Below are 72,089 nucleotides of genomic sequence, written 5' to 3'. Positions count from 1 at the left end.
AAATTAAGATGCCCATAAGAATGTAAGATACTAAGTGGGCAACAATTGGACTCCTATGTTCTGTGGAAATTCCTTATTCCTTGGGAAGTGATGTTATCACTGTAACCTGAAAACAAACATGAGAACAAGATGTCATAGGCATCATATTTCCAAGTAACCCGAAGGATTCTGTGAACCAAATAACACCTAAAAGAATCATCTTTAGCAACTTACCTAGAAAAAAATCATAATGATATTCAGACCTTTAGCAATCTGTTATCCAAAAGGAAAACCATACATGCTAGGACCTGAAGCTTTATCTTTTTGCTCTATCCTATGTGGATCCTACTAGGCAATGGAACACCAATTTAACCGTTCAAACACTGACTTGGCTGGGATTTGATTCGTATACAGTCTAATGTGAAATCTTTTGTTGTTGTCTACAATTGATTGCGGCTTTTGAAGCTATGTTTAGAATCTAATCCTTCTACCATTAGAAACTCTCTAGTACAAATGAATATCACCTTGTCCTTCTTAGTCCATTTCACACAAGATTTATGCTGCCAGACAATGTCCGATCACTGATCATAGCTAACTAAACAACTTCATTAGTATTGTATTCTGTACCCAAAACCAAGGTACGTGTTTATTGCATATTTGTCCAATCAATGGAGCAAGGTAATGGTTGACTTGAAGTCAGTATACCAGAACTTAGACTTGCCATAATTGCAATCCTTGCTTTTCATTGAGTAAATTTTTCAACTATATTTTGATATTCAATGTTTGCCAACATAGGCTAGAAGTGGAATCTTAAAACTTTTGGAAGCAAGGAAAAAAAAAAGATCTAGGAACCAATTTGGTAGGAAAATGATACAGTACCTTGATTTAAAAGTGTAAGTGTGTGCATTAATTTGGCATTGAAAAGAAATTAGGTGATTAGAATTCCAAGGAATGTTTAGAAGTTCATATAATTTTTACTCAAACGAATTACAAAGTTATGATGAGAGGTTTGACGTGCCTTTTATACATTTGATCTGACAAGCAAATGATTACACATCCTGGTCTGGGATGTCCTAGTAGGTATGGTTCTTGACGAGTATGAGTCACTATCGCAAGTTCTCTATTTAAAGATGAGGCTAACCATTGGTGGTTATCTATTGATCATTCACCTTGTTGTTTGTTTTTAAAAGAAAATAGTATTTAGAAATCCAAATGGCGTGAGGGTTTTCTTTCTAACTATTAAGCTCTCATATTTGACATCTTGAGTGCTTGTGAGAGGACAAAATTTGGGCACATGTCTGAGGTTGTAACAGCAATGAAAGAAATATACGAGTTAACGAATTCAAGACTTCTTTACCCATAGGTGATGAATTTTTTGATATTCTTCCCAGATGATTTATTGGGGTTGCCTCCAAGAGGAGATTGAATTAATATTGATTTGGTGCTAGGAACAGAGCTTATGTCAACTATTTTATATAGAATGACATTAACTAGATTAAGCCCAACTTAGGGTGCAACTAGAAGATTTCCTTGACAAGTAATTTGTTCAACCTAGTATATAATTATAGGTTGCACCTGTGTTATTCACTAAGAGACATAATGGGACCTTGAGATTATGCATTAATCATTAGAAGTTGAATCACGTTACATTAAGAATTGGTATCGACTTCCAAGAATTGCTGGATTATTTGATTAATTGGTAAAACCCCAAAATTTCTAAAGATTGATTTGTAATTAAATTATCACTAATTAAAATTTGGAAAATTACACATCCCAAAGATAGAATTGAGTATACAGTAAGATCACTATAAGTTTCTGGTGCTACTAGTTGGGGTTACCAATGTACCTTACACTTTCATGGATAAGATTAATCAAGTAATTCAACCATACTTGGATCAATTTATTATAATTTTTATGGATGATTTTGGGGTTGTATTTAACAAATTTCGAGGACGAAATTTTAAGGAGAGAATGTAATGTCCCAAAAATAATTATTACAGAAGGATGTAGTGATTTCAAAAAAAATAAATAATAATAATAATAAAATAAATGAATAAATAAATTATTATTATTATTATTATTATTATTATTAATCAAACATTATTAAATTGATTTAATTAAATTGGGTAAAATGGTGGTTATATATATATAATATGATATGATATTATGTTAAAGTAAGTAAAGGAAAAAAGAAATAAAGAAATAAAAGAGAAAAAAAATTTGGGGGGGGGGGGGGGGGGAAGGTTCTTACAGAAGCTTCAAATTCTTTTCAATCTGGAGAATTACAGAGAGCCAAAGTCATGGGCTCTCTCCCTCACTCATCCATCCCACTATCTCTCTCTCCTTAATTTCTCGGCAAATATTAGGCTGATCAAAAATCTGAAAATACCACTAGGCTTCATTCCTCGCCACCGATATTTCTACCGGAGCGGATTTGTTGTAAGAGCGGCGTAGGCACCACTCCTGGGGAAAGGTATATTCCCTCTCTTTTCTCAATTTCTCCTTAGATCTTCAGCTAAATCGACGATCGGGCACCACCACGGGGTCCTAGTCTCAATCATCGTCATTTTGGTCGAAGTAAAATTTCAATATGGGTATCCTAGGCAACACTCCAAAACGAGAGTGGGATTTTGGAAATTAAGTAAATTGATTATATTTGGAAGTTTAAATGTTTATTGGGAATTTATGGGCCTAGGAAATGTTAAATAGTATTTTATTTAGGGTTGATTTGATTAAATTACGGTTATTGAATTCAAGGTTCAGGTGAGCGCTGCGGGTATAATTTTGGGATCCCTACAGGCATAGTTCAGGAAATCAAGTAAGGGTGTTATTTGAGTATTTTTGGATTGATTATTAATTTATTGAAGGTATAAGCTTAGATATGAATGTATTTCTGAGGTTAAATTGAGCAATTGAGATTTTATACAATTCAGGGTTGGTATATACACAGCAGGAAGGCTAGGTTTTTAGTGGGTGTTCCTAGGAATCTAGGTAAGAAAATGAATAGTTTAAAATTCGGGAAATGTGAGTATGAGATTATTCTGGGAATTCAGTTATTTGATAGGAATATATATATATATATATATTCAGGGAAATAGAATTATGAACGCTGTGGGCGTGAGTTAGAATTGGTAGACGAGTTCAGTTAGCCAAGGTAAGGGAAATATGCAATGCTAGTAAATTTAGAAATATTATCAGTAAATTATAGTATTTGTTTATTAAGGTACATGGTATAAATTATACAATTTTACAGATTTAAGAACATGAGTTTTATTAATTGTGTGGCCTGAGTAGATATTTGTTTAGTACAGAGTTTATATAGTTTTTCAGAATATCATGATTTATAGTGTTTTTTGCATAGAAACAAGTTTGACTAGATTTTACAGAATTATGAATTACAGTATATATAAAGACAGATATATTTTATAGACAAATATTCTACAGACAAATATTTATCAAATAGACATTTTACAGATATTATACAAACAAAAATTTTACAGTGTTTACAGAATATCATGATTTCCAAAACCATAACACTCAAACATTACAGATTATTTCAATTAGATATTATAGTTATTTCAGCTAGATATCTCAGCATTTCAAATCAGATTTATAGTGTTATGGTTATTTTGGAGTCATGACGAAACAGTAAGATAATTATATATATTAGTATTATACAGTATCAAATCCCTGATGAATTATTTCAGATAGATTCAGCCAGCAGAGTACGGTACTGTTGCTATTTTCATATCAGAGTGCAACCACATATCTTGGATAGTGTGTGGATTCCGTCAACCGTGCCTATGGAGATATTGCAGTCTCCTCAGTATTCTGGGTTGAGGAGGTCGGTTCAACGAGGTAGATACCAGTACCGTGCCTTTGGAGGGATTGCAGTAAAGGCCAGACTAAGGATTGGTAGAATATTCAGGTGACTTATCCTAGTAGGCCAACCAGAGTTAAGCCCAGCCTACGGGCCGCACAACCCTGTCATGAGGGGTTAAATCATGACATACAGATTTTCAGGGATATTTCTCAGTTATTTATACATATACAGATTTACAGTAGATCAACAGATATATTATATTCTTATCACTATGGATAATCAGAAAACTGAGATAATACAATTGCATTTTAAGCCATGTAGGTGTGAGTTGCACAATATTTACATGATATCTCAGTTCAGTTATTTATCAGTAAATTATTTATATTGACTCAGTTACCACACACTAGTAATAACATATTTCTCCTTACTAAGCGTTGTCTCATCCCAGTAAATTAACATTTTTCAAGTGATCCAACTAGATGAGCGGATCAGGCTTGCAGGTAGAGAGGTCGTCTACACTACCCTATCTAAAGGGTAAGAAATATCAGGGGATTGTATTTTTGAGTAGTATTCAAGAGTGTTGAGTAGAAGGTGTTGGGATGATGTAAGATTATGTATGTATGTTTTGGGTTAATACTGTATTTTGGTATTGTAATTATAGATGTGTGACTTTATGCTTTCCGCTGTATAAGCGATTTCAGGGGTATCCGAGTAAAATGATTATCAATATATTTTATATATTATAAAAAAAATAAAAAAATAAAAAGTGGTATGGAATTTCAGGTCGTTACATACATACAACATTTACCTTGCAATATTCACATTTTGAGTATTCTCAACTCATTTCGTCGCTTCAATGATATTTCATCAATTCAAAATTCATTTCATCTCATGTTAGCATATAACTTATTTCACATTTTTCAATACTTCTCAACATACTCAAATCAGTATTTATACTTCCCCATTTTCATAAAAATCATTTCTATACACGTATTTATATATCATTTTCAACAAACATATCGATAGTTCTCATTTCATCATTTTCTCATAAAATACTCATCATCAAATATCACATTTTTCAATATACATCATAAGCCACACAATTTTCATCTAATATTTATAATATACTAATTTCACAAGAAAAAATAGCATAACTTCATTTTTCACATATTCATTCAATCAATAATATCAAAAATACTGCTATAATTTATTCCCCTTACATTGCTTACTAAGAGTCTCGTTAAAACCTAGATCCTACGCCCCCGGCGCCCGAAACTCAAATCTTGCAATTCGCGTTTTCCCTGGATTAATTAACTTATTTCCCAAAACAATACCCATATAACCTTTCCTAGGCTCCATATACTCCATTTTAACATTTAAACTAATATTTAACACCCTTACCTAGTTTCCTGAACTATGCTTGCAGAGTCCCGAAATTACACCTACAGCGCTTACCCGAATCCTGAATCCAATAATCCTAGTTCAACCTCAAAATGTCCAATATTTAACACTTCCAAATCTACAATAATTAAATAATAATTAATCTCTAAATAACCCCTTTTATCCTAATTTTGGGATTATGCCTATGACGACCCCACGAGAAATACGTTCCGCTAGACTTGTAGAGAATTATCATTAGATTTTCATGGTGGTATCCGATCATCAATTAGGCTAAAGATTTACGAGAAATTGAAGTAAAAGTAAGAATTTAGCTTACTCCAGGGGATATGCCTACGCCGCTCCTATAACAAATCCGCTCCGGTAGAAATGTCGGTGGCGAAGAATGGGGTCCAGCGGTATTTTCTAACTTTTGGTCAAGCAAAAATCAGTCGAAAAATTGAGATAAGAGAGAGAGAGAGAGAGAGAGAGAGAGAGAGAGAGAGAGAGAGAGAGAGAGAGAGACGGAGGAGTGAGAGAGAAAGCATGAGAGTCCAGAGAAGGGGGCGTCTAGATTCTACAAGATTGAAGATGAGATTTTAATTTGAAACCTCTTAGGCTCATCAGGAAGCTTCCTTTTTCCTCTTTATTTTTTTTTTTTTTTTTTTTACTTCATCCATTATTATATACTTATATATATATATATATATATATATTATAACTTATCCTTATATGTATTTAAATATATACATATACACATAACCTTCAGATTTCTTAATTTAATTGATTTCCTTAATAATGTTTAATTAATTAATTAATTTTTTTATTTTTATTTATTTATTTATTTATTTTATTTTTTTGAATCACTACACCTAAATATTTTTGGGGTCATTACACAATACGCCCCTTCTCAAAGTTTTTCTGCAGCAATCAAGATAAAACCTCCTTCATGACAATAAATAGATAAGGCGATAATGGGTCTCTCTACCTTAAACCTCTGGTAGGTTTGAAGAATCCTTTGTAAAAGTCATTCATTATAATGGAAAACCAAGGAGCCTGAATACATTCAGCCACCAACTTACAAATATTTAAAGAGAAACCAAATCCCTCTAACACCCGAAGAAAAAACTCCAATCGACCCGGTCATTTGCTTTTGCCATATCAATTTTCACCATAATATTACCACCACCATTTCTTTTTGTTCAAGGAGTGCACCATCTCCTGAGCAAGAGTAATATTTTCAAATATACTTCAACCTACAATAAACGCCCCTTGCGCTGGCGATATTATTCAGGTAAGTAAACCAGTAATGAGCTGTACAATAATCTTTAAAAAAATCTTATAAGCAATAGAACAAAGGCTAATGGGGTGGAACTTATTAAAAATATTTGCATCCTACACCTTCGAAATAAACAATATATACGAAGAAGAATAAAACCTTGGTAGATTAGTGTCATTAAAGAAATCTTTGGTAACCTCTAATAAGTCTTCTTTAACCACATCCCATCATGAAATATAAAAAGCTGAGTCAAAACCATCAAGACCTGGGCTACTATTTTTAGGAATGGAAAAAAGTGCAGTTTTTATCTCTTCTTCTGAAGGATCTTGACAAAGAAGCTCATTTTCCACTTTAGTAATAACTTATCTAGAATGGATGATAAGTTAGCCACTTTATGAGTTCTTGTTTTTGTTAAAAAATCTTGAAAGTAAGAAGTTGCCGCTAGATGAATGATCTCTGGTGAGTTTAACATACTCCCATCCGCAAGATTCATGTTAGAAATCACAAAATTATTCCTTCTTTGCTTTACCACCGCATGAAAAAATTTTGAATTTTGGTCCCCTTCTTTAAGCCAAGATTTTTTTTCTTGTTGCACCAATCTAGTGTCCTCTCTTTGTTCCCATATTTCTAGTTCTAGCTTGGTGAGAAGAAATTCTGCTTCAAAGTTCGGGTCAGAATCACATAGCATTTTATTTTCTAGGACCTCCAAACGTTCCTCAAGCTCCTTAATATTATGATCTACACACCTAAAAACTTGCATATTTCATGCTCTAAGAGCTATCTTTGTTTTTTTCAATTCAGTCACAAGCTTCAAAAGACCCTGTGCATATACCAGCTTAACCCACGCCTTCATCACATAGTCAATAAAAGAATCATGTGAACACCACATATTTTGAAAACAAAAAGGTGATGGGTCATACTTCATCTCCAATTTGTCAAAATTGATAACCATAGGACTATGATCCAAACTTCCTTATTAGATACTCCAAATGAGCATTAGGGAAAGTATTAGAGAAACTTGTATTCATAACCGCTCTATCAAGCCTTGCCCAACTACGAGAGCGACCTTCATGTCCATTACACCATGATAACCTCCTCCCACTAAAAGACATTTCCATAAGTCCACAGCTGTCCAAGTAAGAATTGAACTCATCCATGGCTCCAATTGGTCATGAGTTACCTCTAATCCTCTCCCCATCCTCTCTAATCACATTAAATTCCCCCACCACAATCCAAGGTTGATTCTCAGGTTGTAAATCCTCCAAACATTGCCACAACTCCCTGTGTTCATTCTGAGTACACTTCATATAACTGAAAGAAATAAAAATTTCTTGTTGTTTAAAAGCAACCAGCCAGAAATCATTTGATTATTCATACAAACTGCCTCAAAATTTAAGTCTTCTCTCCAAAATACCCACAGCTTACCTCCCACATCGCCATTATTGCAACAGTTAAGAAGCAGTAGCTGGTTAGCTGGCTGGTTAGCTAGCTGGGACATCCAGGTATCCTCCAAGAATGGCTTAACAATAGCTACAATAGCAACTTGGTGACATCTAACTAAATATTTCAACCTCCTCTTTGATCTTCCCAAAACTCTTACATTCCACACTAGCATTTTGTCAATCATAGATTAAATTTTGATGGGCGGGTAAGAACCCGACGAGAATGATGCACACCTTGTCCTAGCTGGTCCTTCAATATTTCCAAAGAAACCTGTAAATCCGAATCCGAATCAAAATCATAATATTTGTTCTTACTCAATGGTTGTATAAGTCTATTAGTATCATGGTCTGATGCATAAGTAGGCGAAGATGTCCCATCTAACTTTGGGGGTTGAACACACTCTAATTCTAAAACTTCAGATACTACCTCCACATTCCCCCCTGCACCACCTTGCCTCACTAGGTTCTCATCCACTCCCATTATCTCCTCCTCCACACATACATGAATCAAGGTTTGGTCCTCCTCTAAATCCACATAATTCTCCTCATTCATCAAAAGCTGCCTTCTGTTGTGTCTCATTGGTCCTTTTATCCTGTGCATCAGGAACAAAATTCTTGTGCCTTGATCTCGCTTCCTCAGTATTGCCATCCTTCTGCTGTGTAACATTCTCTATGTTAACAGTATTGTTCTTCTTCACTTCACCTTCCTCCCACACTTCAATTATCACTGATGACTTTTCCAAATCCCCTAATTATTCTGGTTCCTTCACATGAGACCCCACAGCCTTCGGCTCAACATTGATGGTCGTCGGGAAGCCTCTGTGTCCTTCTGCTTCCTATTTCTCCTTTTCTCTCCACATTATCTTTGGCACACGAGTAATTTCTTTATCCTTCTTCCCTTATTTTCTCCAGCTCTGCAAACTAGATCTGTATGTCCTTGATGGCAGCATTTGGAACAATAGAAACCATGTTTCTCATATTGTACATCTTTCCAAATCACTTTATTATTTGAAACAGCAATGGGGAATCCCTGTACCGATTCCTATTGAAGGTCAATCTCTACACATATCCGTGCACCAGACGTTCTAGTCCTGTTCAATGTCGCATTATCAACTCCTAAAAATTGACCAAATCTAGATGCTAGGATTTGAAGACAAATTGGGTGATACATATGGATCGGTAAGCCAACTAGGAATATCCATTGGGGTGCCAAAGGAGACTTCTTTTCCAGATCAAAATCTTTTTGTCCAATGAAACAACCGAAACGAACACCCATCTATTACTTTTCCTTCACGGGCCCATGCATGCACAAAGTCCCTCTCAGATCTCAACTGTACAAAAACATGGTTGTCGCGGCGTCCCGAGAGCGCGTGTGCCCCGGGCGGCGAAATCAAAAATCAATTTAATATTTTCATGAAAAAACATGGATATCGGAGTCGCCACTAACCTTTAGTGCGGTTAGAACACATGATTACTACCCCGTTAGGGGTAGAATCGGTCTACATTACCAGAGTTGGGGCCAGGAGTTCGGTTACGCGAGGGGAAGGTACGAGCACCCCCTACGCGCCCGTTCTTACGAACGGTACCTAATTAATTTGAAATTATCTCTAAGTTAATCTAATAATTCTTTAAATTACTCCTTTTTATGAATTTATAAATACATGTAAAAAAATAAATAAATAAATAAATATATACATATATATATATTCCCTCAGAGCTTAGGGTACGTGATGCCCGAAGGCTCATACCCCCGCAATAAAATCATAGGGATTATAAAAATCAAAAATATTTAATAAAAAAATATATAATAAAATAAAGTAATAATAATCATTATAATAATGAACATATAATAACAATAATAATAATAATAATAAATAACAATAGTAAAAATAATAATAATGGTACTAATGATAATAATAATAATAATATTAATATTAATAGTAGTAATCCCATAATGACAATAATAAATAATATTAATACGCACATCTTAACAATAAATACATATTCTAAACATCATAATGGTAACATAATAATTTCACACATGATAATAATAATAATACACTATGAATAAAAGGTAATTATAATAATATTCCTAATAGTACACCCCTAATACCCTATAAATACCTTTACACCCATATGGAAATAATTGATAAAAGAGATAAACCAAATTTCAAATTAAAACATGGAAACCTGTGCACAAGTAAAGAAATAACGAAATTATGGAAACAAGGTATTGCTGAAAATAATAAATACAAGATTGTTGCCAAAATTAATACACAACCCTAACTATACAAATATTAAATACAAAGTGAGTACAATAATGACCAAAAACCCTAAGTACATAATTTATATGAAAGCAATTTCAACCCTAAAAGTACATCAAGATACAATAAATCAAAATATGAGAATACAATAAATCATGATATACAATGTTAAGAATATATAGTAGTAAGGCAGCAATTTTAAATATACCCTAATATACAATATAATAACGTAACCTCAAAATACTAAGGTTACCAAGATAAATGATATTGTGTACATTAAAATGCTACAAATATGATAGTAATAAATATATAATATGTAATATCCATTTATAATATTGAACATACCTTAAAACTAACATGCTAAATACACTAAAATACTAAACACAATATTACTAGATATATCAACATGCCAACCGTAACCAAAATATAAAATATGCAAATCAACTATATAAACCTAAACATAATAATGAAACAATCTACATAATAAACCCAATAATAGCATATAACAATAATAAAACAATCTACATAATAATAATACCAACCATATGCAAACAATAGAATATTAATACTAATAAAATCAATATGATAATTAATATAATAATAACATCCAAATCATACCGTAATTTTACTAATAGTAATATACAAACCAGTAACATAAAAATAACGCAATCATGTAATTAATAATAATATACAAACTACGTAATACTAATACTAATATAATTAATATAATGACAATGCTAATATTAATAAACCAACTATATAATAATATTACTAATAATGATATATAAATCATACAATATTAACAATAACAATACACCTATGATGTGATGACAATATTAGAAATATTATACAAATCATATAATAATATTATTAATGGTAATATACGAACAATTTAACAACATTATTAATAATGATATACAAAACAACATAATAACATAATATATAAATAATAATAATATTACTATCAATAAGATACGAATAATAATACTAATATGGTTAATATTGTATATACATAAATATAACACCTGCAAGCAAGAACTGAAATTTAATAATAATAAAGCATGAATAATTGGTGTGTGCATGTGTGTGTGGCTTGCATGAAAGAAGCTTACCGTCGGGGTGGGTGCTCGGGTCTAATATTCGGAGGTTTGGGTTCAGCTTGGTGTTGATGGAGAACGGAGGTCCTGGTGCAGGCCGAGGAGGGGGCTGTGGTCGCCGGAGTTGAGGCTGTGCTGGCGTGCTGCTGCTGCTGCAGAGGAGTAGTGCCGGAGTTGGGGAGTTTCAGACGCAGGGGTTTTCGGTGGCGGCTGGTTCTATGGACTAGCGGCGACGACGGATGGTTGGGCTTGCAGGCCTCGGCTGGTTGTGGGAGCCTGGCTGCTGGAGCTCGTGGCGGTGGTTTGCTGTGTGTGGCATGACAGTCAAAATCTCCATGATAAAGCTCAAGTATTAACAATCCATCCCTAATAATATAGCCCAATAATTAAACCCAAGAAATCATATACCATAACACGTAAAGAGAAAGAAATAAATTATGGAAACAATTCAAATCATGAATCTAATAGGAAATATACACAAACTCTAGAGAAATCAATATGCCACAAGAGGGGAACCCTAAAAATAAATATGGAAATAAATTTAATTTTATCAAAGAGTGTTCAATAATATAGAAATACTAGAAATTGATATGCAATGATGTGAACAGAAATCAATGTACAATAATAAGACCAATAGTAATAGGAAAATAACTCAAACCCTAAAACAATACTTAAACATAAAATTATCAACCTTCTAAAAACATGAAAACTACCAAAATCCTAAACAAACCTAGATATAAAATATGAAATGATTTAAATAATAATCAATCATAACCAAAGTCGTGAACGAATTTAAATAACACAAATAAATTACAAGAAAAATTAAACCATATTGACATGATAAACCTAACCTTTAAAAACATAAATACTAACATATAAAACAAAATGTAAAATAATACTAAAACAATACAAATCGTTAAATAATACAACATCAATTAAAAATACATGCTAAATAATACAAAATCACTTACCGGCAATAGCCTAGAATTCTCACCACTGAACTACAGCCACAAAATTACAACAATAATGTGAATACACAATATTACATAATAATATAACAATAAAATATATATATATATATATATATATATATGAGGATATAACAAACACAAATATAATGCCCAAAAATATTACCTTTGGAGTAGGAGCCGTGTGTGTGTGTATGTGTAGGTGCTGTGTGCGTAAGCTTGTAGCAGGAGGATCTCGCCGGGAGCAGGAGCTAGTGTGGCAGTGACGATGACGGCGAGAATGAGAGGGCGACGACGACGGCAAGGACGATGACGGAGCTGCTGTGCATGGCCGTGGGGAGAAGACGAACAGAGGAGAGGCCGGGGCTGGGCTGGGCTGCTGTACTTCTCGGCGGCGATGGCGGGTGATCCGGCGTGACTGCTGACAGATGCTGGTGCGTACGGCTGTTGCTGGAGAGGCTTGCCAAAGCAAGGAGTGGCCAGAGCTGTGGGTGTGAGGTATTGGCTGTGAGAGGCAAGGAGCGAAGCAGAAGGGGAGGGACCTTGGCTAGGAATCTGGTGAGGAGGGTCGGCCGAGAGTTGCAGTTGTGCTCGGGCCTTGGCTAGCAGCAGACTCGGTGGTTGCAGTGAGAAGTGTGGCCGTGGCTGGGTTGCTGTAGAAGATGGAGGCAGCCGGCTGGGCGAGACAGAGGGATTTTGGGAGATGAGCAGAGAGGCAGAGGGAGGCAAAGAGGATGGATTCAAGGTACGCCGGAAGAAGAAGAAGAAGAAGAAGAAGAAGCAAAAGGAGGTTTTTTTACTTTTTTGGTTTGAATGGCTCGCCCTCCAGGCTGTGTGTGTGTGCAGCGCCCCCCGGCTGTCTTTTGGAGAGAAGCAAAAAGGTCCTTTTATAAAAAATTTTAGAAACCCTAACTCTCTCTTTTCCTTTTTTGTTTATTGTATTTTTATTATATTTTTTTCTTTTATATCTTTATGGAAATAATATATATGAGTATAATTACTAATATGATATAATAATAATAATAATAATAAATAAATAAATAAATAAATAATAGTGATAATAATAAATTACTTATAACAATATAGGAAAATAAATAATAATAATAATAATAATAATAAAATAATAGTAATAATAATAAATTACTCATATCAATATAGGAAAATAAATAATGATAATAAAATAATAGTAATAATAATAAATTACTTATATCAATATAGGAAAATAATAATAAATTACTTATATCAATATAAGAAAATAATTATTAATAATAATAATAGTGAAAATAAAAATAATAATAATAATAATATAAATAATAACAATAAAAATTATAGTAATAATAATGAAATACTAGTGATAATAAAATAATAATAAAAATAAGGTAATAATAATAATAATAATAATAATACAATGAGAAAAGAACCATTTTTCTATTTGGTTAGGACAAAAATAAGGTGTCTACAATGGTGACTATCCATGAAACTAACTGTTGGAATTTTCAATAACCCCCAAGTTTTAACCACTATAATTCTAATGACATCTATTGAGAGCCTAAAGTGTGTAAATTTAAGTACCAAAGCAAACTTGAATTCCTCAGCAGCATTTGTCGTCTCCATCTCTGTAAGATAACACATTGACATTTTGAACGTAGGCACCACCGTGTTTGTCATCATCTGAGAATATGTCTTTTTACTGGTATCTCTAGGTTCAAAGGTCCCCACTGGTAAGGGAGTCACCAGTGAAATGGGTGCCGCGATGGGCAACCCAAGAAAGTAGTAACAACACTTTAAAAAACTAGAACTTTGAACAAAACACCACCCTCTAATGATGGCTGTGAGGGCAGCAATGAGGGCAACAATAAGGCCAAACTAGGGAGGGACGACTAGACTGGGTTGACGGTGGACAGGACTGAGGCGTCTCTTCTAACGACGGTGACGGTGAGTGGTAGACAGCGACGGTGAGGGAAGTCGACAGCGGCAAGTGAAGGATGACGACAAAGATGAAGCCAAGCAAGGGAGGGGCAGCTAGATTGGGATTAATGGCTATGGTTGACGACATCTAGGGTTGACGGTGACTAGAGTTAGTAGCGGCTAGGGTTGACGGCTTCCGCAAGGCTTCTGCATTTGATGGCTTAGACGGGAGTTAAGATAGATTAGGGAGTGAAGGAGAGCTGGAAAGGCCGATACCGAGATCACGAGGCTTCTAGTTTGCAGGCCGAGAGCCAATATTAAAACTGAGAGACTTCTGCCGCTTCCTTGTCTCAGTGTTGTATTTCTGCCAATTGATGGTGTGATGACCAAAATGGGCTGACAGTCGAGAGGACTAAGGCATCTCTTCCGACGACGGCGATGGTGAGTGGCAGATGGTGACGGTGAGGTAAATCTACGGCGAAAAGTGTAACGCCCCAAAATCTCACTCAACATAACAACAATAATACATTTTTTTTCACATATAATAGCACAATATCTCTAATACCACAATTGTGAGAACCCGAACCCAAAAAGGGGTCCCGGGTACATTCTTTCCATAACATAATTTAAATGCATATAGCAGAAGCAAAAAAGACCATCCATTCAATATGTACCATATTACTACCTCACAACCATTACATCTACCATAGCCGAAGTTCATATTACAACCCAGAAATCCCAAAACATATAATATAAACAAACCAGTGTCTCACCAACCTCACCCTCAGTGAGATTGTTGGCCTAATAAGGCTTACAATTCTTATTTTGATGATAACAAATTATGATATGTTTAATGTGGTTCAAGTGAAAGTTTTTCAAAAAAAAGGCAAAGCTCAAAAGTAGTGACAAAGCTCAAAAGGATGATAAAGCTTATGGATTAAAAAGAGATCTTGAAGAGCATGATGATTAAAGTTAACATGACGAAAGCTCAAAGAAAAGATCGAAATCTCGAAGATGATGGAAGAACAAGAACTTACTTGAAGATCAAAGGATTAATTTTTAAGGATGTTTTGAATGTAAGTACTTCAAATTAATTTCAAGTATAAACTGATTTGAAGCTCTCATAAAATCAAATGAAACTCAAAAATATATCTTTTGAAGAAACCCTAAAGAATGTTTTTCAAAAATCAAAGAAAAGAAAGTTTTTTTTTTTTAAAGAAAAGTTTTTGAAAATCAGAAGGGTCAGGCGACTATCCTCTTGTGGCATGCGACTGCTAAATTAAATGAAGAATTTTTCAAAAAGACAGTAGCTTGCCAAGCGACTGCTTGAACATAGTCAAGTACCTGGGTGGTCATGTCAGGCGACTACCTTGGTTCTAGCAAGCGACTGCCAGTGTTCTGTGTTGTGAGTTTGTTCTATGATAGGCGACTACCAAGTCGTGGCAGGCGACTGCCACTCCAACTTGGCTTAAAAACTCTCAACAGGAAGATTTTCTAAATGATGTTTTTGGACACTATTATTTTGAAAAACTTGGAAACTACTTCAAGGAAACTTTGGGGGTAAGGAATTACTTTTAAACATCTATAAATAGCCCCAAACTTCAAAGATTTATAACACCAAGAAATTTTCAGCAATCAAAGTTCTCAAAAAGGCTCTCAAACTCTCTTGTGTTCATTCATCTTCAACTATTGAATTGCTGCTGATTCAAACTCTGAAGTAAAGCCTTCAAAGTCAGAATCTTTCAAAATTTGGAAGATACTTGGTGATCTAAATTGAGTATTGAGCTTCAAATTCTTTTATATTTGAATTAACTTTGAAGTATTATTGTGCTGAATGTTGTACTAACTTACTCTGCTGTGAAAGTGTTTTCTTGTACACAAACTCTTCTTCATCTTGGTTCTTGTTTATAAATGATTCAGGGCTGTAGAATCGTTGGTCCAAATGAGGGAATATCATTTGGAGAGGCAAACTCTAGCCTAATGGAAAGAGTGATTGTAATCGGTATTGTTCCACCTGTCAACGGAACTGAATTAGTGAATCCTTTGGTAGTTTGCCAAAGGTGAGGACATAGGTTGGGTATAAGCCGAACCTCGTAAAATCTTGTGTCTCTCTTCTTCCTTAAACTTTACTTTTTCAGCAATACTTACAAACTGCGTGTATGCTTTAAATTATTAATTCTGAGTGTATAGTTGTTAAATAGACCGGAGGATAATTTGTTTTTGGCTTGATCAACATTGATTGCGGAAACCGAAAGGAACTATGTTGGTTGATCAACCTAAACTTATTAATCTGAAAGTTTGTTTAAAAGCTAGACACAAAGAAGAATTGTGAGTTTGGAATAAACACAGGGCTTGCATAAGATCAGCGTGTCTTACAATTTATCACAGGGCTATTGATACAAAGATCAAGTTTCTGATTATCTTATTAATTGGCTATGGTTGAATTGTTTTTTACTTGTTGTGATTGATTAATATAAAACAAAGAATTAAACCTGAAATAATTTTAAAATTCCAATTCACCCCCCCCCCCTCTTGGGAAGCTATCCTAATTTCAAAGATCATCTAAGTCCCGCTCTGGAGCTCCTAGGCTCGATTTCCTGTAGGCCCTGAAAAGTTGATATATCTATTAGGGTGAGACACTTCTCAGTAAGACGGAATTGATTATGTTGATTTAGGTGTAATCCCAAGAGGGGGGTGAATTGGGTATTTTAAAAATTCTTTGACCCTATTTACCACTTACTCCCTATTTGTATATTTAACAAATCAATGGTAGGGACTTATAACAGAATTAAAGTTATTTTATCAATGAGTTCCATTTACCCAATTAATTGTGTGTAAAGTAATTCAACATCCACATGCAATGCAATTAATATAATGTAGTGCGGAAAGTAAAGAGTTAAGGGAAGAGAGAAGACAAACACAATTTTTACGAGGTTCAGCCAACTCGGCCTACAACCTCGCCTTAAGCAACCCACTCAAGGATTTCACTATAATCCCTGCTCCTTAAATTAGGACGGAGCTTCCCTTACAATCCGCTGCTTATAAGAGGTACAGCTCCCTCCTAATCCGCTGCTTATAAGAGGTACAGCTCCCTCCTAATCCGCTGCTTACAAGAGGTACAACTCCCTCCTAATCCGCTGCTTACAAGAGGTACAACTCCCTCCTAATCTGCTACTTACAAGAATACAAATCTCTCCTCAAACCTGGTTCACAAACCGAACAGTGAATACAATATGATCAAATCTGTAAAACACTCAAAATTGCTTCCAACAAAATCTCGTGAGTACAATTCAAATTCCTAATACATAATCATATGATGAAACTTGAAGCTCAGTATGAATGAAACGATAACATCGCTTTATGAATGAAATGTTTCAATACACATTTTCCCTTTTTAACCAAAACTCCCAAGTAATGATATATTTAAAACGCTTTGCAGAATTTTAGGGTTCTTAGTTCACTTTGCAAAAATGCACAAATATATTTGATGTGAACTTATTAATAAAAACTTTGTCTTGAATATTAAATCAATCAAAATCACAAAGCTTTCTTTCAAATATTCAATCACAACATAGCCTTTGCAATATGCAAATATATATATATGTGTATTCCAAAGGTCAAAAATCAATATGATCTATTTCAAAAAATATCCTTCAACAATATATGTATTTAAGAGCTCCAAGGATATCTAATCAAGTGGATTTGTAATATTAAAAGTATCGAGTCTTTGAATGGAAAAATTCACTTGAACCTAAAATATTTATTCAATAGCTAAAGCTCTTTTCAAGTGGTAATCTTATCAAAACGATTTAATATATATAGCTAAAGCTCTTTTCAAGTGGTAATCTTATCAAAACGATTTAATATATATATATATATATATATATATATATATATATATATATATGCATACTCAAGATCAATCTCTTAATACTTAATCAAAAATAGATTTTGTAATAGTAAGCTCTATGAACAATATATATATATATATATTCTTGAATCAAAAATATTCAACCAATAGCTAAAAACTTTCTCAAGTAATGATCTTGTCAAAAGCAATTTTTATATGTTTATGCACACTCAAGATCAAACTTTCTAATGACATTCAATAACAAGTGATGGGATGAGAAACTCTTGAAAATATTAACTTGAATGATCAAACCTCAATACTAGAATGAAAAACCAGATGAGTAAACGAGTTCCCTTCGAGATTTAGAGTTGATTTGCTCAAGCTTGATGAGTAGAAATTGAACTGTAGACAATCGTATAGCAATAAGAGCAAGTTTCTCAATATTCCTTCAATAAAATGTATTCTTCTCTTTATGTTGATCTTCTCTTTTTTCTTTTTTCTTCTTAGCTCACACTAGGGTTTAGATGATGTACATATAGGTGCTTTACCCTTAGCATTGATCTCAACCGTTGGATCAAATAGATATCTCGCGAATACTTTTAATAAAAATCTGATTTTCAAGTTTTCCTACAAGTTCGACCTACTAAAGTTGAGTTCAGACTCCTAAAGTGCCAGTTCAGGCGCCTGAAGTTGACTTCAGGCTAGCGAAGTGCCTCGACCAGGTTCTGTTTTTCACCATTAAATCTTCAAGCTACCGAACTTAATCTTCAGGCTCCTAAAGAAATTCTTCAGGCGACTAAAGTTGAGTTTAGGCTACCGAAGTGCCCTTTTTCTCAATTTTTCCTTTCTAACTTAAAAATTTGCTTTGCTTTCTTTCTTGGCTCTTTTCTAAAAACATTTTCCATGCTTTTAACAATATTTCTAAGTCCAATTGATCTCAACCATTGGATCAAATAGATATCTCACGAGTACTTTTAATAAAAATCTGATTTTTAAGTTTTCCTCCAAGTTTGACCTACTAAAGTTGAGTTCAGGCTCCTAAAGTGCCAGTTCAGGCTCCTAAAGTGCCAGTTCAGGCGCCTGAAGTTGACCTCAAGCTACCGAAGTGCCTCGACCAGGTTCTGTTTTTCACCATTAAATCTTCAGGCTACCGAACTTAATCTTCAGGCTCCTAAAGAAATTCTTCAGGCAACTAAAGTTGAGTTTAGGCTACCGAAGTGCCCTTTTTCTCAATTTTTCCTTTCTAACTTAAAATTTTGCTTTGCCTTCTTTCTTGGCTCTTTTATAAAAACATTTTCCATGGTTTTAACAATATTTTTAAGTCCATAGATGTCCCCTAATGATGTTCATGAAATGCATGAGTCCTAAAGACATTCTAAGGTATATGTTGAGCCTCAAATTAAATCATATGAAAATGTAAGTACATGAGTTCTAAGTACCCATTCCCAAGATATTTTTGAACCTTGCATCTTGATTCTCGTACTCTTAGAGTTCCATGGATCTTGCCAAGATATGTATGTTTTGCTTTATGGCTTCCATGACTCGTTATCCTACCATGCATACTTAATATAGTTCTTGTTCACAAACTCAATGCACAGATCAAATTCCAAGAGATTTTTCATTATCAAAACAGGATTGGACTCGTAGAGTCAATAGATTATTATCAGTGTGTGACTAACATAAGTTTCAGTGAAATCAAACACATTCATTAATTTACTTTATCTGACCAACATGGCAATTGTAAAATATAACTCACATCTATACAGTTGAAAATACACATTTTCCTTCATAATATTAATTGGCTCAGTAAATAACACAATTTACATAAATTCACATATATGCATAAAAGAACCACCCTTTTGGACTAACAACATCATCATGTATAACCCCCATGATCGAATTGTGCGGTCTGAAGATTGGACTTTGTCTTGGCTGGCCTACCACCAAGCTTAGTAAAAATACCTTGTCTGCAAGTCCGATTTGCCTACCACAACCTAGTCCGGACTCTAAAAGGGTACAACAACTCTTCACGGCCAAATCAACTTTTCATTACCAACACTCCCAGAATAGTGTGGCTGCACTAACTCATTTACTAGTTACACTACTGTGCTCTCAATACATCTGGTTCTCAAGGTTCTTAAACCATATCATGCAATTTAAGTAATAAAACCAATATCATGATTTCATTTTCTCAACACACTCTCATATCAGTATTCCCAACCATTCACAACCCGATATAAAACCTTGATTTCACAACTCACAGCTCAGTATAAAACCATCTTTTCACATTTCACAGCTTGGTATAAAACCGTCATTTCCCAATACCATCACATTCCCAATATTTCCATAATCAATATAAAACCACATTCTCACTATTATAATACCATAACAATCCTCAGATTCAACTATGCAATAAAAATAAATCATTCTCATGCCACACGATTTGAACGTCAATTCGTAGTACGATAAACTGTCCTAGAAAAATATATTTTTGCTAAAAACTAGGTCTGATCATCTCCATAATTTTATTTAACTCAAAATATATATTTTTCAGGAAACATAGATGATTAACCTACTCACTTTGGTTTTTCCCAAATACGTATAATAATCAAAACTGTCAATTTCATATGCATAAATCATTCAGAAAATCATACAACATTCACGAGTCCATATACTCAAGTTTAATCGGTTCAAATTCGAGAAAACGCTAACATAATCTATTCACCTTACATGTTCCTGAAAATATGCCGACCATGCTCCCTGGAACGAACCCCAAGTTCCTTAACACGACGAGGAGAAGGCCACCGGCAAGCCAAGGAGAAAGAGAGAGGTGACCGGAGGCCATGGTGGAGCCCCGGGAGGCCGTGAGAGAGAGAGAGAGAGAGACGTGTTTGAGAGAGAGAGAGAGAGAGAGAGAGAGAGAGACCCGAGAGAGATGAAACCCTAGTGGAGGGAGGGAGGATAAATGAAGTGAAATGAGATTAAAATGACTTAAGTGCTATTTATAGCTTCTTAACCCGAGACAAAACCGTCGACAGTTTGGCCTTTAACCAACCAAAATCTTCATATCTCTTCCTAAGAACCTTTCGGTAGTTTGAATCTATCGATGGTTTCCTTGATATTTCTGAAACCATCGTACGGTTTGGTCTCAAACCAAGCCTTCACGACTAAAATCGTCGATGATTTTTCTTAAGTCTTACGAAACTGTCGACAATTTGGTGTTGTACCAAACCAGGTTCTTACATCCTCCCACCCTTATAAAAATTTTGTCCTTGAAATTTGTTAACTCATATTTACCATCATCCCTGAAATTACTAAATCGATCACCTGACTCTAGGAAGAGCCGGTAGCCACCCACATAGCGGCCCTATCCCAAATTTATTAATAACCCTCACTTATTGCGGAGGAATACCATGGTTACAATAACAATCTTTGGGAAATTACAAGTAGTCAAATAAAATTCTCCCAAAACACAAAACCTGAAACATATTGATTTACAATCACTTAACTTAACTAGACAACCCGCACAAACAAATTTCATTCACAACTTAACTCTTACCTATATAGCTTTACTTACCTGATTAGCGAATAACTGTGGGTACCTCTGACGTATTTCCTATTCTAATTCCCATGAGGCTTCCTCAACCGCATGATTATGCCAAAATACTTTCACCAACGGTATCTTCTTGGTACATAATTCTTGCTCCTTCCAGTCTAGGATTTGAACTGACACTTCATCATATGATAAGGCGTCACTCACTTCCAATGACTCGTAGCTTATCACATGTGAAGGATCTGGGACGTATTTTCTCAAAATAGATATGTGAAAAACATCATAGATCCTAGATAGGGCTGGAGGAAATGCTATTCTATAGGCAACTAGACCAATCTTCTCCAGAATCTCGAATGGCCCAATATATCTAGGGCTCAGCTTACCCTTCTTCCCAAATCTCATAACCCCTTTCATCAGAGCAATCCTCAAAAATATCATAGCCCCTACATCAAATTCTAACTCTCATCTGCGAGTATCAGCATAACTCTTCTATCGACTTTGAGCTGTTTTAATTCTATCCCGGATAAGTTTGATTTTCTCATAAGTTTGTTGAATAATTTTTAGTCCTAAAATCTGTCGTTTGCTAACCTCATCCCAATACATTGGAGATCGGAACCTTTGACCATAGAACGCTTCATATGGTGTCGTCCCAATACTGGCCTGGCAACTATTGTTGTAGGCGAACTCAACTAACGGAAAATACTGAATTGAAATACCACCGAAATCCAACACACACGTGCGCAACATATCCTCCAATATCTGGATTGTTCTCTCTAACTGTCCATCAGTCTAGGGTGAAATGTTGTACTAAAAGTCAAATGAGATCTCAAGGCTCTCTATAAACTTTTCCAAAACTGGGAGGTGAACTGTGGGTCTTATTTGATACAATGTGTTGACTCTATGAATCCAATCCGATTTTGATAATGACAAATCACTTGGTATTTAATCTGTGCATTGATATTGTGAACAGTTATCTTAGTCATCTGACCCTGTGTCCAGGTTATTTTTTCGAAGCTTTAAGGAACTTCAGTCGTCTGGGCTTTTAACCTGAGTCATCTAAACTTACGAGAAAGTTTAAAAATTTATTTTTTTTAACGAAATAACACGCGAGCTATTTCTTTGATCCAACGGTTAGGATTGATTCTAAGGGTAAGGCACCTATATATTGAACATCTAAATCCTAGTGCTAAGGCTAAGATCAACAAGAACAAGAACAACGATAAGACTCAACTACAAGAAGAAGAAAATCAAAGCTTGGCAATACGAATAAGCATAGTAGCACAGCTTGGGAGATCACACTACTGAGGTTGTGATTGGGATTTCAAATCTTACTCTACACATCTAATCTAAGGCTACTTTTATCCTCAAAAGGTTTTCTTGTGATTATTGTACAAGCTTTTTGATATTGAGGTTTGGTAAATCACACTACTTGTTAAGAGTTAGTCTCATAGAGTTCATATATATATAATGATCTACTTGTTGATATTCATTTTTCAAAGAGCTTAGCATTGCAAAATCCATTTTTGAATATTTGATAAGAGGTTGATCTTGAGTGTGCATATATATTAAATCATTTTGATAAGGTTACCACTTGAGAAAAGCTTTTATTATTGATTAGTTATTTTTTATTCAAGTGATTTTTCATTCAAAGACTTCATATTTTTAATATTCCAAAATATACTTGATTAAAAAGTCTAAAGGTTATTTATATACACTTGAGAGAAATATTGTTGTGACAAAGTGTGTTTCAAATCTTTACAATCTTCAAAGTTGTTTGTGTATTCAAAGATTTATCCCAAGTTCTCCAAAGCATTTATTTATATAAATATTTTTGGGAGATTTGATAAAAGGGATAGTTAGTGAATCATATTTTTTCATATAACGATTATATCATTACATTCATTATGAGCTTCAAGTTTCATCATATGATTATGTATTAGGAATCTCAATTGTACTCACTAGCTTTGTTAGAAGTAACTCTAAGTGTTTTACAGATTTCATTATAATCACGGTTCGGGTTGTGAATCGGGTTTGAAGAGAGAGTTGTATCTCTTGTATGCAGCGAAATAGGAGGAAGTTGTACCTCTTGTAAGCAGAGGATGTAAGGGAAGCTCCTTCCCAATTTAAGGAGCAGGGATTACAGTGGAATCATTGAGTGGGTTGCTCAAGGCGAGGACGTAGGACGAGTTGGCTGAACCTCGTAAAATCGCATTTGCATTCTCTCTTCCCTTATCTCTTTACGTTCCGCACTACATTTCATTACTTGTATTTCATGTATGTTTGTTGAATAACTTCACACGATCTTGAGAAGTAATTGGTTAAATATAGAATAGGGATTAAGTGGTAAATAAGTTTCAAAGAATTTTTTTAAATACCCAATTCACCCCTCCTCTTGGGATTACACCTAAATCAACATTTGGTATCGGAGCTAGGTTTACATAGACTTAATAGTTCATTTTTAAAAAGATCACATAGCACATATCGGTGTAACTTCATTTGGGGAGGGATACTCATCCACTAGACAACCAATTTTCTATGGTGTAAATTACACCTATTGGAAATGTAGGATGAGTATATACCTATTAAATGTAGATTGGAAGGTATAGAAAATAGTTTCTTAAGGAAACCATGTTCCCATGAAAGTAATTGATAAGGTAAATGTACCTAAAACTGAAGATGAGTATACTGAAGAGGACTAGAAATTAGTACAAATCAATGCTACTGCAACGAACTTGCTTTTCTATGCATTATATGTAAATGAATATAATAGGGTAATGGCATGTAACTCTGCTAAAGAAATTTGGGAAAAATTAGAAGTTACATATAAAGGCACTAAGGAAGTAAAAGATAGTAGGATAGACATGCTCACCAGTGAATATGAAGCATTTAAGATGACTGCTGATGAATCTTTTCAATCCATGTATACTAGATTCACACACATCACAAATTCTTTAAATGCACTTGGAAAAACTTATCCTACTTATGAGTTAATCAGGAAAATACTCAGGGGACTACCTTCAGTTTAGGAAGCGAAAGCTGCAGCAATAGCAGAAGGGAGAAATCTCAAGGAGATGTCTGTTAACAAACTCATTGGATCGCTCATCACCTATGAGCTTGCAATAAATAAGAGGAAGAATGAGCAAAGTAAAGCAAAGAAAGCCACATCACTTAAGGCATCGTCAAACAACTCTAGTGAAGAAAGTGCTTCAGAATCAGATGACGACATGGCCTTGCTAACAAAGAAGTTCGTAAAGTTCTTGAAGAAGAAAAAGAAGTTCAACAAAAAATTCCAAAACTCAAAATCAGAAAGAGGAGAGTCAAGCATGAAGAAAAAGAAGGAATATCCACTAACATGCTACAACTGCAGAGAGGTTGGACACATCAAGTCTGAGTGTCCCAAACTAGTGAAAGCCCCAAAGAAAAAGAAGAAGGCGCTGAAAGTCGGTTGGGATACCCATAGCACAAGCTGTTCAGAATCTGAATCTAACGATGACGAGATTGCCAATCTGTGTCTAATGGCACATGATGAACTTGAGGTACAATCATCATTCTCACCATCTTCTTATTATTCTAGTGATTCTAAAAATGAGAATGACATGCTTTCATATGATGAACCGAAACAAGAATACTTGTACTCTATTAAAATGCTTGAGAAGAAAACAAAGAAAATTTCTGATTTGAAAAGTAAAGTCAAAGAACTTTCAAGCTTAGTTGAATGCCAAAATGAATCTCATGCATTTCTCATGAAAGACAAAGAATTGAAAATTGAGGAGTTAGAAAAGGATTTGAAAGATAAATTTGAAATTATTTGTAAATATAACGAAGGACAAAATAATTTTGAAAAACTCCTAGAAGCTCAAAGAAATTTTCTAGAAAAGGAAGGTCTTGGTTTTAATGGGAAAGAAAATCTAAAACAAAGACATCTTCACATGGGATATTTTGTAAGAGAGTCAAAATCATATATTCCAACTAAGGATTATCATAGAAATATTATATGTTTTAAATGTAAGAGGTTGGGTCACATAAAATTTGACTGTCCTTTCAAAAATAAAGATGTCAAAATTAAGAAAGTATGGAAGGTCAAAAAAGAATCTAGTACTAACCCCTATGGACCCAAGAAAATATGGGTACCAAAGCTAGTAGTCTAATTGTGTCTTGTAGATATGCTTAAGATCATCATCCTTAAAAGATAGATGATATATGGATAGTGGATGTTCACGTCACATGATCGGGGATAAAGCAAAGTTCACATCCATCACACCCAAGGATGAAGGATTTGTCACTTTTGGAGATAATGCTAAGGGAAGGATCACAGGTGTAGGTAAAGTTGGTAATGATTCATCACTAATTATAGATGATGTTTTACTAGTTGATGGTTTAAAGTACAACTTATTGAGTATAAGTCAACTGTGTGATAAAGATTACAAAGTGTCTTTTGAACATGACAAGTGCATTGTTAAACAAAAAACTAATAATAAGATATTATTCACTGCTAAGCATCATGAAAACGTATATACCACCAGTTTTGATAACTTAACCTCACAGAGTGTGACATGCTTCTCTACTATGAATGAAATTAGTTGGATTTGGCATAGGAGACTAGGACACGCAAACATGGAGTTAATATCTAAACTAGTTAAGGGACACTTAGTTAAAGGACTACCTAAGACAAAATTCATAAAAGATAAAATTTGTGAGGCTTGTCAACTAGGAAAAAAAGCAAGAACAAGCTTTAAGAAGATGAAAGAAATCTCCACTACTAGGCCACTTCAAATGCTACACTTAGATTTATTTGGTCCAAACCCAATTCAGAGTTTAGGAGAAAAATCATACGCATTTGTCATAGTTGATGATTTTTCAAAGATATACATGGGTATTATTCTTAGGTTACAAAGATGAAGCGTGTGAACAATTCATAAACCTGTGCAAGAAAATCCAAAATGAAAAGGGATATACTATCACTAAAATTCGAAGTGATAGGGGTAGAGAATTTAAAAATCAAGGCATGGAAGACTACTGTAATTCATTAGGAATAGCTCATAATTTTTTAGCTCCTAGAACACCACAACAGAATGGTGTAGTTGAAAGGAAGAATAGGTCTATACAAGAAATGGCCAGAACTAAGCTTAACGAACATAAATTACCTAAGTATTTCTGGGCTGAGGTAGTGAATACCTCCTGCTATGTTCTAAATAGAGTCCTAATTAGACCATCACTTAATAAGATTCCATACGAATTATGGAATGTCTATAGACCAAACATATCATATTTTCATGTCTTTAACTGTAAATGTTTTGTGCTTATAGACAACGAACGTCTAGGAAAATTTGATGTGAAATCAGATGAAGGTATCTTCCTAGGGTATGCCTTAGATAGTAAAGCCTATAGAGTATATAACAAACTAACATTAACGGTTATAGAATCTATTCGTGTAGCGTTCGATGAGTCAAATACCTTCTCCAAAATAACTAATGAAGATGAAATTAAAATAAACAAGGAATTTGAAGAACTATCCATTAAAGATGATTCAGGAAAGAAAAGTTAAACTAAAGAACCATCCACTGAAACTAATCAAATTGAAAATGAGGTTAATGAATAGCCTAGAGAATGGAAGTACATAAAGAATCATCCCATTGATCAAATAATAGGTGAACCATTACGTTGAGTAGCCACACGATCCTCACTTAGGAATATAATGAGTCATTTTGCCTTTCTATCTCAAGAAGAACCTAGGAATGTGAGTGAAGCAATTGAGGATGAATCATGGGTGTTGTCCATGCAAGAAGAGTTAACCCAGTTTGAGAAAAACAAAGTATGGATATTAGTTCCTAGACCTGAGGATAAGTCAATCATTGGAACAAAATGGATATATAAGAATAAGAAAGATGAACATGGGATAGTTGTGAGAAATAAGGCAAGATTAGTAGCTCAGGGATATAACTAGGAAAAAGGTATAGATTTTGAAGAAACCTTTGCACCTGTAGCTAGAATGGAAGCCATTCGAATGCTTTTACCCTATGCTGCTTTTAAAGATTTCAAACTATATCAAATGGATGTCAAAAGCATATTTTTAAATGGCTACATAAGTGAAGAAGTATATCTCGAACAACCCCCAGGATTTGAAAACCATAAGAATCCAGATCACGTGTATAGATTGACAAAAGCCCTGTACGATTTAAAACAAGCTCCTAGAGCTTGGTATGAACGGCTAAACGGTTTTCTATTAGAAAATGGATTTATCAGAAGAAAGATAGATACAACTCTGTTCATAAAGTCTAAGAAAGATGACATTCTCCTAGTTCAAGTATATGTAGATGATATCATATTTGGAGTTACAAATAAAGAATTGTGTAATGAATTTGCTTGTACTATGCAAAATGAATTTGAGGTGAGCATGATGGGTGAACTAAATTTCTTCCTAAGATTTCAGATCAAACAAGCAAAACATGGAATATTTATAAATCAATCGAAGTATATTAGAGATCTACTCAAAAAATTTTAATATGGAAGATGGAAAAAAACTAGGTACATGTATGAGCACTTTATTGAAATTAGACAAAAATGAACAAGGTATACTAGTAAATGGCAAGTTTTGTCGTGGTATAATAGGTAGCTTACTTTATTTGACTGCTAGCAGACCTAACATAATGTTTAGCGTATGTTTGTGCACAAGCTTTCAAGCGGCACCAAAAGAGTCACATTTGTTAGCTGTCAAACGAATACTTGGATACCTGATAGGAACCGTTGAACTTGGGTTATGGTATCCTAAGTACACATCTTTTGAGATTATCAGCTATTCAAATGCTAATTTTGCGGGTAGCAAAGTGGATAGAAAGAGCACAAGTGATACATGTCATTTCTTAGGACATTCGTTAGTCTCTTGGTTTTCCAAGAAGCAAAATTCAATTGCTCTTTCCACAGCTAAGGCAGAATACATAGCGATAGGTAGTTGTTGTACTCAAATGCTATACATGAAGCAACAACTGACGGATTTTGGGTTAAGTTATTAAAAAATTCCCATAAGATGCGACAATACGAGTGCAATAAACATCACAACGAATCTCATATTACATTCACAAACTAAACATATAGAAATAAGACATCATTTTCTTCGTGTTCATGTGCAAAAAGGATATGTGACACTTGAGTTTGTATGCACAGATAAACAATGGGTAGACATATTCACGAAACCACTTGCAAAGGATAGGTTTATCCAAATTAAGCGAGAATTAGGCCTGATGCATAGTCGAGAGGTTGCCTAGAATTACATTAGATAACATAATTCAAGGGAAGCAACGTCACTTAACATTCACAATTTGTTAAAAAAAAATCTCATAGTCGGCTCATTTATTTTTATTCGGTATCACATTTTTAAGATGTAAACATTTGGTATCACATTAATTAACATTTGGTATCCTCACATAATCTTTGAAATTTGGCACACTGTGTATGTTCACAATGCAATTTACATTCCACAACACAGATTTATGCATTAGCAAGGGGGATGGTTGATGTCAAAAGGGGGAGAAGTCATTTTTTTCTTTTTTTTTGTCAAATCTGATGGTTGAACGAGTTTAAAACTCTAAGATTTCAAATGGGAGAAGAACATAAGGTTATGTCCACTCATGCATTATTATTATACACTTTTTTGTTGATGTCAAAAGGGGGAGAAAAATCAGGAGTGTTAAAAATCAGGAGCAAAAATTGTTAAAATCAAGAGCAAAAGCAAAAATTGCAGGAAAACCTAATTGTGCAAAGGGAGAGAAGAATAATAGCAAAAATTGTTGGAAACACTAGTTGTATAACGAGGGAGAAAAATCAGACTATAGGAGAAGAATCAGGCTAAACAACTTGTGTACTCACATGAGCATATTTCATTTGGAATCAGGCTAAACAACGTATGTATGAACATGAGCATATTTCATTTGGCATGGGCATATTTCACTTACTGAATATTTGATGCATTATTTGAGGGGGAGCCTTGTTAGGCATAATCCATTATATAATTTTGCTCGTGTATTTGTCATCATCAAAAAGGAGGAGATTATTGACTCTATGAGTCCAATCTAGTTTTGATAATGACAAACCACTTGGTATTTGATCTGTGCATTGAGATTGTGAACAGAAACTATATTTAGCATGCATGAAAGGAAGACAAGTCATGGAAGCCATGAAAAGTAAAGCATACACAACTTGGCACAATCCATGGAACTCCAAGATTACAAAAATGAAGATGCAAGCAATAAGTTCAAGAACATCATGGGAATGGGTACTTAGAGTTAATATATTTACATTTTCATATGATTTAATTTGAGGCTCAACATATACCCTAGAATGACTTTAGAACTCATGCATTTCATGAACATCATTAGGGGACTTTCATGGACATCGAAATATTTTTAAAACCCCGAAAAATACTTTTATAAAAGGGCCAAGAAAGAGAGCAAAGCAATTTTTCAAAATATAAAGAAAAAATTCAGGAAATAGGAACTTCAGTAGATTGAAGTTAACGGTCAGTTTCCTGAAGTTTCTACTTCAGAAGACCGAAGTTAACCTCAGTCATCTGAAGAATTTCTTCATAAGACCAAAGATTAAATTCAGTCACCTGAAAAATAAACCCCAACTTCAATCATCTGACCCTGTGTCCAGGTTATTTTTTCGAAGCTTTAAGGAACTTCAGTCGTCTGGGCTTTTAACCTGAGTCATCTAAACTTACGAGAAAGTTTAAAAATTTATTTTTTTTTAATGAAATAACACGCGAGCTATTTCTTTGATCCAACGGTTAGGATTGATTCTAAGGGTAAGGCACCTATATATTGAACATCTAAATCCTAGTGCTAAGGCTAAGATCAACAAGAACAAGAACAACGATAAGACTCAACTACAAGAAGAAGAAAATCAAAGCTTGGCAATACGATTAAGCATATTAGCACAGCTTGGGAGATCACACTACTGAGGTTGTGATTAGGATATCAAATCTTACACTACACATCTAATCTAAGGCTACTTTTATCCTCAAAAGGTTTTCTTGTGATTATTGTACAAGCTTTTTGATATTAAGGTTTGGTAAATCACACTACTTGTTAAGAGTTAGTCTCATAGAGTTCATATATATATACTGATCTACTTGTTGATATTCATTTTTCAAATAGCTTGGCGTTGCAAAATCCATTTTTGAATATTTGATAAGAGGTTGATCTTGAGTGTGCATATATATTAAATCATTTTGATAAGGTTACCACTTGAGAAAAGCTTTTATTATTGATTAGATATTTTTTATTCAAGTGAGTTTTCATTCAAAGACTTCATATTTTTAATATTCCAAAATATACTTGATTGAAAAGTCTAAAGGTTATTTATATACACTTAAGAGAAATATTGTTGTGACAAAGTGTGTTTAAAATCTTTGCAATCTTCAAAGTTGTTTGTGTATTCAAAGATTTATCCCAAGTTCTCCAAAGCATTTATTTATATAAATATTTTTGGGAGATTTGATAAAAGGGATAGTTAGTGAATCATATTTTTGCATATAATGAGTATATCATTACATTCATTTTGAGCTTCAAGTTTCATCATATGATTATGTATTAAGAATCTCAATTGTACTCACTAGCTTTGTTTGAAGCAACTTTGAGTATTTTACAGATTTCATTGTAATCATGGTTCGGGTTGTGAACCGGGTTTGAGGAGAGAGTTGTATCTCTTGTATGTAGCGAAGTAGGAGAATGTTGTACTTCTTGTAAGCAGCGGATGTAAGGGAAGTTCCATCCCAATTTAAGGAGCAAGGATTATAGTGGAATCCTTAAGTGGGTTGCTCAAGGCGAGGACGTAGGCTGGGTTGGCTGAACCTTGTAAAATCGCGTTTGCATTCTCTCTTCCCTTATCTCTTTACTTTCCGCACTACATTTCATTAGTTGTACTTCATGTATGTTTGTTGAATAACTTTACATGATCTTGATAAGTAATTGGTTAAAAATAGAATAGGGATTAAGTGGTAAATAAGTTTCAAAGAATTTTTTAAAATACCCAATTCACACCCCCCCCTCTCTTGGGATTACACCTAAATCAACACAATGGATACTGGTACGCCATGAAGTCTAACTATCTCCTACACATACAGCTCTACCAACCTATTCATGGAATAGCTTAATTTTATTGGCACAAAATGCGCAGTCTTTGTCAGACAATCAACAATTACCCAAATGGCGTTTTGCCCATGCAATGTTGATGGTAATCCTATTACGAAATCCATGGAGATATGCCCCCACTTCCACTCAGGAATGTGGAGTGGTTGCAATGGCCTTGCTGGTCTTTAGTGTTCAGCTTTCACCTGCTAACACATAAGGCACTGCTCCATGAATCGGGCAACTTCCCTCTTCATATTGTTCCACCAGAAAGACTCTCGCAAATACTGATACATTTTTGTACACCCTAGATGTATGGTATAAAGAGAGCGATGAGCCTTCTCCATAATTATCTTTTTAATCTCTACATCATTAGGTACACATAGTCTGGTGTGAAACCTTAGAACTCCTTCATCTGAGATATTAAAATCTGCTCCCAATCCACTCTATACCTTATTCTTAATCTTTACCAATTCTACATCTTTCATCTGAACCATCTTAATCCCTTCCAGCAAGGTCGATTAGAGTACCATACTAGCAATGTACGCCTGGTGATTCCCTTCCACAATTTCTACACCAAACCTTTCCAAATCCATCTTGATTTGCTGTTGAGCTACCACTGTCGACACTAACGCATTCACTAACTTCCAACTCAAAGCATCAGTTACCACATTAGCTTTCCCTGGATGGTAATTGATGGTACAATCATAGTCCTTTATTAGTTCAAGTCATCTTCTTTGTATCATATTTAGCTCTTTTGTGTGAAAATGTACTTAAGGCTTTTATGATTTGTGAAAATTTCACACCTTTCTTCGTACAGATAGTGTCTCCAAATTTTCAATGCAAAAATCACTACTACCAACTCCAAGTCGTGCATAGGATAATTCTTCTTATACTCCTTAAGCTACTGAGAAACATATGCAATAACCTTTCCCCATTGCATTAGTACGCACCCAAGCCCTTTTTGAGATGCATCACTGTAAATTACAAAACCCCCCTTCTCCTAAAGGAATTGTTATTACTGGCGCAGTGATGAGTCGCTACTTTAATTCTTGGAAGCTTTGTTCACATTCATCTGTCCATCCATATCTTACATTCTTCTTGGTCAACTTTGTCAAAGGGCTTGATAACTTAGAAAAACCTTCTACGAATCGGCAATAATATCCTACCAATCCCAAGAAACTCCTGACCTCATGGACATTCTTCGGTCTTGTCCAGTGCACCACTGCCTCTATCTTACTCAGGTCTACTAAAATACCACCCCTGGATATCACATGTCCGAGGAACGCAACTTGTTCCATCCAGAACTCACATTTCTTGAATTTGGCATACAACATCCTTTCCCTCAACACCTGAAGTACCATCCTCAAGTGATTCTCATGCTCCTCAGGACTCTTTGAATATATCAAAATATCATCAATAAATACTACCACAAATTGGTCCAACTATTTATGGAGTACTTTGTTCATGAGGTCCATAAATGTAGCAGGAGCATTAGTCAATCCGAAAGGCATAACCAAGAATTTATAATGGCCATACCTAGTTCGAGACGCAGTCTTTGGAACATCCTCTGCCTTGACCTTCACCAGATGGTACCTGGATCGGAGATCAATCTTAGATAAAACATGTTTTCCATGGAGTTGGTCAAACTGATCATGTATACGAGGTAGTGGGTACTTGTTCTTAATCGTCACTTTATTTATTTCTTGGTAGTCAATACACATCCTCATCGACCTGTCTTTCTTTTTAACAAAAAACACGGGTGCTCCCTATGGTGACACACTAGGTCTGATGAACCTCTTATCCAATAACTCCTATAACTGTTTCTTTAATTCTTTTAACTCTATTTTAGCCATTCTGTATAGAGCCTTAGAGGTTGGCACCGTTCCTGGAGATCGGTCAATAGCAAACTCCACCTCACGCTCAGGAGGTAACCCCGACAAATCCTCTGAAAACACGTCAGGAAATTCCCTTAGTATCGGGATATCCTCAAGTCTTAATTCTCCCTCTAGTGTTTCCTTCACACAAGTTAGGTACCCCTGACATCCTTCCAAGAGTAGCCTTTTAGCCTGCATGGCAGACAGTATCCATGGTGAGGCGCGCACACATGACCCTACAAATCTATACTCTTGCTCCCCTGGAGGTCTGAACACTACCTCTTTCTTGTAGCAGTCAATACTAGCATAACTAAAAGCTAGTCAGTCCATCCCCAGAATCACTTCAAATCCATGCATGTCAAGGACCACAAGATTAGCAAGCAGTTTCCTTCCCGGAATACTAATTGGATAATCTTTAAGTACTCTCCTACATACTACTATGGTTCCTATCGGTGTAGCCGCCGATAGATCAGCATCCAATAGCTGAGCTTCTACTCCGCATAATTTGATAAACTCCCGAGCTATGAATGAATGTGTCGCCCCTGAATCAAACAATACAACAACTTTATGCGACAATATTAAAATAGTGCCTGTCACCACATCACCAGTGTCCTCTGCATCTCCCAGCATAAGCAAAGACACTAGCACTAGGGCGGTGTTCCTCTAGTAGCCACCTCGGGGTGCCTGATTGTGTCCACGAAATTGAATAGGTGTGGGCACATCACTAAGCGGTGCACGACAGTCTCATGCTATGTGACCAAGTGTACCACATCGATAACAAACAACCACTCTAACCGGGCATTCACCCTAATGCCTCTGATAACACCTGGGACAAGGAGGGCATGATGGATTTCCCTAAGGAGCTCGGTGTCCCACTTCTTATCGTTGGCCCGCATTGTTCTATTTTTCCTCCACGGACCCTGGCTCGTACCATCTTGAAAACTAGGAGGCATGTGCCTTTTCCTCTGATTTAATATCCCCACACTCCTCTGCACACTGGTCTTTAACACCATGGCTTTATCCACCAGCTCTGAGAAATCCTGGACCTAAAACACCACTACCTGCTCATAGATCCCATATCTCAGACCTTTCTCGAACCTTCATTCCTTCTTTGGCTTATCTGGGACCATGTATAGGGCAAAGTGAGACAACTCAACAAGCTTGGCTACGTACTGTTGTACGGTCAAGTGCCCCTAGGTCAGATTCATGAATTCCTCTGCCTTAACATCTCTGGTGATAGCAGGGAAGTATCTATCAAAGAAGATTCCCTTAAAACAGCTCGAGGTCAGAGCTGCGGGTCCTAGCCTCTGTTCCTCAATCAGTTTTACTGCTCTCCACCATCGCTTAGCCTCCTTAATTAGCTTAAAAGTGGCGTACTGAACCCTCTATTCATTTATGCAATGCAGGATGGCCAGTAGCTCTTCAATCTCCTGAACCCAGTCCTCTGCCGCAATCAAGTTAGCTCCTTCCGTGAACGTCGGCAGATTCATTAGGGTCAACTGCTCAATGGTGCAACCCTAGTCTGCAGGTGGGTAGTTCTGCCCTCTAGAGTCCTGCCTATTCTCCATCATAACCTGCCCAGCTAAACCTCGCAGCACCGTAAAGGTATCAACGTCATCCTCACTGGAAGCCTCCAAATTATTACTCCCTCCAGCATCCACGTTCTTATCTCTGGGATCCATCCTAAAAATAGGACAAAGAATAACTTTCTTAGAATCCTATTGTCGGAACACGACCAGTACAACCAATTAGCTAAAAACTATAGAATTCACTACTTTCTCGTACTAAAATACTTAGACTTTTCTTAATGAACTTCTCCCACACAAATAATCATTTTAACCTCCAAGTTTCCAATCCAAAGTTCAACCTTACTGTTCAGAAACAAAACTGTCGATGGTTTGCTATGATTTTTTTAAGACTGTCGCCTCAAGAAAATCACAGAAGACCATCAAAGGATTTCTGCCTCCACGCTATGGGAAAACACCCTAAATTCCACTTTACTTAGGGTACTCTACTTCGTTTTACATCTTATACCTAAGCCTCCTTACAACACTTAGACTACCCATTATTACTCTCATCACCACTCATTCCTATACTCTGGTAGTATTATCCTCTAAAGTCTGCAGAACCTAACAACTTAGGCTCTAATACCACATTTGTAACACCCCAAAATCTCACTCAACATAATAACAATAATACATTTTTTTCACATATAATAGCAGAATATCTCTGATATCACAATTGTGACAACCAGAACCAAAAAAGGGTCCCAGGTACATTCTTTTCATAATATAATTTAAATGCATACAGTAGAAGCAAAAAGACCATCCATTCCATATGTACCAGAGTACTACCTCATAATCATTACATCTACCATACCCAAAATTCATATTATAACTCAAAAAGCCCAAAACATCTAATATAAATAGACCAGCGCCCCACCAACACTCACCCTCAGCGAGATCGTCTAAGTCCCACTCTAGAGCTCCTAGGCTCGATTTCCTGTAGGCCCTGAAAAGTTGATATATCTATTGGGGTGAGACACTTCTCAGTAAGACGGAACAGATTATTATCAATGTGTGGCTTACATGAGTTTTAGTGAAATCAAACACAATCATTAATTTACTTTATCTGACAACCAAGGCATTTGTAAAATATAACTCACACCTATATAGTTGAAAATACACATTTTCCTTCATAATATTAATCGGCTTAGTAAATAACACAATTTACATTAATTCACATATATGCATAAAAGAACCACCCTTTTGGATTAACAACATCATCATTTATAACCCACATGATCGGGTTGTGCGGTCTGAAGATTGGACTTAGCCTTGGCTAGCCTACCACCAAGCTAAGTCAAAATACCTTGTCTGCAAGTCTAATTTGTCTACCACAACCTGGTCCGAACTCCAAGAGGGTACAACAACTCTTCGCGGCCAAATCGACTTTCCAGTACCAACACTCTTAGAATAGTGTGGCTGCACAAACTCATTTACTAGTTACGGTATCGTGCTCTCAATACATCTGGTCCTCAGGGTTTTTAAACCATATCATGCAATTTAAGTAATAAAACCAGTATCATGATTTCATTTTCTCAACATACATCTCACATCAGTATTCCCAACCATTCACAACTCGGTATAAAATAGTCATTTCACAATTCACAGTTCGGTATAAAACCGTCATTTCACGATTCACAGCTTGGTATAAAACTGTCATTTCACAATTCCATCGCATTCCCAATATTTCCATAATCAATATAAAACCACATTCTCACTGTTATAATACCATAACAATCCTCAAATTCAATTATACAATAAAAATAAACCATTCTCATGCCACGCGATTTGAACGTTAATTCGTAGTAAATAAACTGCCCGAGAAAAAAATATGTTTGTTGAAAACTAGGTCTGATCATCTCCATAATTTTATTTAACTCAAAATATATATTTTTCGGGAAACATAGATGATTAACCTACTCACTTTGGTTTTCCCAAAATATGTAGAATAATCAAAGTTGTCAATTTCATATGTCTGAATCATTCAAAAAATCATATACAACATTCACAAGTCCATAGACTCAAGTTTAATCGATTCAAATTCAAGAAAACACTGACATAATCTATTCCTCTTACTTATTCCTAAAAATATGCCTACCACGCTCTCTAGAACGAACCCAGGTTCCTTAATACGATGAGGACAAGGCCGCCGGCAAGCCGAGAAGAAAGAAAGAGTTGACTGGAGGCTGTTCCGGAGCCCCGAGAGGCCGTAGGAGAGAGAGAGATGCGTGGGGGAGAGAGAGACACCCAAAAGAGATGAAACCCTAGCGGAGGGAGGGAGGATAAATGAAGTGAAATGAGATTTAAATGACTTACGTGCTATTTATAGCTTCTCAACTCGGGATGAAACTGTCGACAGTTTTCCTGAAACCATTGACGGTTTGGCCTTTAACCAACCAAAATCTTCATATCTCTTCCTAAGAACCTCTCGGTAGTTTGAAACCGTCGATGGTTTCCCTAAGATTTCTGAAACCGTCGACAATTTGGTCTGAAACTAAACCTTCCCGACTAAAACCGTCAACGATTTTTCCTAAGTCATATGAAACCGTCGACGATTTGGTGTTGTACTAAACCGGTTTCTTACAACAGGCCAAGGTTTACGACGAAGATGAAGCCAAGCGGGGGAGGGGCGCTAGATTGGGATTGACGGCTAGGGTTGACGGAGGCTAGGGTAAGCGGCGGCTAGGGTTCTTAGCATCCTCCTAACATGTTAGTTAAACAACCTCTCGAACAAGAATGATTCATTGGGTAGTAGATGACCTAAACTCTAGTTGAAGAGCGTCTTCTTATAGACAAATGTCCCTACAATAACAACCCCTTTCATTAATCTAAAGCAAGTGAGGGGCAAAGTTATCAAAGATACATGCAACTAACAAATCAAGCGAGGAACGTCTTCAAATACAATGATATTATGTTCAATCAAAGTACCTTCCAACTCCTCAACAAATAGCTTCTTAGTGTTGACAAAGGCCTCAACATCATCTACAAGCCCAAAAGAGGTCTTAAAAGGAGAAAGATAGGTGCCTTGATCCTATCCTAGGAGTTCCCCAACAACAAGGAGAGGCCTCTACAGTAGGGCTCCGACCCTATGCAAGAAGTACACAAGGATGAAAGGGATGAAATATAAGTAAAAGAGAAGAATCTCAAACCATTGACTAGGGTAATGTCTAAACAAGAATAGTAACAAATATATGGAAGGAAAAACATGAGAATAAAAAAAAATACGAAAAAAGGAAATGAACCCTAAAAAAATACCACCTAAAGGAAGTAGAATAAGAAGAATCCTCGACCATGTATTTGAGTAAAGACTAGACATAGGAATAATAAGAAACAAATGGATGGAAAAACACAAGAATAGAAAAGTGGGGAAATGAACCCTAGGAAATATTGCCCCTTGAGAGGAGAGAAAAAGGTGGAAGGACATACCTAACAAGAGCCGAAGGCACGAGGAAGACCTTGAAGGAGATGAAAGAGTCTTGAGCTAGAAGGTGAAGAGGGCCACACAAATAAAGAAGGGAAAGGCAAGAACGTGGAAAACCAACAACTTTGCCATTTGGTTGAATAGATGACATAATGCTTGGAAAATAAAAGGGGAGCCTGATATGAGTGTACATTTAATAGAATGGTCATTTTTAATTTCTTACCTAAAGGAAAAAAATAGATCGACTAATAAAGGGCTCACGGTGCACTCTAATGATGTCACCTAAAACAACAATGTTGAACCTCAATAAGTACTTTTAGAGGTAAAAAGAAGTTTCTGAGTTAAAACAAATGCAATATTGGCAATTTTCACCTTAGACCAAACAAGGAATCTAGTCTCAAAGTTTAGAGGTGACTGAAGTGGAGAAATGTTGCCAATATATGTGGAATAGAAGTAATATGACACATAGGGGAAATTAGTCTTAAATTTCAAATTTTTTGTTGGAATTTTAGGATGAAATTTCAAAATTCATGAGGGTGCAAAAGGAAATCGAGTTTCAATTTCCATTGCAAACTTTCATCGAAGTTTAAGATAGATAGGTTGAATTTTCAAAAATTCAAATGAGAAGTGGAAAAGGGGAAGTCTCTTAGATTTTTCATTTTGTTTCTAGAACATTCACAATCATCTATTCTAAAATTTTCCAAATTTTATTCATAATTTTCATAGGTTATTATAAGTGCACAGTGTTTCTCATCAAAATTTATATGAACATCAAAATTTTCACAAATAAGACCCTCAAAATTTCCGTCAATCATTGAGGAAAAGTAACAATCCAAAAACCGCCATACCACCACCCATTGTGGAGGTAAGTTTAATCTAATAGCCAAGTCCAAAGGCCTAATCACATGGTCACGGCCTTTTAGTTTTAGTATGCTGCTTTGCACATTCACATTTGCCACAAACTATTGCTGCCACATTTTGCCTAATTAATAAAGAATGATTAATTGTAAAAAAAAAAATCACCTACTGAATTTAAATAAAATACAATACAAAACTGTACTAAATTTTGTTCAAATCCTTTCAATCCAAACTTACTCCTGAAATATATACTTTCCAAATATAATGTGATAGTCCAATTAACTTCTAGTGTGCATTCAAAATAATGACATTGCATGCTAACTTGCAAAAGGATTAACTAGCAGACTCTGCCATCACCAGTGCCTTCCGAATGTTTGAGTTTGTTTTATTGGCAGAAGATGGAGCGTACTCGTGGAACTACTGCCAAAGAGTTCCATTCTTTATGCCACCTTAGTGACCTTACCAAAGATGATAATTATCTCACTCAAATAATAATATAATAACAATTATTGTTATTCCTAAAAATAATTAGGAATTATAGCACAAGAATATATTCACTACAATACTATACTGGCAAATTTGATTACCATAGAGCAGCCAAAAAGTGCTAACCGTATTGTACAGCATTCCATTATGGGACCATATAAGGGTTCCTCCCTGATATACCATAAGAATGGAAGATGGAAGCAAAATACATAGCACACTGCATATGATAATACATCTATGATCTATCTTAAGCGGGCAGAACTTCGAGTTGTTCTACTCGACTCAGCGAGAGGTACAGAAGTCTGAGAGGAACCAGATACCCCAGCTGCCACATTCTCAGTTTTGCAGGTTCTAAGCTTCTTTTTCCTGGCGAGTCTTGGCAGGAGCTGGCTCTGAGTTGGCTCGTTTTGATCATCCTCCTCTAAGGCTTCTGCTTTGGATACAGGATAATTCCATTGAGTGCCACAACCCGGGCACACTCTGTCACCCTGTCAATCATTAAGTCAGCAAATTTGCAAAATTCACTAGATAAACAGCAAATATGATATCAGGAATGCATTCAGAATGGTACCCTTCTAGAAAATTTCTTCTTGAGACAGTATTGATGGATCCGTACCATACAGCCTTCATTTTGGCACAACTCTGCCTGTAATGAGATTGAAATAGATCAGGTTAAAGCATCCTTCTCTGTACATGAGACAGAGCGAGAGAAAGAGAGACTGTAGTCTAATAGCCACATAAAAAACTGCTAAAGTTAGCTTTTAACACTACAGGATGGGAACACAAGATTATGGATCTAGAACTCCAATTCCCATCAGGGAACTCCTTCTCCCAGGCCTACTAAACTAGATTACCCCAAGCACACTATGGGATAAGATTTTGTTTTCAGGAAGCTTGAAATACAAAGCAGGAAAAGTTTCCAGCTGAGGAGCAGCTCAGATTGTCCAAATGGTTTTCCTACAACTCAACGTGAATTTAGAAACTGAAAGACAACCTGCTTTAGAAAAACAATGTTAAATAGATGTGTTACTATTTGCTGAAGTGGAAAGGCATTAGTGGGAGACAACCTTCACTCCAGCCTCATTGCAAACGTCACATGAAGGAACATCATTATTATGAAACCAACTTCGCAGATCAAGGAAGGATCTGACACCAAGTCCAATGTTACCATCAGGAGTGGAGCAAAGCCAACAGTCTCGCACAAGTTCATCAAGAGTTTTTTCTTTCTGAGATACTGAAAAATTTTTTAATGCTGGAGGAACATCAACTGGGCCACCCTGAGATTGTGACGACATCCCGGACAGAACCTGAAGATAGAGCAATTGTTATAAGTTTAAAGAATTAAGAAGCTCTGTATTTGAGAAAATGGAGCAACATTACAATAGAATATGTGGTCAGTCCATCAAAAACCTTGTTTTCTTATCTGAAAAACAACTTTCTAACCCTATTGAAATACATGGAACAACCAAGTACCAAATTATGCCATTCTATAAGTGTTATAGAAATATTTCAAAAGAAAGATAGCCAAATTTTTCTGTAGACGAAATCCAGAAACCAGTTCCCACATATTTAACCTGAAACCTGGTTGGCTCCTCTTTCTTTTACTTGGTAACAATAATGCATCAAACAATAAACACAAACCATATCAAATGCAGGTGGCCTGCTCAAGAAAAAAACAAAGCAGTGGCTAGCCTGTTGGCCTTGCAAGGTTTAATACTCCATTTTGATGCTAACAAACAAGTAGGATTTAACATGCTTTAGTTGAGTGTTGTGTTTTCTCAGGAATCCATATTGAAGGTACTTATGTAGCATGAATCAAAGTCTGATAGTATGGATCAAAGTCTGAAGATCATAAGAGCATGATGATTAAGAAGATCAACATGAGAAGCTCAAAGTTCAGATTATTCTGAGAGATCAGAGATTAGAAACAAAGAAAGTTCAGAGCAAAGAAGAATTTTTGAGAACTTAGGACAAGTCTTTGAAAGTACTTTAAGTTTATTCAAGTATGAAGTTTTCATTTTTAAGCTCATTAGACAAAGAAACTTAGAGACCTTAAGATAATAACTTGGAACATGTTTTCAAAGTTAAAACAAATTTATATTCCAAGTAACAATGAGAGAGAAATCAAAAAGTGACTAAGAAAGAAAATCATTCAGTTGACAGACGACTGTGTGTTAATAGACAGACGACTGACTAAATTTACAAGGTTTAAAATTGAAACACAGAAGCCTAACAGATGACTGTCAAGGCTCCCACAGACGACTATCAGTGAAAAGTGAGAAGTCTGTGAAAGTTTCACCAGACGACTGTCCACCTTATATGTTACTGAAAGGCTCAAAATTACACATGGACAGACAACTGTCACTCAAGGGACAGACGACTGCCACCTTTCTGCCTATGATTCTTACCGTTATATTAAATGGACAAACGACTGTCAGGACTTCACGGTCGTCTGCCTCGCGGCAATTTTTTGTTTTCCAACGGATATAATTTTTGAAATTCAAATATTTGGAAACTCAAATAAGTTTAATATATGGAAACAAGTCTGAGTATCCTTTGGGGAACAAGCAAAGAGGTTTTATACATCTATAAATACCCCTAAAGACACATTGATTTAATCACCAAGATCATTAAGAACTCACAATCTGCTATCATACTCTCTCTCACTCTGAAATTCTAAAAGTACTTCACATTGCTCTCATCCTTACTCGAAATTAAGAAAAGTTCTTGCTAAATCTCATTGTGTTGATTAGTGAGTTGCTGATTCTTTCATTAAAAGATACCCAAGGTGATAAATTTCTAAGAGCTTCATTCTGAAATTCATATTCTGAATTTACTGAAGTGCATTAGTATTTTAAACTTGTACTAATCAGCTCTTTGAGGAGCAAATTCTTGTACATACTGTTTTTCCATCTTTGTAACAAGGCTTATTGACGATTTGAGTATTGAATCGTTGGACCAAACAAGGGGGAATTGTTTGGAGAAGGCGGGCTCTAGCCTTACCCAAGGAGTGCTTGTAATTGCTTTTGTTCCGGCTGATAAAGAAACGGTAATAGTGAATCCTTTGGCGGTTTGGCCAAGGGCGAGGAAGTAGGCTGTATTGAAGCCGGACCTCGTAAAAATCCTTGTGTTCTTCTTTCTCTAGTCTTTTCTTTATTTTTCAAGGATATAATCTGCGTGGTTGCCTTAAATTTAAATTCTGAATGTTTGGTTGTTAAATAGACCGGAAGGTAATTCGTTTTGGATAAATCAGCATTGATTGCGGAAACCGAAAGGGACTACGTTGGTTGATTATCCTTAACCTATTAATTTGAAAGTTTATTTCAAAACTGAACATTGGAAAGAAGTATAATTGTGATACAAGGCTTATACTGAGTGCAGCAAATATTCACATATATTGTTACATAAATTGAGAATTTGATCTTGCTGTGATTGATTATGATTGTTTCTAAAATTTACAAATTAAAAAAACTAATTCTAAAGGAAAAAATTTTTTAAAAACCAATTCACCCCCCCTCTTGGGAAGTTATTCATAATTTCAATTGGTATCAGAGCCTAGTTATAATAATTCCTAACAAGAAACTATAAAAAGATCGAATGGCAAATATAGGAGTAGCACCCTTCAGTGAAGGCCAATCCTCAACTCGTCCACCAATTTTTTGTGAACATAATTATACGTTTTGGAAAAAGAGAATGCAAATCTATCTCCAACACATGGATTGGAAAGCATGGGAAGTAGTTATGGATGGAGACCTTATTCCCACAAAAATAGTTGATGGAAAACAAATTCCAAAAGAAAAAAGGGATATGATTGATTCGGACTATAAAATGCTTCAAATCAATTCAAGCGCTATAATTGTTTTATACTGTGCCTTAGATGCTAACGAATTTAATAGGGTCATGGCATACAAGATGGCTAAAGAAATATGGGACAAATTAGAAGTGACATATAAAGGAACTATTGATGTTAGAGACAATAGGATAGACATGTTAACAAGCGAATATGAAGCATTCAAGATGAATTCTAATGAAACAATATCAAGTCTGTACACCAGATTTACCCACATAATAAACTCCTTAAGTGCCTTAGGAAAAACCTATACTACCTACGAAATGATCAAAAAATTCCTAAGAGGCCTTCCCTCAATATGGGAACCAAATGCTACAGCTATCACTGAAGGTAGAAACCTTAAGACTACCTCTTTAGATGAACTCATAGGTTCACTTCTTACCTATGAAATGGCCTTAAAAGAAAGGAATCATGAACCCAAGCATAAAAGATCTATTGCACTAAAAGCGTCTAGTCACAGCTCTAGTGAAGAGGAAAGTGAGACAAGTGACTTAGATCAAGATGAATTAGCATTCATCACTAAGAGACTAGGCAAGTTCTATAGAAGAAATAAGAGATTTCCTAGGAAATTCAATAAAAAGAAACCTGAAAAAGGAGAGACAAGTAGGAAGGAAAATAAAAGTAAGAATGAACCTCCAATATGTTATCATTGCAAGAAACCAGGGCATATCAAACCAGACTGTCCGTTGTTCAAGAAAGACAAGAAGAAAAAGAAGGAAGCTATGAAAGCTACGTGGGATGATTCAAGCTCCAGCGAGACAGAAAATAAATCAAGCGGACAAGAGATGGCAAACATATGTTTCATGGCGAATGATGAAGAGGTAAACTCCTACTATTCCTCTACAGAATCTCACAATGAGTCGTGTGATGAGTCATGTGATAGCATGTCTTCCTATAAGGAATTGCAAGCTGAGTTATTTTCTTTGCATAAGAGATTCATAAAAATTTCTAAGAGAAATATAACTTTGAAAGATCAAAATAAAGAACTAGTGAAGCAACTTGAATCAGTCAAAGCTATTGAAGAAGAAACAAACTCTTGTATTAAGAAGTTAGAAGAAGAAATAAATATAGCAACTCAAGAGTTAGGCAAAACTCATAAAGATAATTTGAATAAAAAGAATCTAGAAGTAAATGAACTCAAAAAGGCAGTAAAGGAAAAAGAAAAAATTATCTATAACTTTACCAAAGGAAAAAAAAAACTTTGAAAAGATGATTGGACAGCAAAGGCTTCATGGGAACAAAGAAGGTATAGGTTATAATGGTAAAGCAAATAAAAGGAACAAAAAGTTATACATGGGATACTTTGTTAAGGAAGCTAAGTATTATGCTAGCACTTCATCAAATAACAAACATGAACACACCACTTGCTATATGTACAAGACTAAAGGTCATGTAATATTTAATTGCCCATTAAAAAGAAAGTATGTTAAAGTTCAAGGAGAATGGAAAGTCAATAATGGAACTAACAACAAAACAAAGAAAGTCAAAAGAATTTGGGTTCCAAAAACTAACACAAAAAATCCTCTATTATAGGTATGCTTTAGAACAACACCGTCAACGGATAAATGGTATTTGGACAGCGGGTGCTCAAGGCACATGACCGGTGACAAGACCAAGTTCACTACATTAAAACAAAAGGATGGAAGATACGTCACCTTCGGCGATAATGCTAAAGGTAAAATCATTGGCGTCGGTAAAATTGGTAAAAAACCTTCACTCACTATAGATAATGTGCTATTAGTAGAAGGATTAAAACATAATCTTTTAAGTATTAGTCAATTAAGTGATAAAGGGTTCGAAATAATCTGTAAGAAAGAAAAATGTGTTATTCAAAATCCTAAGAACAATGAAACCTTATTTATAGCTCATAGGTTAAACAATGTCTATTGTATAAATTTTGAGAACTTAGTAAATCAGAATGTAACTTGTTTGGCAGCAAGGAATGAAATAAGTTAGCTATGGCATAAGAAACTAGGACATGCTAGCATGGACCTATTATCCAAATTATCAAAGAAAAATCTTGTCAAATGACTACCTAATACAAAATTCATAAAAGACAAGATATGTGATGCATGCCAAAAGGGAAAGCAAGTTAAACAAAGTTTCAAAAAGAAAAAATACATATCTACAAAAAGACCCCTAGAATTGTTGCATCTAGACTTATTTGGTCTAACTAGAACATCAAATCTAGGAGGAAAACAATATACTTTTGTAATAGCGGATGATTATTCAAGATTCACTTGGGTATTATTTCTAGCAAACAAAGATGAAGCCTATGACATGCTTATTACATTATGTAAGAAATTACAAAATGAAAAGGGTTATAATATAACAAGCTTTAGGAGTGATCAAGGTAGGAAATTTAGAAACAAAAATGTTGAAAAATTCTGTAATGAATATGGAATTAACCATAATTTTTCTGCACCTAGGACTCCACCACAAAATGGAGTTGTAGAAAGAAAAAATAGAACACTACAAGAAATGGCGAGAACAATGTTGAATGAAAATAATTTACCTAAATACTTTTGGGCAGAAGCTGTAAATACAGCATGCTACATTGTAAATAGGGTATCAATAAGATCAAAAATAGACAAAACACCATATGAACTTTGGAAAGGAAGAAAACTTAATATTTCCTACTTTCATGTATTCGGATGCGAATGTTTTATCCTTAATACTAAAGATGATATGAGAAAATTTGATACAAAATCTAATGAAGGTATCTTTCTAGGGTACTCTATAAATAGTAAAGCTTATAGGGTTTATAATAAAAGAACCTTTACTATTATGGAATCAATGCACATAACATTTGATGAATCAAACAATCAAGACAATAAAAATGAGAATGATGAAAAAGAAGATACTCCACAAAAAGAAGAAGATCTTGAAATAAAAGAAGAAATCAATAATGATGCTCCAAATGAAAACCTTATAGAAAATCTGAAGCTTCCTAAAGAATGGAGATTTGATAAAAATTATCCAAAAGAACAAATTCTTGGTGAAACATCAAAAGGAATAACTACTAGAGCCTCATTCAAAAATATTTGCAATAATTATGCCTTTTTATCTCAAGATGAACCCAAAAATATTGAATAAGCTTTAAATGATGATTCCTGGATCATAGCTATGCAGGAGGAACTAAATCAATTTGAAAGAAGTCAAGTATGGAAACTGATACCTAAACCCAAAGACAAGTCAATCATAGGAACTAAATGAGTATTTAAAAATAAAAGGGATGAAACTGGAGTAGTTGTAAGAAATAAAGCTAGGCTTGCAGCACAAGGTTACAATCAAGAAGAAGGCATTGATTACGAAGAAACCTTTGCCCCTGTAACAAGAATGGAAGCAATAAGGATGCTTCTTGCCTATGCAGCCTATGAAGACTTCAAATTATACCAAATGGATGTAAAAAGTGCATTTCTAAATGGCTATATTAATGAAGAACTATGTTAAACAACCTCCAGGTTTTGAAGACTCTAAAAATCCAAATCATGTATTTAAGTTAACTAAGGCCCTATATGGATTGAAACAAGCTCTTAGAGCTTGGTATGATAGGCTAAGCAGATTTCTACTCCAAAATAATTTTTCAAGAGGAAAGATAGACAGCACTTTATTTATAAAAACTAAAGATAATAATATGCTTATAGTTCAAATTTATGTTGATGATATTATATTTGGAGCTACTCATGAAGATTTGTGTGATGAATTTGCTAAAACTATGCAGAGAGAGTTTGAAATGAGTATGATGGGAGAATTAAATTACTTTCTAAGTTTGCAAATCAAACAAGCTAAAAATGAAACTTTCATAAATCAAACTAAGTATATTAAAGACATGTTAAAGAAGTTTGATATGGAAGAAAGTAAACCTATAGGAACACTCATGAGCACTTCAACTAGTCTAGATAAGGATGAAAAAGGGAAACAATTTGATACCAAACATTATCGAGGTATGATAAGAAGTTTACTTTACTTAACAGCAAGTAGACCACATATAATGTTCAGTGTGTGTATGTGTGCTAGGTTCCAATCGGCTCCTAAGGAATCACATCAAACAGCAGTAAAACGAATCCTTAGATATTTGCTAGGCACACTTGATTTAGGGTTATGGTATCCAAAAGGAACTGATTTCGAAATAATAAGTTATTTAGATGCAAATTATGCAGGATGCAAAATAGATAGAAAAAACACTAGTGGGACTTGCCACTTTTTAGGACACTCATTAGTTTCATGGTTTTCAAAGAAACAAAATTCCGTAGCTTTATCTACAGCTGAAGCAGAATGCATAGCAGCTGGGAGCTGTTGTGCTCAAATTTTATACATAAAACAACAATTAAAGGACTTCAAAATTCAATACCAAACAATCCCCATAAAATGAGATAATACAAGCGCGATAAATATTTCAAAGAATCCGGTATCACATTCAAGAACTAAACATATTGATATACGTCATCACTTTTTAAGAGATAATGTAGACAAGAAAGAAATAGTTCTTGAATTTGTTAATACTTATGCTCAATTAGCTGATATATTTATCAAACCATTAGCTGAGGATCAATTTATATTTATTCAACGAGAATTAGGCATGTTACATATAAGAGAAGTTAATTAAAAAATGGAAGAAGTTGAGTTTGGTCAGGACAGACGACTGCCAGGGAGCTAGCAGACGAATGGCAGGCTACTGTCTGTGTAAAAGACAGTAGACAGACAACTGCCAGTGAGCTCACAGTTGACTGGCAGGCTACTGTCTATGGACAGACGACTGTCCAATTAGAGACAGACGACTGTCTCCCGGCGGGTTATGTATTTTTCACTTAAAAACATGATTTTTAAACCCTACAGACGACTAACTATTCGTCTTCCTTCCTCTAAAACATTTTCTCTTCTCTTTCCTTTCAGTTCTTTCTCTCCCAAGCTTCACAAAACGATTATCCATCATACCCTACTTCATACAAATCTAGGGTTTCTACTTATCAAAAAATGGTTCATACCAAAACAGTGGGAAAGAAGGACAAAGCTTCTTCATCTTCTTCAAAGCCTACAAGCAACGATGACATAGAAAAATGGCTGGTCTCTTCACACGCGAAATCGTTGTACCAAAATCACCTATCTGCTATTGAACCTATGTTCTGTAAGATTTTAGATGTTACTTTCTTTGAAGAAAATTATCCTAAAATTTTAGAAATGTTCAAAGCTATAGGATGGGACAAGTTTATCCTTCATCAAGTAAAAGGGTATTATCCAGATCAAATTAAGATTTTTTACTCTAACTTGGTTAAGAAGGAAGATGGCATTATTTCTGAAATTTATTGTCCAAGGATTACACTTACCCCACACTCATTACGGAAAATTCTTTATATCAAGCATGGGAATTTTGAGTGTACACCAGTTGAAAAGCATTGGACCATGGAACAAGGATTTATACCACAAGAATTTCTGCCTCTTGTGATGAATGATGCACCTGTGTATTTTGGACATCCTCCACCATACAAGCAGCTTAATCTTCAGGCACAAATTCTGCATAAGATCATTGCATACAACATAATTCCGAGGTCTGGATCATTTGATCACGTGTCATATTTTGATTGTTTTGTTATGTGGTGCTTACTAAAAGGGAAGAAACTAGACTTATCCAGTATCATACTGAAGTGGATGGTGATGAAGCTTGAATCTCCTAGAATTGGGCTTCCATATGGTGGTATTCTTTCCTTTATCTTTGCCCATTTTCAAGTCCTCTCTCCAGCTTCAAAAATAGTAAAAAGAACTCATTATCACGTTTTCTCATCTACTACATTGAAACGAATGGATTACAAAAAGTATACCGAGGGTTGGATGTTCCAAGGCAATAGACCGGCAAGACCTGCACCTCAGGCAAGGAGTTCAGCTCCTGAAGAAGCTGATATGCTACCTTGGTTTGTTCCATTTTATCATAATTATACTAGCTTTAGTTCCGAAATGAGAGAAAACTTTACTTCTCTTCAAGATAAACTCTCCACTATTGATGACAAGTATACCTCATTCGACACTCGTATTGCTAAGATAGACCATGATGTCACTAAACATGACACTGATTCAGATAATGAGGATAGTAAAAATTTTGATGAGGAAGAAGGTGAAGGAGAAGAAGAAGAAAAAGAAGCAGAAGAAGATGCAGGAGATGATAAAGCAGCAACTGAAGAAAAAGCAGAAGAAGAAGAAGAAGAAGAAGAAGGTTCACAGCAATCCAAAGGAAAAAGGAATTGCTGAAGACAGTGACACTAACTCTGACATATAGACTTTTGTTGGTGTTTTTGCTATTTTGTATGCTTAAATTCTGGATGTATTTTGTTTTTACAAAAGGGGAGAATGTGTAAGCTAAAATCTATGAGTCTTTATATATATTCTAGCTCTGAAACTATGAACTTTTGCAATGTTTTGTTCTCAGTTTAATGCATTATAAGTTCTAATGTTAATGATAATTCTGAAAACTTTGCGAGTTCTAGTTTGAGTATGCTGATTGACAGGGGGAATATTATGAGTTATCACTTAAGAATAATACTTTATCAATTGATGTTAATACATTAACACTAGTATCACATATACTCAAATTGATATTTGCCCTTGATCATTATATGCTCAAATTATATTTTTTGATTGATGTCAAAGGGGGAGAAGAAGTGTACACAAAAATTAAGTTTGAACTTAAGCTTTAAGCTTGGCTTGCTTACTTGAATTTGAAATAAGCATGAATGATATTGATGAAGCATGAATGATAAAGCATAAATGATATTGATGAAATTATTATTGATTCTAATGAAATTTTTTATTAAGATGAAGCTTATTGAAAGGGGGAGTTTTTTAAGGCTCACTCAAAATTTTTGCTTCTTGTTTGTCATCATCAAAAAGGGCGAGATTGTTGGCCTTACAAGGTTTAATATTCCATTTTGATGCTAACAAACAAGTAGGATTTAACATGCTTTAGTTGAGTGTTGTGTTTTCTTAGGAATCCATATTGAAGGTACTCATGTAGCATGAATCAAAGTCTGATAGTATGGATCAAAGTCTGAAGACCATAAGAGCATGATGATTAAGAAGATCAACATGAGAAGCTCAAAGTTCAAATTATTCTGAGAGATCAGAGATTAGAAACAAAGAAAGTTCAGAGCAAAGAAGAATTTTTGAGAACTTAGGACAAGTCTTTGTAAGTACTTTAAGTTTATTCAAGTATGAAGTTTTCATTTTTAAGCTCATTAGACAAAGAAACTTAGAGACCTTACGATAATAACTTGGAACATGTTTTCAAAGTTAAAACAAATATATATTCCAAGTAACAATGAGAGAGAAATCAAAAAGTGACTAAGAAAGAAAATCATTCAGTTGATAGACGACTGTGTGTTAATAGACAGACGACTGACTAAATTTACAAGGTTTAAAATTGAAACACAGAAGCCTGATAGACGACTACCAAGGCACCCACAGACGACTGTCAGTGAAAAGTGAGAAGTTTGTGAAAGTTTCACCAAACGACTGTCTACCTTATATGTTACTGAAAGGCTCAAAATTACACATGGACAGACGAATGTCACCTTATATTCTGATGACAGACGACTGCCACTCAAGGGACAGACGACTGCCACCTTTTTGCCTATAATTCCTACCGTTATATTAAATGGACAGACGACTGTCAGCACTTCACAATCGTCTACCTCGCGGCAATTTTCTGCTTTCCAACGGATATAATTTTTGAAATTCAAATATTTGGAAACTCAAATAAGTTTAATATATGGAAACAAGTCTGAGTATCCTTTGGGGAACAAGCAAAGAGGTTTTATACATCTATAAATACCCCTAAAGACACATTGATTTAATCACCAAGATCATTAAGAACTCACAATCTGCTATCATACTCTCTCTAACTCTGAAATTCTAAAAGTGCTTCACATTGCTCTCATCCTTACTCGAAATTAAGAAAAGTTCTTGCTAAATCTCATTGTGTTGATTAGTGAGTTGCTGATTCTTTCATTAAAAGATACCCACGGTGATAAATTTCTAAGAGCTTCATTCTAAAATTCATATTCTGAATTTACTGAAGTGCATTAGTATTTTAAACTTGTACTAATCAGCTCTTTGAGGAGCAAATTCTTGTACATACTGTTTTTCCATCTTTGTAACAGGGCTTATTGACGATTTGAGTATTGAATCGTTGGACCAAACAAGGGGGAATTGTTTGGAGAAGGCGGGCTCTAGCCTTACCCAAGGAGTGCTTGTAATTGCTTTTGTTCCGGCTGATAAAGAAACGGTAATAGTGAATCCTTTGGCGGTTTGGCCAAGGGCGAGGAAGTAGGCTGTGTTGAAGCCGGACCTCGTAAAAATCCTTGTGTTCTTCTTTCTCTACTCTATTCTTTATTTTTCAAGGATATAATCTGCGTGGTTGCCTTAAATTTCAATTTTGAATGTTTGGTTGTTAAATAGACCGAAAGGTAATTTGTTTTGGATAAATCAGCATTGATTGCGGAAACCGAAAGGGACTACGTTGGTTGATTATCCTTGACCTATTAATCTGAAAGTTTATTTACAAACTGAACATTGGAAAGAAGTATAATTGTGATACAGGGCTTATACTGAGTGCAGCAAATATTCACATATATTGTTACATAAATTGAGAATTTGATCTTGCTGTGATTGATTGTGATTGTATCTAAGATTTACAACTTTAAAGAACTAATTCTAAAGGAAAAAATTTTTTAAAACCCAATTCACCCCCCCTCTTGGGAAGTTATTCCTAATTTCATAGCCAACGACCAGAGAGAGACCATTTAAATGCATCATCACTAGACACAAGAGCTTAAGAGCCTTTTCTTCAATAAGAAAACGTTCACTACTTTTAAAACCAAGAGAGAGAGAAAATAAATAAAGCAAAAACACATTTTCTAGAGCATCTTTATACACCGATTTTCAATAATTTCCTAACAATGGGCCATAATAAGGAAAGTTTTTCAGAGTTTTCTAGGATCGTACTTTGATAGGGGAAAAAAAGTTGAAAATGACTCGAAAGGAAATATTTCCCACATTTTCATTTTTTTTCTGTCTATTTTTCAAAAATAATCTTTTTCAAAAACAAAAAAGTTCTCAAAAAAAAGATACTAAGTGAACCCTAAGATGATGTGGAAATTTCTAGCAATTTCAAGCACCCATCAATGAAAAAAGCAGGTGAAGCAGTTATTCAGTTTCTTTGCCATACCACTTGAAACATAGAAATGGACATGCGATGGTGCACACACCCTAGTTTTATGCCAGCACAAGACACAAGACCCTAGTTCCCATTCCTCATTGCAGACAAGAATGAGACATTAAACTAGTGAAAGATGTTTTTCATACAGAAATGGAAAAAATGAAGCCAAAAGGTTGTTCAACTTATATGATACCAAGATAAAACTTGACCACCAAAGCTCGTCTGTTTGATTTTTTATGGAAGTTTTTTGCCGGCATGCTGCACGTCTAGTTCAACCAGGTAACGTTTTGAAGGCAACCTGTGGTAAATGGACACAAAGACCAGCATACACATTGCAGCCCAACTGGACAAATTGGAGAATTATAATTTTGACTTTATATGGAGAGAGACCAAAGAAAAGGTCTGAATTCCAAAGGGGCTTGTCAAGCAGAAATAATTAAAATAGGACTAGATTCATTTAGAGTTATTTGAATTTTAAGTGCAGAGACCCTATTTTTAAAATTATGAGTCTCAGGGGTATATTAAATACACATTTTTTATCACTGGTTCTATACAATATGTATATGTTTGGTTCGTAGATACTAGGTTCAATTTCGAACAAGCTGTCTCTTAATTAAAAGCTTTATTGGCTTAAGATGGCGGAGGGTTCGGACTTGACTCAGCACATCAACACATTTAATCAGATCATTAATGATATGGGGCGAGTTGATGTAAAGTTCAAGGAGGAGGACAAAGCGTTGATGCTGCTAAATTCCTTACCTACGTCACCTATATACGAGAATCTGGTTACAACACTAACTTAGGGGAAAGAAACACTAGAGTTGGAGAACATCACGAGTGCATTGCTGGGGTTCCATCAAAGGAAGAAAGCCAGCAATAAGGATTCACATGGTGAAGGGCTCATGGCAAAGGGTAATTAGGATTGTGGGAGAGGCAAATCCTGGAGTGGACCTAGTGGTAATAAAACTCAATCCAGAAGGAAGAAGGATGTTCGTTGTTTTAAGTGCAGGAAACTAGCGCACATAAAACCGGAATGTCTAGAGTGGGAGAAGGGAAAGGCAAAAGCTCAAGAGGGTTCGTCAAAATCCTTGAATGTAGTTGAAGAAGAGGACTCGAGGAGCAGTGATGGTGAGATGCCTACTGTTTCATCAAGTTCAGAACGCCTCACGGGTTCTTAGATTTTAGACTCGGGATGTTCTTTTCACACAATGCCCAACAAAGTCTAGTTTGCCACTTACAGATTGGTGAGTCCTGATTCCGTTCTGATGGGAAACGGTGCGGTTTGCAAAGTTATCGAAATGCAGGATATCAGGATCAAGATGTATGGCGGTGTGGTAAGGACGTTATGTGGAGTAAGGCATGTACCCGATCTACGGAAGAAAGTGATATCATTTGGTGTTTTGGATTGTGACGAGTATAGTTATAAGTCCAAAGGCGGGATGATGATAGTGTGTGATGGCGTATTGATGGTGATGAAGGAATAAAGGATAGCAGGGAATCTCTATGCACTGTAGGGTAACACACTTGTAGGTGGAGCTACAACTGAGAGCTATGAGTCAGCAAATACCATTTTGTGTAATGTAATCACACACAAAATGGTGGGTATTCTTAACTACATTGGTGTGGATGTTTGGGGACTGATAAGGGCAGCATCACAAGTTAGACATGGGTATTTCGTGAGGTTATCATGAAAGGTCTAAAAGTATCTCATGCGGCACAAGTTAGAGTTGTTTGCCAGGTATAACTTGTGGCTGAGGTGGAGTACCAGACCGGGAGAGAGTTCCTCTAAGTCAAATATTAGTCTTGAGTACGCTAGTGTTCAAGGAGTTTTGTGAGCAGAGCATGGTGTATGCAAGACTTGCAAGGGACTTCTTGGTGAAGTCAGTGAGTATGGTGTGTTTCTCAGTTGATCGATCACCAAAGGAATCACTAGAAGGGAGAGTTGCAGGAGAGGCTTGGACTGGTTATGCGGTAGACTTTGGAGGTCCAACTTTGCACGTTTCTAATGAGGTAGGATCTAGGCTTAGTGTTATATCCAGACAGTGCATCTTTCTAGTATATAAGTAAGATGGGTTCAAACTGGGTGATCCAACGGCAAACAGGGTGACGACTAGTGGAGATATGGTTTTGGGTGTTAAAACCATGAGACAGCGTACTCAGGTAGATAAGAGAAATGGGTGTCAAAAATTTACAGTAGCAGCAACGAGCATGTTGTGTAGGTGGAGTTGGAGACTCAAGGCAGGAGTGGAGGGAGTTCTAACTCAGGAGACTTGCAATATCACAAGATAAACTAAAGCAGAAAGGAGATTGTGATGCAAGTGGAGTATCAAACTCACGACAGAGATGAGGTTGGCCATGATGCAGGGAGTTCGAGCTCAAGAGACCAACAAGATTACAATGGGCTCAGAGGCACTATCAGGCCACCGCCTAGGTGTGATCTGATGTCCTATGCAACCATTACTACCAGGAAAGATCCAACTAGCTTTCAGGAGGCAGTGCACGGCCAGGAGAAGGGTAGGTGGACAAGCATCATGGTGGAGGAGATAGAGGTATTGTATAAGAATTAGACAATGGGGTTGGCGGAGCTCGCAAATGGGGAGAGAGAGATAGGCTACAAGTGGGCAAGTATTCTATGGTTTTATGTGAGTGACATGCCGATTGCTAGAAAGGTTCTGATTGAGATAAATCAGTCGAGGACTTTGTTGAGAAAGGAAGTTGAAATGAAGGTGTTGAGTACTGCCAAGAGTGTTCTTTAGTTGGAGATTCGCAAGAGTAAAGTTACAGGGAGATTGGGATTATCTCAGGGTGACTTTGTAGCTGCGGGGAGATTGATGTCATCTCAGGGCCGCTGTGTGGACAAAACTACATGGAGATTGTGGTTATCTCATAGTGATTTTGGGGATCAAGTGTTGGTGAGGTTTAGCATGATTGATGTCAAACCTGTCACCGGTACACCATTGGCGAATCTAAGCAAGCAGTTTACCGCTCAGTACTCAAAGACGAACGGTGATGTTCGGGTCGTGTCAAAGGTTTCCTACGCCAATATAGTTGGGTACATCGGCGGGCAACAAAGGGTTCCGTCAATTGTGAGGTTTGCAGATGGAGACTACATAAGGGGCTTGGATGACAGGAGGATTGCAACGAGGTACGTTGTGGGAAGGCCTAATTGTTGGAAGTCCAGGGTACAGTCTCAAGGTGCGCTGGTTACAACTGGATCGGAGTTCTTGGCAGTGGTTGAGGCTGCCAAGGTAGTATTGTGGTTCGTAGGATCGTTTAAGGAGCTGGGTGTTCAGCTAGATGAAGTTCCTGTTACCACAGTCAAGTTCAAGCATGGCTTAGACTTGGTTTACGTCTCTAGGTGTTAGAGGGATGGCAGGTCCCGATCTACAGGCCCGGGTGGAGTAGCGATTATGTTTTCAGATTTCCAAGACGGTGAATATTCGCCAAGGTGGAGATTGTTAGGGATGTGGCTCATATTCAGAGCGGATCACATGCACCGGAGAGAGCTACGTGAAGCAAGGGACAATTGCATTAGAAGAGGTTTCAGGCAGTACGCAGGAGGACCTTTGCTCAGCACAAAACTGTCGACGGTTTCCATCGGTGCAGATTATGTGATTTGAATTTGGGGGCTTGTAGACTGGGCTTATCAAGAGGTTTTTACTATGAGAGATCAATACAAATGTAGTTTAGGTTTACTAGAACTCTTCTGTACGCATGGGATTGTTATATAAAACAATATTTGTAACCCAAAAATGTAAGCTTTGACATTGATCATAGTGAAACTGAGGTTGCTGCTCTCGTGGACGTAGGCTATTGCCAAACCATGTAAATCTTGTGTTCTAGTTGTGTTTTTGCTTCTTATTGTTTCTTCAGTATATTTCATCATCGAGTGATTGCACTAGTGATTGTCAATGTTTGTGTTTGATTGTGTGTTTCCATTGCGCGTGTTCAAGTTGAATGAACGTCAACAAGGAGGTTTTTGGATGAGATTGAATTGGATTAAGAGTGTTTTCCCCAATGAAAAGGAAATTTCTGTCTTTAATAGTTTTCTTATGAAAAATAAATTTATTGAGAGAATAAAGAAAATACACACACACATATGAAGAGGACAAGGCACCATTCAAGCTATGAGGAAAAGAAAACCCAAACAACACCATAAAACTTATGAAGCAAAGGTCTCCAATCTCTGCATCTCTTTTAAAAAGGCAAAACACAAAAGCAAAGTGCGGAAGACCACTTCACACCAAATTAAATTAGAAAAAACTAATAGAGGCCATAAAAATTCTAGCATCGCACACCTACCAAATACAACAGATTAACACACAAATAGTGCCCTTATAAATATAGTGCGCTTCTAAAAAGAAATTCGTTTGCAAGAAAAAGGAAATTTTTGGGATCAGTCACATTGAGCGCAGAAGTAAACAAACCATTATTTTATGTAAACAAGGACAACCAATTCTTCAGAGGAGATAAATTCCCCAAGTGTTTTTAAGAAATTTAAAACCAGCCATTTTTTTAGTCTATCATCCAGCTCCATAAAACTGCTTTTTTATTAATTAAGTTTAGTAGTTCCACTAGCAGGAAGCCAACATTTTACAGTTACAAAGGAACTTAAATTTGTTTCTAATGATGCAGTAAAGATTATAAGCAGTCTAATGACGAGCTATCAGATCCTTAATGGAGTTTGATTCGGCTAAGCACAAACAGGTGCAAATATACAATAATCTATAATGGTAAGCATGAGAATTACAATAGTAACCGGATCAAACCTTTTCTATATGCTGATCTGATCAACTTATGCAAAGTTTGAGGTCAGCAAAGGTCCCAAATCAGATTGAACCAAGCTGACAATCCAAGCTAAAAGTGTGTCTTTCAACTCATGCAACAAATTAGCACACAAAGAATAACTTGGATATGTTCACCAGCTTAACTTTTAAGACTTGCTGCTGTAGAAACCCAAAACATTTAGTACCCATGCTAGTCTTGGTTAGGCCACAATCATTTTACTTCTGAATGGTATGTCTATAAACACATTCCAACCAGGATGGCATTGGAATGATGAAAAGTGATGCGGCACGCATGGAGGAAAGACACTGTAGAATCTGCCATATTAGAAATCTGATAAACTAGGATTAAGTGCAGCAATATTTAGAGGCAAATAGAGATCCTCTCGAGCAAAAACACTGCAGTGGAAGCTATGGAAGCTTGGAAGGAGCCACTGGGTAAACCCTCAACCCACACTTCCAAGTTCTCAAGAAAATCCTGAACAGATCAGAATTGATGACCAAAATGGAAAAACGAAATTCTATACTGCTCAGAATTTCCCTGAGAACTTGGAAACATGGGCTAATGAGTCACCCAGCAACTCCTTCCATAGCCTCCACAGCTGCGTTTCTGCACAAGAGGATCTCTATTTGACACTAAATATTGCGGCAATTAATCCTAATATGTCAGATTATACAGTGTCTTTCCTCCATGCGTGCTGCATCAAATTGATACCAAAGCAGTTCCTCTGGTTGGTTTGTCTTGCTTGTTGTTTGCTGCTTCATTTATGATTGTTAAACTTCTATTACCCTTCACATATCCCATTTAGTAATTCCTACTGTTCTTAAACCAAATCTATTGGTTTTGTTTCTAGGATCTGGCATTTTTTTCAAGCTTCACTGGTTAAATATGGCTACCATCAATATGTCAAAGAGAAATTATTCTGGATGTCAAGGAAACCCTTTGCTATTGCTGCTAGAAGGAAGGCTTCAGTTGATAAAATGGGTAGCATGGCAGTAGCAACCTCTAAAGAAGAGCACAGGACAGATTGTGAAAATTTTCAGACGAAAGATGATTGGCTGTAAAAGACTTATTTTAGAACAAGATGCACAGCAGGAAGACAGCTTTATAACCTAGTGATTCACGAATCAACAATAGCTGCAAAAATCTGCTGGCTGAAGTAGTGGTGGCAAAATTGAAGCCATGTGGTGGAGCACCTACAGCCAGATCGCATTCTTTGGTCCAAAAAAGGGAAGAAAATATTCGTGACAAGGCACATGATCAATTTTTCAATTGTAATCTCCTATAAAGGACACATTTGGTGTGACATAGTACCAATAGAAACATACGATATTCTACTGATGTAAACATGTGATATTCCACTTGGTCAGCCATGGCTATATGATTGAAAGCATGTTCATCATGGTGAGATGAACACTTGTTCTTTCTGTTTAGATCGTACAAATATGGTGCTAAGACCAATGAAAGAAGATGATGTGATCAAAAGAGAGACTAGATGTTCTTTTTTGCTTTCAGAGATTGGATTTTATTGAAGAAAGCAAGGACTGTGCAAATGTTCAGGAAATTGGATTTTATTGAAGAAAGCAAGGACTGTGCAAATGTTCAGGAAGCCAGAAATCCACTCTCATTTAATTCCAGAACATGTGAACAAGATACTGGAAGAATTCAAGGAAGTGATACCTGCTGAGTTGCCCAATGGATTACCATCATTGAGAGAAATACGCACCACATTGACCTGGTTCCAGGAAGAAGAACCAGAAGGTGTTGGTGCAGATGAGACTCACTACAAGACTGGACAAGAAGCAAACTTGGAAGAAGAAGAGATTGAAGGTGACAATGTAGGCAAAATGCTGGTTGTTTGAAGGTCCATGCTAGCTCCTCCAGCACAAATGGTGAAGATTTTTACAAAAGAACATTATCCATGCACACTGCATCAAAAAGCAAATAAAACTCTCTGTTTTTTTTTTTTTTTCCTTAACTAATGAACCATTTAACATGTAATTTCCCAAATGACCAATACACATTTCTGATGGGGATCAACATGCACCTCGAGTATCTTTCACGGATATTGTGACACGTGGACGACCCATAGTAGTTAAAAGCGCGCCTCCTAGGCGCAAGGCGCAGTGAGACGAAGATGCTTGCGCCTCATACCAGGTGGGGCGAGGCGACCTGCAAGAGGCGACCCTAGGCGAGACGAGGCACAGTGGGGCGCAAGGCACAGTGAGGCGCGCCTTGTGAATTTTTAAGTCATTTAAAGGAGAGAAATAGCCCAAGCCAGACCTGTATCCCTCATTCGACTCAAACAAACAGAGCCCTAGCCCCTTCCGACCCTTTGAAGCCCTTCATGAGTTCATTTGCTAGCCTTTGAACCAGCTGAAAGCCTTCGCGACTTCGTCTTCGAGCTTCGAACCAGGATCATGAGTTCATCTTCAACATTTTGAAGAAGCACGACCCTGCACGACTTCGTTTCGAACCATTCGGAGCCCTTGCGAGTTCGTCTGCCTGCCTTCAAAGCAGCCGTGAGTTCATCTGACTGCCTTCGAACACGACGTGAGTTCGTCATGTCGTCTTCAACATTTCAAACCAGCTGCGAGATCGTCATTAAGCCTTCGAACCTCTGTAAGTCTTCAGCCGTGAGTTCGTCTGACTGCCTTCAAACACGACATGAGTTCGTCACGTCGTCTTCAACATTTCGAACCAGCTGCGAGATCGTCATTAAGCCTTCGAACCTTTGTAAGTCTTCTTCTTCTTCTTCTTCTTCTTCTTCTTCTGCTGCTGCTTGCGTCCTGCTGCCTGCTGCTTCTCTTCTTGCTGCGTGCTGCTGACTGCTGCCTGCTCTTTTTCTTCTTCTTCTTCTTCTTCTTCTTCTTTATATGTAAGCTTATAAATTAAATATATGGTTAATTAATGTAAGCTTATAAATTATAATTAATACATAATATTTATTCTTTTTACAGAAATTTAGCTACTGTTTTTTAATTTGTAATATTTAGTTTAATTAATGTAAGTTTATAAATTATAACTAATACACAATATTTATTCTTTTTATTGAAATTTAGCTACTGTTTTTTAATTTGTTTGGAAATGCATTATATAAGTCTTAAATTTTAAATGGGTTATTATCAGGATTAGACTATTAGCTACTAATACAAAATGAGTTATTGCCTAATTTGCCTGAAATATATGATGCATTATTTTTTCAATTAGGATACGGGATACCAAGTCTAAAATCTTAAATGGATTCTAGTTCTGGATGTGAGGCCTCGGCAAAGAAAGATCCCGCATGGAAGTATGCACATTTGGAGGATCAGAAAAATAGAAATAATTTGACTTGTAAAGTCACAAGGGGAGGAATATTTCGGGCAAAACAACACATTGTCAGAGGATTTCGAAATGTGAAAGAATGCTCTAAGTGCCCTACTCATGTACGTGAGGAGATTAAAAAGTACATATTGAAGAAAGATATGGAAAATGAGCAAAATGAGTTATTGCCTGACTTTGATGATATAGATCATTACGGTGAAGATGAAGATGATGAAGTTCAAGAAATTGACATTTGTGGCAAGAGAGTGCTTACTGGTGATGGAAGTAAAAGATCATACCAATCCAACTTGAAGAAACCAAAACAAAAGGCCTATAGACTTGTTTTTTACTCCCGATCCAAAGAAAGCGGTTCAAGCTAGGAAAGAAGGGAAGATGAAGCAAACATCAATAAATGAAGCGTGCAAGAAAGAACTAAGAAAAAAGGCAATGGGAGATTTTGCTAGGTGGATGTATGATGCTGGAATACCATTTAATGTTGTACGTCTGAGCAGCTTTGCAGTGGCACTTGAATCGATTGGACAATATGGTCTTGGAATAAAGCCACTTAGCTATCATGAAGTGAGAGTTCCTTACCTAAAGAAGGAAGTAAGTCGAATGAAAGAGTTGTTGAAGGTCCATAAGGAGGAATGGACAAAATATGGCTGCTCAATTATGTCTGATGGTTGTAGAGATTCGGTTGCTAATAAGGACATAATAAACTTCTAAGTGAACTCTCCAAGGGGATCAGTATTCATCAAGTCTATTGATGCTTCCAATCTTGTCAAGAATGCAGATAGAATGTACAGATTACTTGATGAGATGGTAGAGGAAATTGGAGAATCAAATGTGATTCAAGTGGTAACTGACAATGCGTCAAACTATGTTGCAGCAGGTAAGAACTTATTTCTAGAACTACTTTCTATAGTGTATATATTGTTTATTTTAATATTTTAATGGCTTCATTCCTTGATTTTTGAACAGGGAGATTGTTGGAAGCAAAGAGACCACATTTATATTGGACACCGTGTGCTACTCATTGCATTGATTTAATTTTGGAAGATATTGGGATGAAGCCTTCAATTCATGCAACTTTGAAAAGGGCAATTTTTTTGAATGGCTATATTTATAACCGTGTTGGCATTGTGAACTTGATGAGATAGTTCACTGGAGGAAAGGAGTTACTAAGACCTACAGTTACAAGATTTGCAACTGCCTTCATCACCCTTCGTTCAATCCACCTTCAAAAGAACAACTTGAGGAAGATGTTTACATTTGAAGATTGGAATACTACTAAATGAGCAAAGGAGGCAGCTGGCAAAAGAGCAGCTATTATTGTTTTGATGCCTACTTTTTGGAGTACCATCGTCTATGCTCTTAAGTTAACAGGTCCACTTGTTCGTGTACTCCGTTTGGTTGATGGGGAAAAGAAACCTGCAATGGGATACATTTATGAAGCAATGGATAGGGCTAAGGAAGCCATAGCTAAGGCTTTTGGTGAGAGAGAGGATAAATTCAAGGAGGCATTTAAAATTATTGATACGAGGTGGGGATGCCAACTCCATCAACCGTTGCATGCAGCTGCACACTACTTGAATCCAGAATTTTTCTATTCAAACCCCAACATTTTGCAAAATGAAGAAATTATGACAGGTTTGTACAAATGTATTGCAAGGTTACTACCAACTATTGAAATGCAAGATAAAGTTTCAAATGAGTTGGAAAAATACAATGCCGCTAGTGGCGTCTTTGGAATTAGTTTGGCAGTGAGACAAAGGAAGACAAAAGCACCAGGTAAAGTGGCATTTGTACTACCTCTTTCTTTTTGAAAATTATTTTTGCTATTTACCTAGTAGGTATTCATTTAAAATTTATTTTATAACAGCGCAATGGTGGATGGCATATGGATCAACAACTCCAAACTTGCAAAAGTTTGCTATGAAAATTCTTAGCCTCACGTGTAGTGCTACCGACTGCGAAAGAAATTGGAGCATATTCCAACATGTAAGTCATTAGTATATCATGGATTAATTATTAAAGAACAAGAACTACCAATCTACTGCTTTTTAGAATCATTATTAACCATATTACTTTAAACTTTTTGCAACTTCATAGCAAAAGGAGAAATAGGCTATCCCAGCAACGCTTGAATGATTTGGTATTTGTGAAATATAATCGAACTCTGAGGCGTCGATACGACAAATGTGACACCATTGATCCCATCCTCCTAAAGGTTGATGATAGTAATGAGTGGTTGATTGGTAGGAAGGATGGCGATTCTGATGAGGATGATGAACTTGTGTTTGAAGATGATAATTTGACTTGGGATTTTATTGCTAGAGCTGCGGGACTAAATAACCCCCCGCATCACACTAGATCAAGAATAAGTACAAATATGCCATCATCGTCTAGAGGAAGAGGAAGAGCTTCATCTAGTAGTGCAACCAATGCTAGAGGTCGGACCACAATGTTGGAACTTGTAGATGAGGATGAATCCAAGTAGATAGTGCAGAGGAGACGGAAGAGGAAAAAGATGTTGGAGAAAACAGTTCTGATGATGAAGAGGAAGATGACGATATCTTCGCCGACTTAGTTGATGATGAGTGATGAGTGATGAGTGATGAGTGATGATTGAGGAGGATTTTTAGATTTTATACTTTGAAATCTTTTATTGTACTCTTTTCTTTTGATGTTGAACTATGTTGAATTGTTGATGCTTTTGGGCTTCGTCTTGGCAATTTTATTAAATTTCCAATTTTGTTATTGAATGTTTTGGCATTTTAAATTCTAATATTACTAGATATTCATATGTTCATATATAAATTACCTCAAATAGATATTTTACACCATTTTAATAATTGTGCACCTCACCTTCGTGAGGCGCGCCTTTGCCTTGCGCCTCGCGCCTCAACTTCAAAGACCTTTTGCGCCTCGGCTCGCCTCGCGCCTCTGACTACTATGGGACGACCACCCGAAGTCCACCATTGGATGTGAACTTTATTTGCAGCAATTGAAGCTTCTCTTGGAAGCTATCATGGAAAGAGGATGACAACTTGCGAGTCAAAGAGTCTTGGTTTTTCAAGAAGCATAACAATTTGCAAGTCAAGAAGTCTTAGTATTTCAAGAAGCATTTATTTCATTTTAAGTTCCTAGACTCTACTATCATAATTATTCTAGTTCCTAGGCACCTATTTCCTATGACAAACTATTTCCTAGGAACTTCACTACCTATGTTTTAAATATTTTATTTTACCTTTATATTTTCTTTAATCTATTAAGAAGCCATGTGCAAGTCATGTGCATGCTCATGTAAGGCTATAAATATGCCATCACTTGTATTGTAAAAGGGATCTTTGCATTATCAATTAAAAAGAAAGTCTTTGCTTGAACTTGTGAATCTTGTTCCTCTCCTTGTGAGTGAGTAGTGTGAGGCTACGTTCAGTCTCCCCGGAGATTGGGTGGTGAGAGGCCACAACAACATCAACATCATCATCAACACACGGACGATCACCCGAAGTCCACCATTGGATGTGAACTTTATTTGCAGCAATTGAAGCTTCTCTTGGAAGCTAACTTGGAAAGAGGATGACAATTTGCAAGTCAAAAAGTCTGGGTTTTTCAAGAAGCCTTTATTTCATTTTAAGTTCCTAGACTCCACTATCATAATTATTCTAGTTCCTAGGCACCAATTTCCTATGACAAACTATTTCCCAGGAACTTCATTACCTATGTTTTAAATGATTTATTTTATCTTTGTATTTTCTTTAATCTCTTAAGAAGCCATGTGCAAGTCACGTGCATGCTCATGTAAGGCTATAAATATGTCATCACTTGTATTGTAAAAGATATCTTTGCATTATCAATTAAAAAGGAAGTCTTTGCTTGAACTTGTGAATTTTGTTCCTCTCCTTGTGAGTGAGTAGTGTGACGCTACGTTCCGTCTCCCCGGAGATTGGGTGGTGAGAGGCCACAACAATATTTACGTCATCATCAACACTACACGCCCACTCCTCTTTCATAGCTCACAGCCACACCCCTCCTCAAGCTTCATTCTTGTCTCAAGATTCTTAACGATCAACAAGTTCGTGGTGCGATCGAGTACTCGTGTGTCTTGGTGTTTGTCATTCCGAACCTTTTGGTAAGCTCGTTTCAATTCTTTGTTTGTGACCATCTAAAACAGCCCCTAAAAGAACCTTATAAGCCTTGAAACTCTACTTGAATCCTTGATTGAAAAAATCTTGTTATCTTCTTAGATTTTCAACATGAACATGCTTGCTAGTACCGTGCTTAGGGATATTTGATTTGTATGCTAGGACTTGTGATCTAAGACTTCTAATATAGCATCTTTTAAAGTGAACTTGATTACTTGAATGAAATGATCAACTAAGGGCTTTTAAACCAAATCATATACGTTTTCAAAATCTCAACAACTTGTGATCATTGGAATACGTTTGTGATGTTCATGCTTGGTTAATTCAATTCTTCCCACAGATTGTGATATTGTGTGTGCGCTACAAAGAGGGTCAGCCACAGGACTAGGGCTACTTAGAACCGTCCTATATCAATTTCCTATTTTTACTAAAATAACCAAAGATCTTTTAACATGTAATTTGCCACCAGAGTGTAGAAGCAGCATTTCTGACAGAATGTCATGTTTGACTAAAAAGCTTTTAGAAAATTGTCAATACTGCATTTGGCCATGAATTCAGCTCATGGGGTGCCAAACTCCATAAGCTAGTAAATTTTTAGTCGCACCAAAAAATAAGAGACAGAAAACCTGCAGAACTTAAGTTATACTTCTACAAGAGAAAATTGTAAATTTTCATCAAACCTGCAAAATTGCAAATTGGCTCAGATCTCAGTTTTGTTAAGAACCCAAACAAATATCATATCCCTTGCAATGAGCACAATGACCTAGCCAACACATTGAATATGATAAAATATGCCAGCAAGCACAATGACCTAGCCAACAGATTGAATATGATAAAATATGCCAGCAAGCAATGATGTCAAACCTGATTTTCTAATCGTATATTAAGAGCATCAATACTGGATATGCTACCCTGAGCCGTGACATCATGTGCAATGGCTTCTATCTGGTTTTTTACATCAAAGGAACAATCAACAAGAGATAATTTGAACAAATCCATTGCAATATCATGATAATGTTTGACATCAAAACATTGATGTGCACAAAAGATAATCTTTAAGTAGAAGAAAGCTCATAAAAAAACAAGTGGCGAGGAATAGTAGAATCCAACCACAAATAAAAGTCAAAAGGCAGTAACAAAGTTATTAGACAGTGCTAATATTGCTTTGAGTGGGAAGTGAGCACTTATCTTTCAAATTTTTTCGCTTTCACAGCAATTTTAATTTTTTCCAGATATGTATGATTTTAAAATCTACAGATTATTACTTTTGTAATTCTATTCATTCATAGAAAAACTACATCAATGGACATTTTATATGATTTTCCATTTGATCCTCCTTTTCATTCATGAGAAAACCCTGCCAATATACGTTCAATACCATTACCAATAGAATCACAATAAAAAGTCAATCAGGACCATTGCATCTTCCTAAAACCTTCAGGCTACTTTTGCCCTCACTATTCTAGATTGTCGAAGATTGAGTAGACACCCATTTCAGCCACTGTTATTTGTCAGCTGCCCAACTTGTTTTCAGAAACCATTCAGCTTAATGGACTAGGGATGGGCATGGTTTGATTAACCAAACCATGCCCCTCAAACCCTTCACAAAACCAAAATTTCAGCTCACCAGCAATTGCAAACTGAAAACGAACCATTTTAAATGGTTAACCAAAATTCAGTTAACCAATTTTCAGACCAATATCCAATGGTCAACCAAACCAAACCAAACTGTCAGGTCTAATGTACAAAGTTAAAGGACGAAAAGTTAATATTTTTCTTGCATAATAATCAACATGTAAATTTTAATATATGTATTATTAAAATTTAAGCATCAAACTTAGCACGATACAATCGTTTCATTTGATTTTGCAGTTTGATTCAGTTTTGCAGCTTGGTTTGGTTTTTTGGTTTTTCTTGCCCACCCTATGATGGACCACTATTGGCCATCTAATCTAATTGCCAAATTAACTACCAAACTGGAATGCTGATACTCATCAAATAAAAATGCATCAACAGAGGCTATTCCCAAAATTCCATTCCACTATATCAATTTCTAACCAAACACCTTCCTTCCTAACTTCAGCAATTCAGTTGGTCTAATTTTGCAAATAACTATGACGCCTTATATTTTTAGGTCATTAAAACCCTTCGAACTCAAGTTCTCTATGTCTTACCCATTAGAAATGAATGATAGTAACTCTTCAAACCTTTTACAATTTCATCATCCTTCCCAAAGTTCTCATATCATCACTATCAGTGTTTTAAAAGGCATTTGTAAGGCGCACCTTGAGGCATTTTGGGCTTAAAACACCCTAGGGCATAATTGGAAAGGCGAAAAGCCTAAAATGTGTACGCCTCAGGGGAAAAAGCTCGCATTTTGCGCCTCAAATTGGAAGGCGTAAGGATGGCCTGATTAAAACATAAATAAATAAATAAAAAGGAACCAAAACCTATCATTTAAAGTCTAAAACCCATCGACAAAGCTTCTTCCTCCCTCTCTCGACGAAGCTTCTGTAGACGATTCCTCCAGCTCCTTCTCCCTCACCGACGACTCGACGTAGCTCTTCGACAATTCCTCCGGCTCCTTCTCCCTCTCCAACGACTCGACGAAGCTTCCGTAGCTCCGACAATTCCTCCAGCTCCTTCTTCCTCTCCGACGACTCGACGACTGCTTCCAACGATTCCTCCAAGCTTCTCGTTCCTCTCCGACGACTCCATGACTGCTTCTGACAATTCCTCCAAACTTCTCGTGTCTCTCTGATGAGTCAAGGATCCCTTCCAAGCTTTGATCTGCCTCCAACAACTCCTTTGAGCCTCTCATCTCCCTGCAGCGACCCTATACAACCTCTCTGCTTCGAGATTTCATCTCAGTCTGAGGTCATTGTTTCAGATTTCAATCTTCAGTTTTAAGTTCCTGCTGCAGCTGCTGATTGTTCCTGTTCAATAAACAAAAACATGTCTAAAGGTGATTCAGACATGATACTTGGGTGAAAATTTTCAAATTTCAGTTTTTCTCTTCTTTTTGTAAAGTTATGGCTCATGATTATTTTTAACATGCATTGTTTGAGTTTGTTAGCTAAAATTGGCCTATATGATACATAAGAATTATGTTTTTATTTTTTTCCCCATATTTCTAATTTTTTTCTCATTTTTATACTATATATAAATTTATTTTATTTATTAATTATTTTAAAAAATACAGTCCCAAAATGCTTACGCCTCAACGCCTTGAGGCTTACGCCTCACCTTACGCCTTCGCCTTTTAAAACATTGATCACTATAAATGCTTGCAATCCAACCATTTTCTGTAGTTAAGATTTTAAAGTTTCAAAGAAAAATAAACACTCGCAATATGTTTTCTTGATTTAAGCTTTTATAAATTTATGAAATGCAATTGATTTGACCTAGGTTTCCAAGTATGACAGAAATTTAAAATATTTTCAGAATTTTCAGCATTAGAATGATGTTAAGAACTTGATATTAAAATTCCTCTACTGTACAACCACTGAGGAAACGATTCGAAAAATGGTACCACTTTTAAGGAAGCTTTATATCAATTCCCTATTCATATCCTATAAAACTATAATGAAGTGAACCCAACCATTCCATATGAGCTACACAAATCAGTTACAAAAATAGCAACAATTTCAAGTAATCATGTAATCGTACAGAATTTAAACATTGTTTGTTCTGCATGAGAAATTCAGGAGAAGGCCTAATGCCAGAAGCCACATAACAATAAAATCCTATTCCATTAAACACAATAAGATGGGAGTCATACCATTTAAACTGCACCACTCAAAACAAAAGATTGTGAATAACACAAGTTTTTTATCATTCAATATAAATATATAATAAAGCTTACAACGCTCCTGTAGAAGGTTATCTGAGGAACTGTATATTTTGTTCCAAGCTTGGACTGTTCATCAGCAACATTATTGACCACACCATAATAAATTTTTCCATCATACTGGTTTCTGCAACCCCGCAACTCAAACTGAAGATAGGCAAGCTCCTTGTTTATCTTAAAAAGATAATCACTGAATAGCTGTTGATGAGTACCTGTAACAACAGTCCAGAGTTCAACAAAAAAACTATTGACGTATATGTGGAAAAAAAAAAAAGAACAAATATTTTAATTATATCAACTATCAAGTAATCTGCATCCATACTTCTTCTATTGTACAATATACTGTCTATAATAAATATTGACACCTAATTTTTTGAACAATCCCTTTGAAAGAGAAAAACCAGCATTTTTTGACGAACACTTTGCGCCCAAACTAAAAGGAAATGTGGGGCTATGGCTGAAACTCAAGAAGCACTTCCATAACTGAACCCTGGTCATCAAATTGCAAGAAATTTGAACTTTCTTCATGGCCTAAAGGCCCTAAACAACTGTTAAGCTTAAATGAAGGCACATTACATCATTTTACATGCATTCCCTATATAATTATTGGTTGTATGGCAAAGCTAACGCAATTTTTATCCAAAAAACAAAATAAAAGTAAAACTAATTCAAATATAAATATATATTAGATATTCCATAAGATAGAAATGTTCCATAACTAATTCAAAACTACTTATACATTATAGTCATAACTATTCCTTTGGTGTCTATTTTTTTTAACATCCTAAAATGTTCCTATACAAATTCTAAATTTCAAAAATATATTATTATCACTTGGCCTAATTGGCCAAACAACTTATAATAGTTCCTGGTAAAATAGAAAATAAATGTTGGCCAAAAGGAAAAAGCATTTTCCATTAATTAAGAATGATTAGATTTATGAAATCTTATCTAGAAAATGAAATATATATTGCACATGCATTGTATGTGTCCAATGACTAGCATACTAAAAAAAAACTTGAGACAACTAACAAAGTAATCAGTCCAGTACATTAAGCCAGTTCTATGATTTTAATGGGGGTTAAGGCTTTCTGAGAAAGGAAAAATAGAACATTTGGATTTGGTGACCTGTTCCATGAATTAAAAGATTTAGGCATCAGTCCTCAGGGATTCTACAACAAGAAGCTTAAAAGGATAAACCTTAAAAAACTTTTGTGCTGGAGAGAGCATTGCCATATGACAATTAAATTACACCTTTTAACATTGTTGTATGGAGCTTGAATCAGTCAATTGTCACCAAATGGCATTTGAAAGAGAAATTTTGGTGTAATATGTATGTGTTATCATAAGTAGAGAAAAAATATAAAGGACATTCATTAGAAATCCTCGAAGTCTTTTGATCCTTTCTTTAAACAAGTGCTAAGAATTGCATAAAAACTCAAGAGTTCAAGGGTGCATTTATTTATTTTTGCTTTTCTTGTTTTTTTTGTTGATAAATGCTTCATTTTTGTAGTAAAGCTAAGAAAATGAAAATCTAATTTCAATTTAATACCGAAAGCAAAAGGGAAAGAGAAAAAAAAATTTAAAGTTCAGTCGTTACTGATTTCTAAAAAATGAGAAATTCAACAATAGTAAGCTAAGTTCGTTATACCACTTGTGCAAAAACAATAAATGATAAATCTAGACAATTTTGCTGTATCTACACACTTATAGCAGATACAGACACATGAGAGAGAGAGAGAGAGAGAGAGAGAGAGAGAGAGAGAGAGAGAGAGAGAGAGAGAGAGAGAGACCTGGGCTTTTTCCGGTGAGTCCTTCGAAGATTCTGTGGAAGTCCTGCTCCTTGAGCGGGCCCCGAGAAAGGGAAGATTGAATAAGGGTGTGATGTCTCCAGTTCAGCGCGGACATCTTCTTCAATGGCGAGTGGAAAACCTTGTATAGGAGAAGATTAGGGTTTTGGAGCAAAATGGAGAGTGTTTAGGCATTGAAGCCCTAGGACGGATTACCGGGACGACGGTTCAAACACAAAGAGGATTCGAGAATAGACAGACTTGGGATCCGATTGAGAATTGCAGCTGATGCAGGGTGAGGGTTTGAGATGTCGGGATACATTCGCGGGCGATAGTGACCGAAGATCGAAGAACTGCGCCGTCCCACGTTAGAAATGGCGGGAAACACTGAAATTACTCGGGAATGACACGTACTCTCATAACAAGAGACTAAATTTCAAGGAGTTTTTTCCGTTTTAACTTTTTTTAAAAAAAATATATTAAATAATACCTCATTCTGGGAAGTATTTCCCAAAATGACTCTGACGTAATCTCGCTAGTCCAAGTAACGATTTTTAACCAAATCTCGCTACTCCAAGTAGCGAGTTTTACTCTTTCATAAAGGGCTCGTGGTGACACGTGGCAATTCTCGCTACTCCAAGTAGCGAGATTTAATTGGGAGAAGTAACACTCTGGCAGCCACGTTTCGACGCGTGTAACTGTCTGCAAACCATAATTTGACGCGTGTTAAATCTCGCTACTCTAAGTAGCGAGATTTTGTTGTGATAATTAATGCTCTGCCATCTCCTTTTGAATTACCTCCACCCGGATTTCGACACGTGGCAAATATCGCTACTCCAAGTAGCGAGATTTTGTTGTGATAATTAATGCTCTGCCATCTCCTTTTGAATTACCTCCACCCGGATTTCGACGCGTGGCAAATCTCGCTACTCCAAGTAGCGAGATTTGCTTCAGAATAACCTCGCCAGTTCTTCCTCCTTTCTTGCGCGAACAGAGTCTGTTGCAGAGCCGAGCAAGTGACCATTGAAGGAAGACAGCCGAGCAGGTGACCGTTGCGGGCTTCATCACATTACAAGTTATATAAGGAGATTGAGTAAGTTATATTTTCCATGTTCAGTGTTTAGATTTTTACGTTATTTTTATTTCATCGAAAGCTTTGATAATCCGAGAGAAAGTTTGTGATTTGTGTTAAAAGAATCGTGGACAAACACTGCTCTTAAGGTTTGTATTTCATTGTTTTGGTATTTAGATTTAATTTTTTGTTGATAATATTTTATTTGT

General features: G+C 35.9%; 1 protein-coding gene across 2 annotated transcripts; it reads right to left on the bottom strand.

The window, feature by feature from the left end:
• Window positions 1-39,860: 39,860 nt before the first annotated feature.
• Window positions 39,861-71,218, bottom strand: LOC131148023 (uncharacterized). 2 transcript variants are annotated; one of them, XM_058097766.1, is made up of 6 exons: window positions 70,812-71,218; window positions 69,034-69,230; window positions 66,033-66,113; window positions 40,939-41,178; window positions 40,443-40,517; window positions 39,861-40,359 (listed from the first exon to the last, which is right to left on the bottom strand). In XM_058097766.1, the coding sequence occupies exons 1-6, from the start codon at window positions 70,924-70,926 to the stop codon at window positions 40,114-40,116; spliced, it is 954 nt and encodes a 317-aa protein (XP_057953749.1). In that variant the 5' UTR covers window positions 70,927-71,218; the 3' UTR covers window positions 39,861-40,113. The 2 variants fall into 2 exon arrangements, with proteins under 2 accessions (XP_057953749.1, XP_057953750.1); XM_058097767.1 differs by lacking the exon at window positions 66,033-66,113.
• Window positions 71,219-72,089: the final 871 nt, after the last annotated feature.

The sequence above is a fragment of the Malania oleifera genome, chromosome 2 (genome assembly GCF_029873635.1).
Source record: "Malania oleifera isolate guangnan ecotype guangnan chromosome 2, ASM2987363v1, whole genome shotgun sequence".
In the NCBI taxonomy this organism is placed as follows: Eukaryota; Viridiplantae; Streptophyta; class Magnoliopsida; order Santalales; family Ximeniaceae; genus Malania; species Malania oleifera.
This window is presented reverse-complemented; position numbering and strand designations above follow the sequence as displayed.

Excerpts from the sequence above, each read along its gene's own strand:
- LOC131148023 (XM_058097766.1), bottom strand. The coding sequence starts at position 70,926 with ATGTCCGCGCTGAACTGGAGACATCACACCCTTATTCAATCTTCCCTT. Across the intron at positions 41,179-66,032 it reads ATATACGATTAGAAAATCAG|GTTCTGTCCGGGATGTCGTC; the intron begins GTTTGACATCAT and ends CTCTATCTTCAG. Across the intron at positions 40,360-40,442 it reads AGAAGAAATTTTCTAGAAGG|GGTGACAGAGTGTGCCCGGG; the intron begins GTACCATTCTGA and ends AATGATTGACAG.